Below are 69195 nucleotides of genomic sequence, written 5' to 3' on the forward strand. Positions count from 1 at the left end.
AGTTGGGGTGACACGAAGGGTGATTCTGAGCTCAGATCTTCCTTCCCCCCTCCCCCCAAGAAAATCTTTCTCGTGCTTTCTCAGAGTCCTGGCAGTGTCAGCCCAGAAGGGACCAAGCACAAGGCAAGAAGCAGCAAAAAAATTCCCCCCTGAGGTTTGGGGTGAAGGGGATTGTCTCCCCTCCCTCCTTCCCTCTCTCCTTCCCTCCCTCCCTCCTCCCTGGCCAGGGGTCCAGATGCTTCTGTCTCTTAGAGCTCAAGCCACAGAGGCTTGACCTCTGGTTCACATCCGCAGCACCGCTGATCAAAAGGAGCAACCGATCCACCCTCAACCCTCCCCGTGCCCCCCCCATCGTCCCCCCCCCCCTCCACCCCACCCAGAGGATTCAAAACGACTGGCTGGTGTGGCTTCTATTAAGCCAGCAGCGGCACCCAGGATGTCAGGGAAGTTGACTGCTGAGCGTCATGAATCACGGGAGTCCAGTCGCTGGGGGCCAGCCCCGTGACCTTTAAAGCACGATAATATTACTGACACAGAACATAGTTATAGAATCATTAAGATAAACGGCGTTGGCCGAATCACCCTTCCACTCCCAGGCAGTGCGGGGGCCTCTGGCTGATGCCCGGAGCTCCTTAGCTCCTTCCCTTCAGCCGCCGGCCTGGCTGGACCACACGCACGGCCTTCATTTCCTCCCTGGATAAATAGCCACCAGGAAGCCCGGCTGGAGCTACGGGTCTCCTCTGTGACTCCAAGACTTCAGTGCCAGCCGGGCGCCGGGGGCTCAGGCCTGGCATCCTAACCACTCCAGAGGCTGAGATCTGAGGATCGCAGTTCAAAGCCAGCCTGGCCTATCTCTAACGAAGCCACCAGTGGAGCTGTGCTCAAAATGGTAGAGTGCTAGCCTTGAATACAAAGAGCTCTGGGACAGCGCCCAGACCCTGAGTTCGAACCCCACAACGGACCAAAAAAAAAAGAAAAAGAAAAGACTTCTGTGTCTTTTTCTCCCTCCTGGGGCCCTTCTGTACCCAAGGGACTTAGGGCCCCCATAAAACATCTAGGTGGCGATGATCTCTAGGGACACAAATACCTCTCCCCAGAACCTGTAACACCCCGCCCCCCGCCCCGTTTTGAAATACCAGAGATGGTTGAAAGATACACAGAGCACTGCTAGGTACACATGTGTGCCTACAACCCAGCCTTTTTCATCTTTGCTTGTCTGCCTGTTTTTCTTGTTTTTTTGTTTTTTCGGTTGTGGGGCTTGAACTCAGGGCCTGGGTGCTGTCCCTGCTCTCTACAGCTCAAGGCGAGCGCTCTACCACATGAGCCACAGCACCACTTCCTGATTGTCTGGTGGTCCACTGGAGATAAGCTTTTTTCTTTCTTTTTTTTTTCTCTCTCTCTTGGTCTCTCTCTGTCTTTCTCTCTGTCTCTGTGTCTCTGTCTTTCTCTGTGTCTCTGTCTCTGTCTCTGTCTGTGTCTCTGTCTGTCTCTTTCTCTGTGTCTGTCTCTCTGTCTTTCTCTTGTCTCTGTCTGTGTCTCTGTCTGTGTCTCTCTCTGTCTTTCTCTGTCTCTGTCTTTCTCTGTGTCTCTGTCTTTCTCTGTGTCTCTGTCGTCTCTGTCTCTGTCTCTGTCTCTGTGTCTCTATCTCTGTATGTGTCTCTGTCTTTCTCTGTGTCTCTGTCTTTCTCTGTGTCTTTGTCTGTCTCTCTGTCTTTCTCTCTGTCTCTGTCTTTCTCTGTGTCTCTGTCTCTGTCTCTCTTTCTCTGTGTCTCTGTCTCTCTGTCTTTCTCTGTGTCTCTGTCTGTGTCTCTCTCTGTCTTTCTCTGTGTCTCTGTCTTTCTCTGTGTCTCTGTCTTTCTCTGTGTCTCTGTCTCTGTCTCTGTGTCTGTGTCTCTATCTCTGTATGTGTCTCTGTCTGTGTGTTTGTCTCTCTGTCTTTCTCTGTCTCTGTCTTTCTCTGTGTCTCTGTCTCTGTCTCTGTCTGTGTCTGTGTCTCTGCCTCTCTTTCTCTGTGTCTCTATCTGTGTCTCTCTCTGTCTTTCTCTGTGTCTCTGTCTTTCTCTGTGTCTCTGTCTTTCTCTGTGTTTCTGTCTCTGTCTCTGTGTCTCTGTCTCTCTGTCTTTCTCTTGTCTCTGTCTGTGTCTCTGTCTGTGTCTCTGTCTGTGTCTCTCTCTGTCTTTCTCTGTCTCTGTCTTTCTCTGTGTCTCTGTCGTCTCTGTCTCTGTCTCTGTCTCTGTGTCTCTATCTCTGTATGTGTCTCTGTCTTTCTCTGTGTCTCTGTCTCTGTCTCTGTCTCTCTGTCTCTATCTCTGTATGTGTCTGTGTCTGTGTCTGTGTCTCTGTCTCTCTCATTCTATCATTGAGGCTGACTTGTCACTTTAGATCTTCCCGCATCAGCTCCCCAGTGCTGGGATTATAGGAATGTACCACCACACCCAACACTTGCCCAAACTTTTGCATGTCCAGAGAAGACACAGGGTCATAGAGGCAGAGTCTCAGAACTTAGATCAGTTTCAGGCAGTGCCTGGGTTCAAAGAAAGGCCAGTCTCCTCAGAAACATAAACCAGTTCCAGCTAGGGCGAAGTGAACAGGCACCAGACAGACATATTGGCCCCGTGTATGCACGCACACACACACACACACACACACACACACACGCATGCTCACACACACACACATGCCTGCAAACACTAATTTTGTACTCAGCTGTCATAAAACTTGAGACACTTCTAGATGGGTGAAAGGTCGGGAGGGAGGGGAAGCATCATTTTTCTGTTATTAATTACACCTTATCCATTGTGTGTGGATTGCACTTAGATAAAGTTACAGCTCTGTTTTATTAGGGAGCCTCCAGGATCGTGTACAGCAAGGGGGGGTGGATGTTGGGAGAACAAGACAAAGGAAATCACTGGAAAGGGGAAGCAGGGGGAAGGTGGGGGGGATGGGGGGCCGTTGTTTGTTCCTCTGCTTAGAGGCCCAGCCAGCCTCTGCTAGGCCATTTCTGAGACCTGGGCCCTGAATACACTCAGCGCTCTGCGGGCTTGGGGTTAAAGAAGGGAGAAAAGAGAGAATGGGTGGGAGAGGGGGCCAATGCCGCCTTGGGGTTCTCCCAAACCGGCATGGGGGGGCGGGGTACTGAGACTGAGCAGAGAGCTAGGCAGATAGAAGGGAGCCTAGAACACCCCACCCCACCCTTGGTTCCAAGACTAAACTACAGAAACCTAGGCCTCGGTGAGCCCTGCCGGACCTCAGGATTGACAAAGGGGTTTCAGGCCCCGGAGCAAGGGGGTGGCAGGCAAAAAGAATTAAATTGAAAACAAGAAAGCATCCACGATTACAAAACCTAGCTGCGATTCGTGGCTCCTCCCTTTGCTCCAGAGCAAGTCACTCGCCGTCTCAGTTTCCCCAATTTGGAAACCAGCACAAACACCAGGATCGTCAGTCGGATAACGTTTCTCAACCGCAACATTGCAACTGCGCCGTTAAAAAAGAATACTTTCCACGAGCACGCGGTCACGCTCACTCACCCTGCCCAGGCTACCGGAAGATCTCGGAACAAGGGGCCCACCGGGACCCATAAATCACGGCGCAGATAGAATTTATTGTTATTAATATGATCTGCCCTGTCCTTCCCGGGCCCGCGGGCTGCCAGGGGAGTCTGGGGTCTGTCAGTGTGCACTTGGCCACGGGTTTGGCTTCTCCTGTTCTCTCTCGAGTCTGGCTTCTAATCACAAGGTCCGAACTCTCCCCGCGGAGGTTGAACTCAGTGCTCGTCTGGGACGACACACAATATATTACGTCCTGTCCTGTTGAGCGATCTGGCTTGTGTCTCTGCAGCACAGGCCCGCCATATGCTGAGGGTTTATGGGGTACCAGGCTCTGGGTCGGGCCTTTCAGCATGACGGGGGTGGGGGGATTGCACCAAAAGCTCCCCCCACCCCAGATGCTCTTCCCTCTCCCCCCCTCAGTCACACCAGGGTGTGGGGGGGAGACCCTGAGGGTGGGGGAGGGGTGAGATTGCCCGGGCCTGTCACTCCAAATCACTGCAACTCCCCAAGCAGGTCCCAGGGTGACTAGAAGGTTCTCTTGGAAGTGGGATCTGCTCTCTCTCTCTCTCTCTTGAATTTAAGCCTCCACTCTGGAGTTGTAACTTTAGAGAGCAGGGAAGGGAGGGTGGGAAGGAAGGGAAAGAGGGAGGGAGAGAGGGAAGGAAGGAGGGAGGGAAGGAAGGAGGGAGGGAGACAGGCTACATGTACAAGAAGGGCTTCTATCTGCACATCAGAATGTCTCCCGGGGGTTGGGCCAGGAATCCAGGCCTGGGGGCCCCACCGGGAGTCCTGCCAAGGGTTCCTTTGATCCTTCTCTACAGTCCTGGCCTCCCCGATGTAATCGGCCTGGCAGTCCTGATGTCTAACTCACCGTAGCCCCAGCAGTGACCGTCGCAGGCGCCAGGCCAGTTGTGAGGGCTTTGGGGCCTTGGTGGAAAGGCCGGAGGGAGAGTCCACCTTGCCGGGCAGGAACGAGACCCTGCGTCTGGAGAAAGGACCCCCCCTCCATCCATCCATCCATCCATCCATCCATCCATCCATCCATCCATCCCGGGCACCAGGCATCACAGTGCCCTTCTCCTAGTCCTGGTTGCTTGTTCTGGGCTTCCCTTTTTTGCTCTGTCCTGTCTTCTTCAGAAATGTTGCTTTTCCCGATCCTTTGCTGGGATCTTGTCCGCTGTGTGTCCAGGTACATCCAATGGTCTCCACAGTTTTCTTCTCTCTCCTCTCTCTGTCTCTCTCTCTGTCTCTCTCTCTCTCTCCATCTCCTCTTCTTTCTCAATCCCTCTCTCTATCTCTCTCTTCTTTCATATTTCCCTTTTCACTCTTATCTCAGATTCTTCTCTGGACCTCTCTGCCCTTTCTCCCCCACCCTGCTGTTTTTCCATCTCACTTCACACACACACACACACCTTCTCTGTGTCTCTTTCTCCCTGTGGGTCCATCCGTCCCTCCGTCTGTCTCCCAGGCACCCGTCCCACAGCACACCTCGCCCACAGCACACACAGACACAAGATGGAGAGGAAGAGATGGTCATGACCAGAGATCAGAGCCCACACACACACGCCGTGGGGTGCACAGCATGGCTCTCTTTCTCTACACCCAAGAACCAGTGTCTCTTTCCAGTCTTGGAGGTCTGTAGGGCAGAGACCAATAGAGTCCATCCCCACCCTCATCCCTACTCCCAGAACCTTCCAGGCACGCTAATCAATTTCCAGTTCACCCCGACAGCTGGACTCTCAGTTTCCAAGTGAACCAACAGTTATCAGAACCAAAACGTCCCTGACACCTCAAGCTTCAGGAGCACCCTGAAACTTTTCTGGCCCAAATAACTGCCCTCATTGGAAAAGAAAAAATCAGTGTCTGCCAAAAACCCAGACACCAGTGGCTCACGCACGCCTGTAATCCCAGCTACTCAGGAGGCTGAGATGTGAAGATTGCGGTTCAAAGTCAACCCGGGCAGAGAAGTCTGTGAGACTCTTTCGTTCCAATTAACCAGCAAAAAAAAGGTGGAACATGGAGGTATGGTTCAAGTGGTAGAGTGCCATCCTTGAGGCTAAAAATGCCAAGCAGGAATTCCAGGCCCTTGAGTTCAAGTCCCAACATTCAAACACACACACACACACACACACACACACACACACACACACACACACACACACACTCACAAACAGAATTTGTTTGAACATTTTATTAAAAGTTCTCCTTGTCGTTTAAATTTCTCAGTAGATCAATGAACACTACAAACCCTGTGATTAGAAACGGAAGACAGGTTTAGATTAAATACAGTGACTTTGCCAAGGCCACTTCAGCCAATCAGTGGCCATTTCCTGTCACCCTCAGGTGATGGGTGGTGCTCTGTTTCCCCCTCCATCCCCCCCCCACCCCGTCCCCCCTCCCACCCATCCTCAGTGATTTTTGCACCAGAACAGGGTTTTGGGTCCATAGGCCAAGTGTCTGTCATGCGGTTTCTAGAACTTCTCTATAGAAAACTGTTTTTCTGTTTTGCTTTTCTTTTTTTTCTTTTGGCTTAGAAAAGATCGTATTCTCTTCCATTCAGGGGCAGGAGGCATTCCGGATCTTTTACTTCTTTGGAAGGCAAACTTGGCATCCGGGAATGTTTTCTGCCTTCTAACTCTTTTCAGAAACCATATCTCTTTTAAACAGCCTGTGGGGGAGGGCTCCCCCCCAAAAAAAATCCCTCCCCTCAGACTCTCTCTCCTTCCCCCATCCCACCCTAGAGTGGCTTCTGAACGCCAAACACATCGTCCTTGTCACAAGAGAGCCCTGTAAGCGGGGGGGGGGGGGGGGGGGGGATGGAGGACGGGGATGGGGGAGGGGGGACGTGTCCAATCATCACGGAATCTTTGAAGAGGATCTGGAGCAAATTGAATTTGTCTAAAACGCATCCGACACTGACCATTTAATAGGAGCTGATGGTGGTAAAGCACCCCCCTGGCAGGGCTAAATAGGCCATTCTCCTTTAAGGTAAAAGAGAAAAGAAAAAAATAAATACATAAATAATGGGTTGCTGTGTTTCGGAAACTGGGGATGAACTCAATCAATGCTGAGATGATTTGAATCAGGTGGCAAATGCTTGGTCACCTCTCTGATACCCTACCCCGGGTCTTCGGAAGATGCAGCGGTGATTAATGTCACCTGTGACCAGACCCCCCCTCCTCCCCCCCCCCCAAAACTGGCGGACAGAGAAACAAATTAGATCCAAAGACAGAGGATCAGTTTCAGAGGGACAGGGGAGGGGTGGGGGTGGGGGGACGGACGGGGAGGCCTAGCACGGCCCTGTCTGTCTGTCACGGGCAGACAGAGATAGACGCCAGCCTAAGCCGTCACGGGGGTAGGAGAGAAGGAAGAGAGCACTCAAGATGGGACCCCCAGGACCTCTGCCAAGTCCCCCCCCCGCTAGCTGTGTGCCAGGGCCCTGAGTCATTGGGGGGTGGTTCCATGTCGATGAAGCAATTGCCCAGGTCAGGCTCCCCCCGATTTCCTAGGGTGACAGTCAGGCGTGCTGGCCCTGGTTCTTAGCTGGGAGGGGAGGGGCTGGGGCTGGGGTGTCACCAGGTCATTGTGACTGTGTGCACACACACGCACTGTTTCTACCGCCGTCCCACGGGCTCCTTCCACCCGCCTTTTTCCTTCCACAGCCCACACGATGTCGTCCTGCGTGGAGAACAGCCCTGGGGGAACTTCCCTCCCTGCGTGGCATCCCGCTCAGCACAGTCCGGCCATGCCAAGCCCTTCTTCCTCCGGTTCTCTAGAAACCACCAGAACCTTCTAGGCCCGTGGTATAGTCTCATCCCCATAACTATCTTTCAGTTCTGATCTGAAATACAAAGGAGCTGGAGGTGAGCTTATGGCAGAGGACAAGGCTCGGGTCCCCTCTCTAAGCATGTCCCCCCACCCCCAATTAATTAACAAGACAAGTATGCCTTGCTTTTTTTTTTTTTTTCCTTCCAGAAGAGTGTAAAGATTGCTCACAATGCAGATCCTAGGCCCCAATCTCTCTGACTCAGTAGTTCAGGGATATAGCATTTGTTTTGGGTTCTTTTGGACAGTACTGAGGTTTGAACTCGGGGCTTTGTGTTTCTTTAGGAGGTCTCTGATCACTTGACCCACAGCCTCCGCTCCCCACCCCACTCTCCACACACCCATTTTTTTGGGGGGGGCGGGCTTCCTTTTCAGGTAAAGTCTTAATGGTTTTGCTTGGAGTTGGCCTTAGACTCCAGTCCTCCCACTCTGACCGCCTGCCTTCATAGCCTCTGTGAATACCACTACACCCAGCTTATTAATTAAGATGGGGGGTCTCCCTAGCTCCCTTTACCCTGAGGCTGGGCTCGAGCCTCCGTTCTTTGCAGTTTTCTGCCTCCTGACTAGCTAGGATTCTGAAGGTATGCCACCACATTCGGCCATTGAAGGTCGGAGGACAGAGCTTAACGGTTAGTTAAGCCCTTCTCTTGTTTCCTCATCCCTGCATTTCCACGCGCCCCCATCCCTCCCAAGGGCTCCAAACTTAACACCCGCAGGACCTGGAACCTGGAGAGCCCAGGCCGCCATTCGTACCTTCCCTCCCCAGAACACGGTCTCGGCCTCCATGAGCAATGCTGGACTCAGTAGCTCTACCTCCGCTCAGCGGTACAATATAAACTATCTGTTGCACAGCAGGCTGGCTGGACACGGAGCCCGCTGCTCTGCCGAAGGAAGGAAAGCAAAGTTAAATGAGTTAAATGGCTTCGACCAGGCTCCCTGTGCAGCCAGAGGAAACAACTCCTCTCCTAGAACATCCTCCTCCTCCATGTCCACCCCAGGCTGGGGCCTGTGCGGTTGGAATCCCTGTTTGAATCTCCTGGCTGAGCCCTGCACTGAACGCCACCCACAAACAACACCAGGTGTGTGCACGCATGCGCACGCACGCACATGTGCACACACACACACACACACACACACACACACACACTCACCAGGCTTTGTCCACTTCAGAAAGCAACAGAAGTAGAACCAAGAGTGATTTCCTCCAAGGGTGGATATTACTTACAAGCTTGCCGCCCTGAGGTCAGCCCGCCTGGCTGGGAGCACTTGGCTACCTGAGTTTGGACAATTGCCTTTCGGGGGGTCTCCTGGGACCCTCCTCATGTCTGGATGGGGGGGGTCGTGGGGGCTTGCTGTTTCTACAAATCTTGAAGGTGCTGGGAATTAAACTCTTCCAAGACTAACGGGCAGGGGGGGACAGCAGGCGGCCCATTCTGGGATTCCTCGTGTCTCCTGTCAGTGAGCGGGCTGGGATGCGAGTATAGGAGAGAATCCAGGCCTGGGCGTGGGGCTCAGTGGCAGAGTGCTTGCCTCACAGGCATGAAGCCCTGGGTTCGATTCCTCAGTGCCACATACACAGAAAAAGCCGGAAGTGGCGCTGTGGCTCAAGTGGTAGAGTGAGAGCATGGAGCAAAAAAAAAAGCTCAGGGACAGTGCCCAGGCCCTGAGTTCGAGCCCCAGGACTGTCCAAAACAAGGAAAGAATCCATACTCTGGGAGACCCCAAGTTTGGGCCCAAATTTTCCTAGCTAAGACACCATGCCCAGAGATGATGTAAATGTTAAATCCGAGAGAAGATACAAGTTGGGATAAGAGGTCCTGGAGAAAAGGACTTAGAGGGCTGGGAAGGTGGCTCAGTGGTAGAGCGCTTGTCTTGCATGCATGAGGCCCTGGGTTCGATTCCTCAGCAAAAATGAAAAAAGCCAGAAGTGGCGCTAGCCTTGAGCTGAAGAGCTGAGGGACAGCACCCAGGCCCAGAGTTGAGGCCCCACCACCGGACCCCAAAAAAAAAAAAGAAGAAGAAAAGAAAAGGATTTAGAAAAGCCAAGGTGAGCCCCTCCCCCCTCCCCAGAGCAAGCAGTCAGGCCTGAGCTCTGACTTTCTGGCTGGGTGTCTATGAACAAATGACTCAACCTCTCTGGACCTCTTTGTGGGAACCACAGAGTCCAACCTGATGAGCGGCTGGCGTCAGGGATGAGGTTAGCGTACCGTGAGCATTCAGTAAACGCCAGCGGCTTACTCTTTGCATTCACATCCACACCAACAGATCCTGGTTCCCTACATACGTTCGCACTTTTAATTTTGGGGGTCCCTCACCCCAGGCCATTCTGACTTCCTCATGCATCCTTGGACCAAAAAAAAAAAAAAAAAAGATAGGGCCCTCCGCTGACCTTTGTGGAGTCCCTGGCTAGCGGCCAGGCCAGTCAAGGCTGTGTCCTGATGGAGGCCACCTTTGAAGTCACCGGCTTATGCAACGCCCCCCCCCAATCCCCCTGAGTCCCCAGAGTGACCTTGTGGACGAAGCCAGAGGTCTCTGCAGGGTGAGTCACTGTGGGGGGGGGTTAGAGAGGAGGGGAACAGGGGAGGCCAGGATTGCCTCTGCCTGAGTTCTCACCCTGCAACCAGATCTTGGAAAGCTGTGTTGTGGCTTTGGGCAGGCCACTCGACCTCTCTGTGCCTTGAGTTTCCTGTCCATCAGGTGGAAAATACCTGACTCATAAAGACATCCTAAGAAAAGCCACCCAGGAGAGAGATGCCAAGTGTCTCACCGTGTGACCCTGAGCCATCGACAATGACCATTCCACCACCATTTGCCACTGGAGTGGAACCCAGAACTCAAGCCTTCATTTGCCCCGTTCATAAAATGGGGTTAATGAGGCCTACCTACAAAATTACCTGGACATTGAAGCTCACCCCGGATCTCCACCATCTTATATTCCCAGGACTTCCAATGTGGGGCCGGGGCCGTGTTTAGAGCCCGGTCTTTTGCAGGAGGGCTCACCAGGAAGAAGGGAGCTTTTCAACCATCTCCCCACTACTCTAGCTGTAATAAGGCCTCCGTCTCCCCTGTCCCCGGAACTCCCTCAGAATAACCCACCTCCACCTGTCCTCATGGTGGAGAGGAGAGAGAGTTTACAGCAGCCTTCAAAAGACTTGGCAGGCAACAAGAGGGGAAAGACCGCTCCAGGGAGAGCTCAGATTGAAATTATGAAATTACACGGACAGAAGAACTCGCAGACCAGCTCCAAAGCTCATAAAAAACATTTTTTCCCCTCAAAACTTGAGGTGACTGAGGAGAACAAACAGGCTGAAGGAAGTTGGAAAATTGTGGTAACAGGCTCTTCAAAGGGGGTACGGTGGCCGCTTCCCCCCCCCCCCCGTCTACCCCCTCTCCGGCAGCTGGGCTCCAGCAGGATATGAAGGACAAAGTCTCCCAACCTCACACCGCTACCTGGGGAGGTCCCGAGCCCCCCCAACCCCCTCCTCTCACCAGAAGCCCCCCTCCATCCTGGAAGCCAGCTGGCCAGAAAGGCTGAGGCTGGAATCTCAGGGGCCAGGTTCTAAAAGGGGAGCAGAGCTGGGCGCCAGTAGCTCACGCCTGTCATCCGAGCAACTGAGGAGGCTGAGATCTGAGGATCATGGTTCAAAGCCAGTCTGGGCACGAAAGTCTGAGAGACTTACTCCAAGAAACCACAGAAAAAGCCAAAATGGAGCTGTGGCTCCAAGGAGAAAAGCATCATGAGCCTTGAGCAGAAGAGCTCGGGGACAGTGCGCAGGCCCCCAAGTTCAAAAACAAAGAGGGGCAGGACCATAGCATTCATGCATGGGAGAGCCCACATTTGTTTGGGGAGAGAGGGCTCCATACCGGAATGGAATGGGGTGACTGTTGTCTAACACATTCTAAAGGAACCGTGGTCCTAAGGCCAGGCTCCGTGGTTCAAGCTTGTAATCCCAGTTCCTTGGGAGGCTTAGATCTGACAGAATCACAGTTCAAAGCCAGCTCCGGGCAGGAAAGTCCATGAGACTCTTAATGAACCAGCAAATAAGCCCGAAGTCGAGCCAGAAGTGACTCAAGCAGTAGAGCTCCAGCCTTGAGGGGAGGGAGGAGTCAAATGAGGGAGTGAGGCCCTGGGTTCAAGCCCCAGTACTGGACCCTCAAGTGAGCAGGTTGGGGATGGTGCTGAAGACCCACCCAGCTTTGGGGTTGCTCACACCCCCGGGTAGAGGGGGAGCTGGCAGGCTTGGAGGTGGACATGCCCCATGGCGGGGGGCGGGGGGGTACATCTAGATTTCCATGCTGAAATCATCATCCCTCACCCTCTCCAAAGGCCCAGAACCCCACACCCATGCCTGAGGGTATGTCAGGCCCCAGAGGGCCCCTCCATTTAGGATACCTCCCCAGAGAGTGATCTCAGCTCCCCGTTCGCCACACCTTCCCCGCCCCCCCCCCGCCCCCCATGTTACAGCTGGGAGAAAACCTTCACCTAAGCAGGAGAGATCTGATGGAGGTGGGGAGAAGGAGCCCATGCACCCCTATCCTACAACCTCCAGGTCCCCGGGGGCCTGAGCATACTGTGTTCCAACTACCAGTGCTCTAGAGTCCAACACACAGTGGCCCGAGGTGTTCCTTGTCATTAAAAAAAAAAAAGCATTTACAAGACTACGCCTAACTGGCAGTAAAAACAATTAAGGTTAATGGTACCTCAGATGGGTGGGTGGCTGGGTGGGTGGGTGTCTGGGAGGCTCGCTGCTTCTTGTCTTTTTAAGCCCCAGAAGGAAGCAGGTAAGAGAGGAGACCTTCCTGACACCACCACCACCCGCCTCCCCCCCTTTGATTTCTCCTCTGGCTCTCCAGGAATCTTCCCTACTGGGGAAAGTCAGCAACTGTAGCACACGCCTGTCATCCCAGCTACTCAGGAGGCTGAGATCTGAGGATCACGGCTCAAAGCCAGCCTGGGCAGGAAAAGTCCATGAGACTCTTATCTCCAATAAATCACCAGAAAACCGGAAGTGGCGCCGTGGCTCAAGTGGTACAGCACTAGCCTTTGAGCCTAGAGAGGGGCTCAGGGACCGAGGCCCAGGGCCTGAGTTCAAGCCCCAGGAGCAGCAAAAATAAAAATAAAAAAAACCTCATGGACAATGCCTAGGCCCTGAGTTCAAGCACACACTCATCATCCTCAATCATCAATCATCATCAATCAATAAATAAAGACTTAGAGATAGCAGGATAATTCCAGGCTAAGGGATGAACTTCCAAACCGTCCTTCCGCCAAGACTCTATTCATAACACCTATGAAATGAGAAGTTGGGCTTTTCAAGCCTCCCTCCTCCACGCTTCCTGTGCATGTATTTCTTTATTCCACGGAACGCGCACGTGTTTATTTAGTAAGTGCTCTGATGTGGGGAAGCCAAGCTCTCCGGGGGTAAAAAGCCCAGGCTTCTGCAAGGTTCAGGCAGTGCGCTGGCTCAGGCCGCACTATTTAAATGTCGGTTTCCTGCCAAAATTGACCTGCTTGTCCAACCAGTGACCCCGGAAGTGACCCCATGCTCTGGGGGACTGCAGTCCTCGGGCTTTGAAAGCGACCTGGATTTCTGGAGCGCTGCTGCGGAAATGAGTGACCAGAGGGCGGGCAGGAGCGGGGTCTCTGCCTCCTGTGGCCCCTGCTCCAGCCCGCAAGGCCCCTCTGTTCTGGAGACAATTAGCGTCCACGTTCAGAAGGACCTCTGTTTGTCTGGGTCTGTGTGTGGCCAGGGAGGGAAGCAAACCGCCCCCCAACAGCTGGCAAACACCGAGAAGAGGACACTGAAGTGAGATTGCAGTAAGATGCTGCCATCTCTGCCTTCTCCTCCTCCTCCTCGTCCTCCTCCTCCTCCTCCTCCATTCAAGGGGAGAAGGCAGACCCTTCCTCCGACCTCCAAGGACATCCCAAGGGCTGCCCCGATCCAGTCCTAGAGTTGTCTGCAGAGATTGAGGGGACCAGGGCTGAGAAAGCATCAGCACCCCTCCATTCCGCCTCCCCCCTCCTGCATAGACAAGTTCCTTCAGGTACCCCCCAAACCATGCAATTAGTATTCTAGTCCTAGGAATTAACGGTCGACAGAGCCCTCCACAGGCCTGACCACAGCCACCGCACCGGGTGCCCGCCCTTCGGAGCACAGGCCCCGTGCCAGGCCTTCCCATGTACCATGTCATCCCTGCTTCCTGCCAGGCGACAAGGCCAGCAATTACCATCGCCGGGCCAACCCCCAAAGCCCGCGCACTCGGATTCCCATGATGTCACAGCACCAGGCAGGGCTCAGCTGTCACCTCCGGGTCCCTAGAAGAAGCTACAGATACCAGCTTGCCCGAGAGAAGGGCAAGAGCCTGGGGGAAATGGGAGCCCCGGACACAGACTTCTGTCCCTGCATAGTCGCTGGGTGCAGAGCAGTCTGCTACTCTCCGCAGAGCCATCTGCGTCCTTACTCTGAAATCCCCACCCAAGCCCATCAGTCTGCCAAAAGATGGCAAGACAGCATGGTCAGAGATACTACCTCTAACCCCTGCAGCCCAGGTTCGAAGCCCAGCTCTGCTTGCATGGTTCACCGGAAGCAAAGGCAGCTCGCGCTTTCCTCCGTCCTGTGGGTGAGGCGCGCAGACGCTTGTAACCTTAGCTCTGCTGACAAGCTTGCGTGCTTGTCCCCTGAGATCTCTGTAGAAAGCAGGGCTGGTGATGTAGCTCAGTGCTGGCATGCCCGCCTAGCAGTCACCAGGCCCTGGATCTGATCCTCAGCACTGGAAACTAAAATGAATTTGCATGAGACAAGAAATGCTGGCTGAAGCTGGTAGTATCAGCCTATAATCCCAGCATTTGGGATCTCAAGGAGGTATGAAAGAGTTTCCACTCAATCTGAGCTACATTGTCAAAGAGAACTTGTTCCAAGAAAGAAAGGAAAGCTGGCCCGGCACAGATGGTTCATGCCTGTAATCCCGGCTACTGAGGAGGCTGAGATCTGGAAGATCAGGGTTCCAAAGTCAGCCCAAGCACAAAATTTCTCTAAACTCCATCTCCAAAATAACTAGAAAAAAAAAATTCTTGGGGGCATGGCTCAAGTGTTCGAGTGTCAGAGAATCACCCTAGCAAGTGTGAGGCCCTGAGTTCAAACCTGGGATGAGAGAGAGAGAGGAGGAGGAGGAGGAAGAAGAAGAAGAAGAAGAAGAAGAAGAAGAAGAAGAAGAAGAAGAAGAAGAAGAAGAAGAAGAAGAGGAGGAGGAGGAGGAGGAGGAGGAGGAGGAGGAGGAGGAGGAGGAGGAGGAGGAGGAGGAGGAGGAGGAGGAGGAGGAGGAGGAGGAGGAGGAGGAGGAGGAGGAAAGGAAAGGGGAAAGGGAAAGGGAAAAGGAAGGGAAGGAAAGGAGGGAAGACTGAGCTCAGAAAGGTCATATTGCATTTCCAAGATCACACACCTAGTAAATACAAAAATACTGAAATGACTAATTAAGCTAATAAACATTTTCTTTGACTAAGACTCTCATGGGGGGAAAAAAATCAAAGGGCTGGGAGATACTCGCTCAAAATTCTTCCCCTGTGGGACAGAGCCTCACTCGCTTGAGTCTGTCTGGGTGCTGACAGCAGAGAGGGCGTCTGGCGTGCTGCTGAGGGGTGCACCAGAGTTCCAGAAAATTCCCATGCACCTCCAGCCACGCACAGGAGAGCCCACTTTCTTTGAGGAAAGCAATCTCAGGAGGTGACTAAGGACAAGGTGCGGACACCCCGCCCCCAGACCCGAGGGGGCGTGGCTTGTGCTCGGCCCCACCCATCTGCAGGTGCAGCTCCACCTTCTCTATCCTGGGATGGATGGGCGGGGCTTCCTGTGGACCTGGCACTTCCCTTGGTCTCTGGCTTCTGATTGGACACAGGCAAGAGACAGGAGTCATTCCTTGCCCTGACATGGTTCACATTGAGCAGCCCCCTCTCCACACATCCCATGATCTCTCCCCTGGCCCTGATGGGGAGCCCCTGGCAAACCATCCTCATAGTTAATAACTCCAGGTAGAATTGTCTAGGAAGAATTATTTCCTAGCCAAACTTTGACCCATAGCCATTCAAGAGTTAGGACTAGCACAAATAATACCGGTTTGTTTTATTTTGTTGTTACATTTTGTTTGGATCTTCTTTGTGTTTTATGTAAGCTCTTGGAATGGAACCCAGGGCCTTGTCTAGCCCATCCAAACCTCCGTCCTCAGGGCCTGGTCAAAAGGTTTTCATGGATGGAGATGGACAGGTGAAAATAATAATAATAATAATAGCATGCTTTATAATTGTGTGTGTGTGTGTGTGTGTGTGTGTGTGTGTGTGTGTGTACACTAGTCCTGGGGCTTGAACTCAGGGCCTGGGTGCTGTTCCTGAGGTTTTGTTCTTGAAGTTAGTGCTCTACCACTTGAGCCTCAGCTCCACTTCCAACTTTTTGGTAGCTAATTGGAAACAAGAGTCTCATGGAGCCAGCCACCATTGGCTCATGCCCTGTAATCTTAGCTACTCAGGAAGCTGAGATCTGGGGCTCATCGTTCAAAGCCAGCCAGCTCAGGAAAGTCCATGAGACTCTTATCTCCAACTAAACCACCAGAAAACTGGAAGTGGAGCGGTGGCTCAAAACGGTAGAGCACTAGCCTTGAGCAAAAAAAAGCTTAAGGATAGCATCAAGGCCCTGAGTTCAAGCCCCAGGACTGACAAAAAAGAAAAATGAGTCTCTTAGTGCTGGGCACTGGTGGGTCAGGTCTGTAATCCTAGCGACTCAGGAGACTGAGGTCTGAGGATTGCAGTTGGAAGCCATCCCCAGGCAGGAAGATCCATGACAGTCGGGATTCATAGGCTCTGCTAAGTGGCACCTTCATCTGGAGATGAAACTGAAGTGGAGGAGAGACTGCCAAGCAAGAACTGGGCCTTGGTACTCATGTCTGCTCTCTTTCTCTGTTCCTCTTAAGTTCTTCAGCTGTGGGCAACCACAGCTCTAACGGCCCCTCTCCCCCACCCCACCCCCACCGGTGAAACCAGCCATGTGTCTCCATGTCCCCCAGCTGGCTAACCAACCTGGCCATCCTACACACCTACACACCTTTTGTCCCAGGTATGCACTGGGCACTGAAGGGTTAACCCGCCAAAAAGCCTGCAGAGAAACTTCACAGTGAGTTATAATTACAGAGAATTACCATCCTCAGCCTTCTGGGAAGGATTTTGTCAGAGAGAAGGTAAATAAATGATATCCTGTGTGCTGGTCCCGTCCCCTGGGCTGATTAACTCTTCCAGAGATTTCTCTCCTGTGATTGAGGGGGAAGGAGGGACCCTCCCCCCACCTCCCATATCCACAGCGCCTTCCCCTCCCCACCCCACCCCGCACCATTTGGGGCTCCTTTTTAATCTCCAGAGACTCTCTGAGCTAGTCCCAAGGCAGAAATAGATCGTTCAGGTGGGGGTGGGGGGGTCATTCTTTTCAGAATAGATCTGATACCCCTATCGGAAACTTGGTGTGACCCCCCCCCATCTCCATTCCCAACCCCAACCCCAGCCTCAGGTGAGCAAGGAGGGAAAGAGTTAATCATCTTTGCAAAATTCCTGGGTAAATACCAGCCCAGCTGCCAGATTTATGGCCTTTTAAAGTCTTCCTATTAACCTTTCCTTGGGCTACCTCTATCTCTTGCATCTCTGACTTCTCCTCGCTTCTCTCTCCATCATAACCCCGGGTTAGGTATTTCCCCATTAGCTCCCATACTGAGATCCGTTCATAAAAAGAAATCACGGGCTCCCTCATTGAAATATTTACTTAGATCCTCATTATCTTTCCCCCAGCATCTTGTGGTTTTTATCCATACCCCATACTGCCAATCTCCCCTGCTTCTGAGAAACTCAGTAGTGCTGTTGGCTGTTTGCTCAATTGACCTCTAGTTCCGATGAATTATTACCCCTGAGGTCCCTGCTCCCCCTCCCCCCCTTGCCCCTTCACCTACCCCCTACCCCACGACTCAATTTAGCCAGAACATGCTCTGTTCATCTGTTCCACACTCAGGTTCATCGCTTGCACCAGCAGGGCAGACGGAGGCCCAGACCCCCTCACCCAGTGCAAGACTCTTCCTTGGTTTGCATTGGCTCCAGATCCACCCATGTTCTCAGGGGTCACAGCTCCCGGTTGGCAGGGTCACGGGGATGAGACCTTGGATCAAGACGGGGGGGGGGGGGGCTTGGCTGAGTTTGAACTCTGATCCTGTCGCTCCTTTGATCCGTGACCTTGAGTTACTCAATCTGAGTGTATTTCATTTCACACCGGCATGACCACAGTCACCAACCCCGTGGTGGTAGGAGTGGAAATGCCAGACTGAAACGTAAGCTGTGTCCCCTGGTCCCGGCCCAGGGTAAGTGCTCAAGGAAACAGCGACGTGCCCGATGTGCACCCATGCTCCGTGACATGGTTCTCCTCCGTGGCGTAGGACAGCACACCATCTGCCATTCATTCATTCGTTCATTCACTCATTCATTCCACCGCTCTCAACTTGAGCCTCCCCCTGTGCTGTCCTCCTGTCCTGGACATCTTTTCATTCTCCATCTCTACCCGGGGAACCAGCTGGTGGCTCTTACCCCCACCGGGGAAGCTAACCCCCAGGTCCCCCGAAACTATCCACAGTCAGCCATCTTCCCTAAGAGCAGTTGCAGCTGACAACAATCCACAAGGCTCAGCCCAAGGACTGACCACTTCTAATGTCCAGGGTGGTAGACTCAGAGAGCCTAGCAGTTAAATGGATGGATGATGACCACAGACAACACACCCCACATTCTTCTCTGCTCAGCCTCCTGCACAATGGGGTCTCCATAAGCCTATTCGCCTTTGATAGACATCTGTGTATAAATTGGTCTTTGTGCAGTGGAGGGGAGGGGACAGGGCAGGCATGGTGTCTTGGGGCTTGAACTCAAGAACAGCGTGCAGGCCCTGAGCTTTTTTGCTCAAGGCTAATGCTCTACCACTTGAACCACAGCTCCATTTCTGGTGTGTGTGTGTGTGTGTGTGTGTGTGTGTGTGTGTGTGTGTGTGTGTGTGTGTGTGTGTGTGTGTGTGTGTGTGTGTGTGTGTGTGTGTGTGTGTGTGTGTGTGTGTGTGTGTGTGTGTGTGTGTGTGTGTGTGTTGTTGGAGATCAGATTGTGTGTGTGTGTGTGTGGTTTGTTGGAGATCAGATTCTCATGGTCTCACAGACTTTCCTACCTGGGCTGGGTTTGAACTACGATCCTCAGATCTCAGTCTCCTGAGGAGCTAGGATTAGAAGCAGGAATCAGCAGTGCCTGGCTTACCCCATGAAGCTTTAAGGAAGAAGATGGCAAAGGGACACTCAGACAGTAGTGACACCCCATACTGGACAGGCATGGTATCTTAAAGCTGTGCCCTCAAGGGTTTACTGCTGACCCCTCAGGGTAAGAAAGGGCTTTTCAAGGTCAGTGGACTGACAGCTGAGATGTGAAGGGTGAGCCAGATTCTCGGGTGACAAGGAAGGGAAGTCTCTTCAGTCAGTGTCCTGAGTGCTGGAGCCTGAGACAGCCTGGTCAGAAGAAAGGGGAAATGCTGAGAGGTGTCTTGTATTGGTCAGCTACTGCTGTGAAACAAGCAATCACAAAGCAAAACCTCAGTGCATTTGCTTCTCCCGTGTCCTGGAGAGGAGGATGGGGGGCTGGTGAGCTGCCACTCTGGCCAGAGAGGCCCCGCTTGCTTCTTCCTCCAGGGTGGCACTCCACGACTCATCTTTTCGAGCACCTCAGAAGATAAGCTTATCTGTGTATCGGTGGGAACCATTATAAACTCCCTAGGACTTAGGCTTTTCCAGCCGGAAGTGCAGAGGTCTGCACGCTTTACAAAATGTCAATTAGCGTGACACTGCGCTCCTCTGTTGTTAGAATGATCATCATAACAACAACAGTTTGGCCAAGGATTTTATCTGAGGGCCTGGGGAGGTACAGGGAAACCTTTGGCCCCACTTGGAGGTAGGAACAGAGGACAGAGAGGTTGTCTGGCTGGCTCTGCTCACAGCAGGAGGAAAAGATGAATCTGCAGACAAGGACTTTTACTCAACAGCTTGCTTTTCATGCTGCCAGCTTGCCTGCCCGCCTCCATTATGAAACTGTGATAAGGCCGTCCACTACCACTCATGCCTGTAATCCCAGCTACTCAGGGGGCTGAGATCTGAGGATGGAGGTTCAAAGCCAGCCCCAGCAGACACATTCACGCGGCAGTTATTTCTAATTAGCCAGCAAAAAGCCAGACATGGAGGTGTGGTTCAAGTGGTAGAGCACCAGCCTTGAGTGAAGAAAAAAATCCAGGTGAAGTCAAGAGGCCCTTAGATCAAGCCCTACCTACACCAAAAAACAAAAGACAAAAACAAAAAGGAAGTCTAACAGATGCTCTGATTTTCTAGAATAGTTTAACCAGGTGGAGCGATGGCTATCTTAGAGAAAACATCCATCTTACAGCTAAGCACCAGAAAAACCTGTTTCTCACAGAATTGTGGCTTTTTTTTTTCTTTTGTACAAAGACTTGGTAGAAATGGGAGCTGCGTGGTTTGCACAGCTCTGAGCCTCAGGAGCAGGGAGCGGGGCGGGGGGGGGGGGGGGATGACCTTTCTCCCTCATCTAGTGCCCCTAGACAGGTTTGCACCGGCCATGGCTGAGAGCCAGGCTAGAAAGAAAAGAATGGTCCTGTGGTGGGTAGAAGAAATGAGGCTAGCATAGCAGGACTACAAGTTTGCAACACTGGCATGGAAGCTCCAGATCTCTCTCTCTCTCTCTCTCTCTCTCTCTCTCCTCTCTCTCTCTCCCCCCCCCCTCTGTGTCAGCCTTCTCGAATGAAAGGAAATGATTTATTGGCAGGCAGGCTCAGGTGACAGCAGGCTAGAGCCATTATAAATGGATCAGAGACGGTGGGGGAGGTAACTGTGGATCACAGAAGATTCATGTTTAAGACCCCATCCAACATGGGGGGGGGAATCCAGGGGTGTACCTAGCCAGAAAAGGGGAAGAAAGATGGCGGGGCTCCACACGTAAGTGTTTTCTGTAGCCCTTTGCTCAGCCTGTCCATTTCTGTCCATTTAGCGAGATCTGCTTGGAGTTCCTGGCGAAGTCTTGAGTCCGGTGGAAAGGGTAGCGCATTTATTATTGATAAAGGTGGAGGAGGAAAAAGTGGTTCTTGCCGGGGCACCACGTGGCGCCACACGCTTACCGTATACCGGGTGAATACTTGTGACTTAGCTGAAGTTGCTATGCACTGCTCTGTCCCATAGAAGTGACCATTTAATCTAATGTAGTCTTTTAGTCTCTCCTTTGAAAATAAAGATGATTCCGAATATAGACGGGGGGGGGGGGTGTGCCTGTAATCCCAGCTCCTTTGGAGGCTGAGACAGGAAGATGGCAGGTCTCATCCAGGCAACTTACTAAGACTCTAATTAAAAAGGGCTGGTGAGTAGCTCCTTGAAGAGCAGGAAACGACCAGGGTTCAATTCCCAGCACAGAAGAAAGGAAGGAAGAAGGAAGGAAGGAAGGAGGGAGGGAAGGAGGGAGGGAGGGAAGATATTTGCTGAATTATAGAATTCAATATGAAATATTAAACAACACTTCCTGTAAACAAATCCACAACAAAAGGAAATCATATTCTTCAGCATAAAAAACATGCTTGAAATGAAAAAGAAAAGGAAGTATAACAATCATCCCAGCTACTCAAGAGGCTGTGGTAGGGCTGGGAAGGTGGCTCAGTGGTAGAGTGCTTGCCTTGCATGCATGAGGCCCTGGGTTTGATTCCTCAGCACCACATAAGCAGAAAAAGCTGGAAGTGGCACTCTGGCTCAAGTGGTAGAGCGCTAGCCTTGAGCTGAAGAGCTGAGGGACAGCGCCCAGGCCCAAAGTTCAGGCCCCACGACTGACAGAAAAAAAAGAGGCTGAGGTCTGGAGGATAGCAGTTTGAAGCCAGCCCCGGCAGAAAAACCTAGGAGACCCATTTCCAATTAGCCCACAAAAAAATTAGCACCAGCTTAACAGGCAAGCCCAACAATTCCAAAGCCTTGAATTCAAACTCTGGTACTATACTCCCACCATGGAGGTTGGAGAGGAGAGGAGGAGAGGAAAGAAAGGGAGGAGAGGAAGAGGAGGGAGGGAAGGGAGGATGTACATTAGTTATGAATAATAAAATGTACAAGGTTGGGGCTGGGAAGGTGGCTCAGTGGTAGAGTGCTTGCCTTGCATGCCCGAGGCCCTGGGTTTGATTCCTCAGCACCACATAAGCAGAAAAAGCCAGAAGTGGCACTGTGGCTCAAGTAGTAGAATGTTAGCCTTGAGCTGAAGAGCTGAGGGACAGCGCCCAGGCCCAGAGTTCAGACCCCAAAACAACCAAAAAAAAAAAAAAAAGAAAGAAAGAAAGAAAGTACAAGGTCCTGGTTTCCATCCTCAGCATGGAATGATGATGATGATGATGATGATGATGATGATGATGATGATGATGATGATGCTCCTCAGGCCCTGGTGAGGAGGAGGAGGAGGAAAGAAGAGGAGGAGAAGGAGGAGGAAGGAGGAGAAGGAGGAAGAAGGAGGAGGAAGAGGAGGAGGAGGAGGAGGAGGAGGAGGAAAGAAGAGGAGGAAGAGGAGGAGGAGGAGGAGGAAAGAAGAGGAGGAGGAAAGAAGAGGAGGAGGAGAAGGAGGAGGAAGGAGGAGGAAGAGGAGGAGGAGGAGGAGGAAAGAAGAGGAGTAAGAGGAGGAGGAGGAAAGAAGAGGAGGAGGAAAGAAGAGGAGGAGAAGGAGGAGGAAGGAGGAGGAAGAGGAGGAGGAGGAGGAGGAGGAGGAGGAAAGAAGAGGAGGAAGAGGAGGAGGAGGAAAGAAGAGGAGGAAGAGGAGGAGGAGGAAGGAGGAGGAGGAGGAGGAAAGAAGAGGAGGAAGAGGAGGAGGAGGAAAGAAGAGGAGGAAGAGGAGGAGGAGGAAGGAGGAGGAGGAGGAGGAGGAAAGAAGAGGAGGAAGAGGAGGAGGAGGAAAGAAGAGGAGGAAAGAAGAGGAGGAGGAGGACTAGGAGGAAGGAGGAGGAGGAGGAGGAGGAAGAGGAGGAGGAGGAGGAAGAGGAGGAGGAGGAGGAGGAAGAGGAGGAGGGAGGAGGAGGAGGAGGAGGAGGAGGAGGAAGAGGAGGAGGAGGAGGAAGAGGAGGAGGGAGGAGGAGGAGGAGGAGGAGGAGGAGGAGGAGGAGGAGGAGGAGGAGGAGGAGGAGGAGGAGGAAGAGAAGGCACTCCTCTCCCTAAGGGAGTTTTCTGGTTTGTAAATATCACCACCACTACCACCACCCCCAAAAAGTCCAGGGACTCCAATGAGAGCAGCTTTCTTTGATACTTCTTGGGTCTGGGGACCAAGAAAACAAACCGCACAATCTCACGAACTATTCTTTATGTCTTCCTAGTAAGGAGGGCCCAAACTCTCCTATCTACTCAGGAAACCCCGAACGCCACTGCACCTGGCCCTAAGAATTAGGCACAAGCTACTGGCAGTGGTTAGAAAAGCTTGTAGACATTCTTTGTTGTTGTTTTTCTCCATTTTATGTGTCTGTTCTTATTTTGTTTGAGACAGGGTCTCAGCGGTGAAACCCAAGCCACCCCGGGCCGCTTCAGTCTCCCCAGTGCTAGGATTACAGGCCTGTGCTACCAAGCTTGGCTGTTCTTTTCCACCTTAAACCAACTGAATATGTACCACAAGTCAGCGCAGTGGAAGAGGTAGCAAATGGAGATGTTTAATAATGTGTAGGTGTGGGCCAACATCTGCTCAAACCTTAATTGATTACATCAGAAAATGAGGGAAGGGAACATCTGATAAATGAAGAAATGAAGCCAGTGGAGACTCTACCATTTGCAAAAGCCTACAGATAACAGTGGACCCACCCAGAAAATCCACCCCACCCACTGCCCACAGATAAAAAAGAGATGAATACAGCTTGTACCAGCCACTCAGGAGGCTGAGGTCTGAGCACCCTAGTCTGAAGCTGGCCTGGACAGGAAAGTCTATGACACTTTTGTCTCTAATTAAAGGGCAAAAAGCCAGAAGTGGAGGTGTGGCTCAATTGCTAAAGCACCAGCCATGAACAAAAAAGCTAATAGATAGTGAATGTCTAGGCTCTGAGTTCCAGCCCCAGTATTGGCATGGGGCAGGGGGCGGGGGGGGGGGGGGGAGGAGGAAATGAAGGAAGAAAGGAAGAATGGAAGGAAGAAGAGAAGGAAGGCAGTATTGGGGGAACAAAGGAAGAAAGAGAGAATGGAAGGAAGGAAGGGAAGGATAGAGGAAGGGAGGGAGGGAGAGAAGGAGGGAAAACACATCCTGTCCATTAAACAATCTTGCCCCCAAATTCAGTACTGAGTCTCCGAGTGAGTCTCTGAGTGTCCTTCAAACACCCATCCATGGCAAATCCAGGGGACAGAAAAATACCACAAAAGACACCACAGGAATGCAGATAACAAGTGATCAAAGACAAGATAAAAATCATCATTCACCATTTAAACTTTGTTGTTGTTTGGCTTGTCCTGGGGCTTGAACTCTGGGCCTGAGCACTGTCCCTGAGCTTGTTGCTCAAGACCAGTACTCTACCACTTGAGCCACAGCACCACTTCCAGCTTTTTGGCGGTTCACTGGAGATCAGAATCTTATAGTAGACTTTCCTGTCTGGGCTGGCTTTGAACCAGGATCCTCAGATCTTGGCCTCCGAGTAACTAAGATTACAGACCTGAGCCACAAGTGCTCTAAATTTTTCTTTTTCTTTCGTTTTTGCCAGTCCTGAAGCTTGAACTCAGGGCCTGGGCACTGTCTCTGAGCTTCTTGTGCTCAAGGCTAGCACTCTACCACTTGAGCCACAGCGCCACTTCCAGCTTTTTGTTTATATGGTGCAGAGGGGGAATGGAACTCAGGGCTCCATGTGTGCCAGGCAAGCACTCTACCACCAGCACATTCCCAGCACTCTAAATTTTAAATTTAAAAGTATTTTTCCCCCAGAAAGTAAGAAGAGGTAGGAGGGGACTAGGGTATAGCTCAGGAGTACCCCTGGACTAATAAATGCATGAGGCCCAGGGTTCCATCTGGCACCCGAAAAGCAGATGGAAGGAGTCCCAGGATCAAAGACAGCGTAGACCTTCGGTCTGCATCTCTGACCGGCCCAACACTCATGGCATTGCAAGTGCTTGGGAATTCCCAGGATGTTTCAGGGAATTCCGCCAGCTTTATCTTTTTGGGGTGTGGGTGATCGCATTCTCCTCCCCTGAAGGTTCACACTGAAGAATTCACCCATGGGACAGCACGGAGTCTGCTTAGGCAAGAACACAGCCCGCTGGGGGCTGGGAGCCAAACATGGCGGCCTCCGTGGGAGAAATCCTCAAGCTGGGTGGTGGGGTAGAGCGGAATCCATTCTCCTAAATGTACTTTTTCATGTTAGAAATATTGCAGCACATTAACATTTTTTTATCGTTGTTGGTCATGGGGCTTGAACTCTGGGCCTGGGCGCTGTCCCTCAGCTCTTCAGCTCAAGGGGAGCACTCTACCACTTGAGCCACAGCACCAGTACTGGTTTTCTGGTGGCCATAAGAGTCTCATGGACTTTCCTGCCCAGGCTGGCTTTGAACCTTGATCCTCAGATCTCAGCCTCCTGAGTAGCTAGGATGACAGGCGTGACCCACTGATACATATTAACATTTTTTTTTTTAATGTACTCAAAGGTAACAGGAGGCTGAGCTCTGAAGGATCACAGCTCAAAGTTAAGCTGGGCAAATTTTAAAAAACAAATCAAGAGTTTCCATTTCCAAAATAATCAACAGGCCTGGTTCAAATGGTGAAGCACCACAGTGCAAGCTCAAGGCCCTGAGATCGAACTTCAGTACCACCCTACTGGGAAGAAATGGAATATGTGTAGTAGTGGTGCATACTGCAATCTCAGCCATCATAGGTGGAAGCAGGATGATCTCCCTTTTGACTCCCACAGTGAGATACTGTCTTTGAAAGAAAGAAAGCAGCCAGGTGCCAGTGGCTCATGCCTGTCATCCTAGCTACTCCAGAGGCTGAGATCTGAGGATTGCAGTTCAAAGCCAGCCAGGGCAGGAAAGTCCGTGAAACTGTTATCTCGAATAAACCACTAGAAAACTGGAAATGATGCCATAGCTCAAGTGGTAGAGCACTCGCCTTGAGCTGAAGAGCTGAAGGACAGCGCCCAGGCCCAGAGTTCAAGACCCACTACTGACAAAAAAGAAAAGAAAGCTTAGAGGGCAAAGCTCTGGCTCAATGGCAGGGTACTTGTTTAGTATATGAAAAAAAAGGGGGGGAGGAAGGAAGGAAGGAAGGAAGGAAGGAAGGAAGGAAAGAAGGAAGGAAGGAAGGAAGGAAGGAAGGAAGGAAGGAAGGAAGGAAGGAAGGAAGGAAGGAAGGAGGGAGGGAAGGAAGGAAGGGCCTTGTGCAGAGTAGCTGCTTTTATACCACATAGTGTAGAACTCAAACCAAGCTCACACACACACACACACACACACACACACACACACACACACACACACACACACACACACACACACACACACACACATACGCACACACACACACACACACACACCTGCTCCATTTCGCCATGGCTCTTCTGACAACTTCTGCACATTTCCAACAACCCCTTCAACCAGCCTCCAGTTGCCCGGCCCAGTGGGCTCTAGGCCTCTAGCTTTAGTTGGAAAGTGAAGGCTGCTGTCCTGAGGCCATTTTCAGGCCTCCGGTTGAGAGCAGGGTTAAAGCTGGATTGTGTGGATAATGCCTGAGTTGGGATCTCTCCCTTTCTCAAAGGAAGGCTCTCAGTCAGCTAAGGTCTGCAGAAGCCCTGAGTGTTTACAGGGTGGGGCTGGGGAAGACTGGGTGGTGGTGGGGGGCGGGTGCTTTCTTTAGGTATAAAACCTAAACCCTAAGATTAAAGAGACCAGAACTACCCAAAACTCACTCTGGAGCAGTGGAGTTTATGGACAGCTATCTTCGTTTGGGTTGGTGTTGGCATAGCCTCTCACTATACAACCCCAGGCTGGCCTAGAACTTGTTATGTAGCCCAAGCTGGCCTCACATTCACCATCCTCCTGTCTCAGCCTCCTGAGGGTTGGTTGGGACTACAGATGTATGCACCCCTACCTGCTCCTTATTCTTCTCTTGAACTCAGGGCCTGGGCTCTGTCCCCTTGCTTTTACACTCAAGACTAGCGCTCTACCACTTGAGCTATGCCTCCACTTGCCGGTTAACTGGAGAGCTGAGTCTCACAAATTCCCAGCCCAGGCTGGCTTTGGACCAGCCCACAATCCTCAGATCTCAGCCTCCAGACTAGCCCAAATTACACCAGCACCAGCACTGTAGCTAGTTCTAAAGAGAGTTAGTTCCCAGGAAGACAGGGAGACTAGTCAGAAGTTCTGCACATGGGACTCCTCTCCTTCCTACAAGCATGACTGAGGACACAAACGGCGACAAGTAATAGAGCGCCAGTCTTGAGCAAGAAAGCCAAGCAAGAGTGTAGAAGGCCCTGAGTTCAAGCCCCAGTACTGGCACAAACACACACCACAAAAGGGAATCCATTACCCTGAGAACTGAGAATCCACAGGGGTTTCCCCCCTTCCCCCCCCCCACTCAAGGCCCTTCTTTCTAGTTGGGGGAAGGAAGATATCCAAAGGGGAACTGGGATTTTGAGGCTAGAAAAACAGGGGACCCTTGGCAGCCCTCTATTAGTAAAAGGCTCCAGGAAAATCCATTGCCTGCCACATCCCAAAACAACCAAAAAGCCTACAGCAAGGCAGCGGACAGAGACTACATGGGGTACGGGTCGGTGCCTCCTTTCTCTGCCCTTTCTGAGCAGCTCCACCTCCAGGTTGTGTAAACCTGTCTTGAATACCTTCAGGATAGGAAAGCCTCAGCCCTGCCAGCTGGAGCCGCCGGCCCAGAGCCTTGCAACATTGCTTGTTTTTACATCCCTTAACCATTTTACAGCTTCCTTCTGCTTCTGAGAATGAAGAGGAGAATTTCATTCAGATACAATGGGTCCTCTGTAGCCTTCAGCTTCATGACCCCGGAAACACCAACCTGGGACTGAAAAATAAAAAATAAAACAAGACATCTAGTCACCACACACAGACAACATTATTATTATTATTATTATTACTCTGACAATTATTCCCTAAACAGCACCCTAAGTCACTCTTTCAACCTTTATTTATTTATTTTTTGGGGTGCTGGTCCTGGGACTTGAACTCAGAGCCTGGGCCCTGTCCCTGTACCACAGGTTAGCACTCTACTACTTGAGCCACAGCCTCACTTCTGGCTTTTTCTGAGTCATTTATTGGAGCTAAGAGTCTCAGGGACATTCCTACCCTGGGCTGGCTTCAAACCAGGATCCTCAGATCTCAGCCTCCTGCGTAAGCTAGGGTGACAGGTGTGAGCCCAAAGCTCCCAGTTTCTTACAACTATTTCCTCCTGACATCATATAAGTCATCCAGACCAGCCATGACACACAGAGTGCTGCGTTCAATTCCTGGCACCAAAATTAAAAAAAAAAAAAAATAACCTGTAGAGGAAATCTATAGCAGATTCTTTGCAAATTCTACAGAAGTGTCTGGATGAAGATTGGGGTCTCCCAAGGGGGCTCCTGGAACCCCACACCCCTGCAGACACCCAGGGAAGGTGGTATGGAGTTTATTCCGTTAGCAAATTAAAGACTGTGAAAAATAGGAGCTGATGATCAGAATCTGTGCTGAGAGACTAGAAACGTTCCCGGACTCCATGGTCCCCCACTCCCCTCTTCAAGTCACACAGGAAGCCCCAGAGGATCCAGCACTGGCCCTGTCTCTGTGGAGAGAGACATGCTCCCTCCTTGTGTCCTCTCTGGCACCAGGTAGCCTGTAATCTGTACTCCAGAGTGGGGCCCCGGGGTAGAGAGTTGGGGACTGTAAGTTCCCAAGGCCTAAGTGTCAAACACACTTTCTGAGAGTCCTGGCTCCAGGGTCCCCCGTCCTGAAGGGCTCGGCTGAGTGGGCTTTTCAACAGCCTCTGAGAGGTGGCAACAAGACACAGGGCAGGGCGGCGTGCCTACAACACCCCCCACCCCACCCCCACACCCCCGGCTCCAGCCCCAGTGCCCGGCAGCCAGGGAGCCAGATTCCAGAAGTGTCTGGTAGTTGTCAGTCACTCAGCTTGTCTGTCTGGCTGGTGGGTCTGGCTGGCGGGCTGGTGATGGGGGCAGGAGCTGGGGCTGGCTTCAGGGCAGAGGGAGAAATCCCAGGCTGATTGCAGGGGCTGAGGAGGAGAGCGCAATGGGTAGAGGGGGAGGCCCTGGTTCTGAATCCTGCCTCCCCGCCTGCCCCCTGCCTGGCCAGGTCCTCTGGACAGGGGAGGAGATGAAAATCCATGCTGCTGGGGAGAAGAAGGGGGCTGCTCTACCAGGCAGTACTCAGGGCAGACCTGGGGCAGGCAATGTGGGGCGGGGGGGGGGGGGGGAGGGGGGAAGGGGTGGGAAGCCAGGATCATTCTAGATCCACTTGAAGATCCCGCTTCAAAACTCACCCTGATGGCTTCCAGACAAGTCGGCACCAAGGGTCATTTCGGGAGGCTTTAAGTGGTGGGGACAGGTGTAAATCTGTCCTTGCATTCCGCTCCTTCCCCTCCGGGCTTTCTGCACCTGAAGCAGGTCATCAGGGCTGGGAGGCGTGCACACCACGCACACGCGCTAGCACGCACGCACGCACGCACGCACGCACACATACATGCATCTTTGCTGGGCTTGCTCACCAGGCCTGCCCTCTGGGTACATTTTTTTTTCCTTTCAAAGTGTTCCTTTTAAACAAACTATCAGCAGTTTGTTAAAGCAAAGCAAACACAAACCTTAAGGAAGCGGGGCGGGGAGAGACACACACGGGAGAAAGGAAAGAAATCGGTTTATTTGCTGCCATTAAAATGTTTTCTCTTTCTCTTTCTTTCTCCCCGCCCCCCAACATGGCCGGGAGGGGTGGAAAGGAAGGAAGGGGGAGCAGGAAGGTGAGTTCTGGCTTTGCTGAGGTTGGTTTTGGGGGGGGGTTAATTGGGCCAAGGGGTGAGTTGGGTGGCTAAGAAATTTGGCGTTGTTACTCAGGCCCTGTCTTTAGAATCCAGCCCTTCTCACCATCCACAGCTTGAACATGCACCCATTTTCTCAGGACGATTTGGGGGTGGAGGGGCCTTCCCTGGGGAGCACGGCTGCCCCTCGGCATCGGCCCAATGTGCTCTGTGTGGACCCCCGGGGAAGTGCCATCCCCAACCCAGACCAGCCCCAGTGGATTGCGGTGGGGGGGGGGGGAAAACCACAGTACCTCTCCTCCACTCACCTCAGCCCCAAAGGCCTTGGGGAGGGGAACCCCAGGAAATCCCTAATGGAGGATAATAACTTATCTCCTAAGTTGCTAGGATCTGATGTTGAAGATGGTTTAGAAAACCATAATCCCTCGGGGCCCGAGGCGGCTTGGGGGTTGGCTGGTTTGAGGAGCTCTGTCGTGATTTAATGGAGGTATTCATGCCAAACTATGTGCAGCGCACACTTGAGGGTCTCAGGCCAGGCTCCCGTTGGCTCTCTCCTTTCTGGTTACCTTCCTTCCCACTTTCTCCGCCGGCAGTGGCTCCTCTTTGTCTCTGTCTCTTGTGTATCTCTGTCTTTCTTTCCTGAGCTCACCCGTGCGATGGTCTCTGTCTTTCTTCCTCTGTCCCCCAACCTCCCAGTCTTTTTTGGGGGGGCTCTCAGCCTCTGTCTTCCTCCCAACCCCATCCTCCTCCTCCCTCTCCCCACCCACCAGCACTGTCTCTTTTTCTATCTTCTCATCTGCCTTTCCTGGGCATTTTCTTCCTTAGACCTCCACCTCCACCCCTGCCAGCTCTCATGGGGGGGAGGGGTATGGCTCCGGCCTAAGAGGCCTGGTGCCTGTGGGGACCCTGAGACCCTTCCATCCCGGGCAGGGCGGCCCGATGGTTCAGAGACTCCCCTGCAAGGCCCCACGAATGCAACTTTATTTCCCCAAACCTGGGCCTGTGGTTTCCTCTCACCACCGCCAGCCAAACTGCATCGGGCCTCAGTTTCCCCAATCCGAGCAGCGGTGTAGGAAATGGCTGGAAGAGGCGGGACTACGGGGCCCCACCCCAGTGGGTCTCCCGAGGTGGAGCTGCTGTGCAGCACCGGTCGTGGGCTGGGCTTGAAGTCGGGCGTGGGGGTGGGGGAAGGGCAGTGACTCCAGGGGCCCGTAGGGAGGGTGAGGTCATGGGACTCGGGGAAAGGGGACCCTCAGGCCGGCCGTGTGCAAGGGGCACGCGGAACACATCAATGGATTTCATGCTCCAGCTCCGCAGCCTTCACCATCCACCGGTAAACATCCCCAAAACACGCAATCCAAAACACGCCCAAATACCAGCCGATGAAGGCTGGCCTCCACCCACCGGCTCACCAGGGGCAAGGCTGAGCCACGCACCGCACCCCACCCCACTGGTCCCCGACTCCTCGTAGCTGTCACCTATGGCAGGACCCGGTGACCCCATCTTCCCAACATGGCAATGCAGGCTTGGGGGAGGTTAACGGTCTCATCCAAGGCTCCAGACAAGGAGGGGCGTGGGTCGGGTGAGCAGCCTTTCTGCTCAGGTTTTCCCGTGCAGATCGGCCCTAAGGAGGGACCCTGCCCCCAGCTTGTGGGGTTCACGTAGTGGGGGCAGGGTTAGGGCCATAGACTGACGAGGTCCGTGTCTAAGGTGCAAAAGGAGGCACCCCCACACACACATCGGGACCCCAACCCTCCCCTACCAGCTCCACAGTCCCGCCTCCTCCTCCCAGCCATTTCCTACGCTGCTTCTCAGATTAGGGAAACTGAGTCCCGATGCAGTTTGGCCGTGGTAAGACGAAACCGCAGACCCAGGATTCTTGCAAGTGGAGGGGAGAAAGGCCAAGTGCCACACAGGCTCCAAGAAAGTTCTTGAAGCCTTGACTGCCTTCTCCACCTCTTCTGCTGGGGTTCGGTGAAGACCCTGGAGATGCGGCCTGGGGAGGGGGGGTCCGGTGGGTAGTGTATCTCAGATCTGGCCATGCATGGTTGTCACCCAGATACTAGAAAAAAAAGGGGGAGGGGAAAGGACTCTCGCCTTAACCCTTGCGTCTGCATTCTACACGCATGGCGGGGGGGGGGGGGGGGGACGAGACCTGAGAAAAGAATGAGGAAAGTGACCTGGGCAAAGGCAGAACTAGGAGCACAGGAGAGTCAGACGGGGTGGGTTGAGCCTGTGATGCCAAGTGGCAGCAGACGAGGAGATTCCAGGAAGCCTCCTCCCCCTCCATTCGGGCCCGTAAACATTTGCAAATTAGGGCAGATTGATGGGGAGACAGCTCCCTCCCGTCCTCTCAGGGCCAATGCCCGCAACCAGGCTCAACGTGTGTCTGGCTTGGCTGGGTAACTCCAGAAAAATGGCCTTACTTCTCTGAGCACCAGGTTCTGTTCTTCATTCGGGGAGCAGCAACCGGAGTTTGAAGAGAAAGTGGGGAGGGGGTCCCCCTTCTTCCCCAAAGGGCTGATCTAGGCAAAAATAAATTTAAACCACCTGAAACCTTTTACCCCACCACTTCGACAGCGTGTGGCTGGGAGAAGGGGGAATCCAAAGACAAGGGTCAGCCCCCACCTCCCTGATCCACAAATTCACCAAGTGTCCCCCCCACACACGCCTCCCCAGCTCCATTTTGGGGGACCCAGGGTGCCGGCCGGAGGAGCGTGGAGAGAGCGAGGGCCGGGGGAAACACAGTTAGTTGGAGAAGGGAAAGTTCTGGAAGCAGGAGGGAGCTGGCGACGGACGATCAAGGTCGAGAGCGTCGGAACAAACGAGAAGAGAGACTGACAGACGGAGGCAGACGCGAGGCGGACCCGAGGCAGACCGGGGGGCAGGAAGGGGGGCGCGGGCGCCGGTGCCAGGCTGGCCTGAGCGTCCAAGCCCGGTTCCCCACCGCGGCCCCACCCGGCCCACCAGAGCGCCCCGCCGGCCGATTTGGTTTGCACAAAACCTGCACCCCAGGAGCCCTGGGCCAGGCCGCCGGGGTTTAATTCATTTCTTGACTAATTAACTGGACGCCCCCGGGGGCTCTCCTCACAGGGCCCAATTAATTCGCCTTGAGCAGTAGGGCAAAGATGGGCCAGCCAAGGCGCCGCCTGGAGCCCCCTTTGTGAAGGGTTGTCTGGGCCATATTGATCACACACGCACACACACACCTCTTTCTGAGTACTTGGGGGAAAAAAAAACCAAGTCTGTAGTGGTAAGATCTGGATTTCTAGAGTTCTGAGGTTTATCTGCGGCACACCCACCACCCATCGATTGCCAAAGGCTCATCTACCTCTACCAGATCTATGGAGAAAGGGGGGTCAATGCAATCTCTTTCCTCCCAGAGGGTAAAGGTGTGGAGGAAATGGGTCTCACCTGTAGACCTGCTGTTGTGACGTGGTTAACAGCCCCGGAGATAGACGCGCACCGGGACCGGCTGTGCCGCCCCAGGCCCCGTGCTCGACACTGCGCTACGCTCAGGTTTTGTCCCTTGACCGTAGCAACGATGGAGAAGGTGTCTCTCGGGGTCACTCATGAGCTCATATCTACCAGGACTCTTAGACGCCCTCCTGAAAACTTCACGAAGTTCGTCCCCGACAAACTGTGTTTCATAAACAAACCCATTTCTCAGGTGTGGGCAGAAGGGTTGAAGGGAAAGTCGGGCATCCGGCTCCTTGGTCGGGTGTCAGATTCTAAGATGGGAGAGGTTCTAGAAAGAAATCAGCCAGGGGGCCTTGGAAGAACCCAGTCACCTGGTGGGAGTGGGGGGTGGGGGGGCAGGGATTTCTGCAAGCGGCTCCCCCCCCCACCTCCCCTCCCCCGACTCATCTACACCCCAGGACCCTTCCTCCAGTTCAGTAACTACCATTTGGGATGAGAAATCTGACATTCCAAGACCCTTTGGGTGGAGCCCAATGCCGCACATTTCTCCGCTTCCCCCTCAGAGGTGTGAATCAATCGTATTGATCTCCTGGTGGGCTGGCTGTCTCTTCTTCGATCAACTGAACAAAGTCGAGCACAAAAGGGAACTCACCGGCGTCTCTGCCTAGCTGTGGCCCGGCCACCACCCAAGGACCCACGGGTCACCTCAGCCCCAACAAAGCAAGCCAGGACAGCAATGTGTCACTCGATTCCTCCTTGTTTTATTGTCCTTTTTTTTTTTTACATTATGTTTTAAGTAGTTGCTTAAAGGGGTTCTCATTCAACTGTGAGTGATTTTTATTTTGTCGGTCGTGGGGCTCGAACTCTGGGCCTGGACTCTGTCCCTCTGCTCTTCAGCTCCAGGCTAGCATTCCACCACTTGAGCCACAGCGCTACTTCTGCTTTTCTGGTGGAGATAAGAGTCTCACGGACTTTCCTTTCCGGGACTGGCTTTGAACTGCGATCCTCAGATCTCAGCCTCCTCAGGAGCTGGATGACAGGTGTGAGCCACCGGTGCTCAACTTACTTTTTTTTTTTTTAAGTTCTGTTTTCAAAACCCAAACCAGAATGAGTTCATTTGGTCAATCAACAAACATTTGAAGACCGCCATTGCTGGTGCAGACTTCACTGAGCCCTGGGTAGGAAGGGGAGGGGTTTCCGGGAGGGTTCTGCAAATCTTCTTGCTGTCTCTTTTTAAGGCACTGGTGGTGCTTCTTGGTTGTCTTGCCCGCGGTTTCCTGCGCTCCAACAGCCGCTTTGATCCAGTAGTAGATAAAATGTTTGCTGCCTGGAAGACTGGATTAGGAATCTGGACGTTAGATGCTTTTCCGAGCGGAGGGAACAAATGTGGGAAAGTGCTTTGGGCTAAAAGACAGAAGGTTTGGACTCCTCGTCCTGCTATTCCACACCCAAGTTGATGAGGCCAGCAGAACCAGTGGCCATCCAAGTCCCCATTTCAAATCCTGCCTCTTCCAGAAGTCCAAACCACCCAGCTTCACTTCTCCGACCAGATCTGGGATGAACTGAGTGTGGCCTGGTGGGGATCTTGAACTTAACCCCAGTGTCTTACAAACTTCCGTGAGTCTCCACTTCCTGGCTCACCAAGATGGAGAGAACTGTAATTTTTTTTAAAACCCAAGTAAACAAAATCCTCTGTCCACTGGTGTCTCTAGTACTTTTGCAGAATATCTGAGTCTTTGAATCCTCTCTAAATATTTGTGAAATCTAGCCCTTCTATCTACCAAGCTTTCCTTCCCCTTCTGCCACTTTTTGGCACAGGTTTGCGTTTTCCCCCTTGTATTATTTTGCATTTCAGCATCTATTTTGCAGACTGGCTAGTAAGTTCGATTGTGTGTGTGTGTGTGTGTAAATGTGTTTTAGAAGAGGTCATTGCTTTTTACCTGCAAAAAAAAAATCCCCTTTAGTCTTTCTCTCCCTCTCTTTGACTCTATTGAACGGATGCACTGCGCATCTAAACACTGCCAAAATCAAACACCCAAGAAAGGAATATCACTGCACTGTATCCAGAAACTGCTTTGTTATAGGGCACCTCCTTTGTACAACTACTCAACGAAAATTTGAAAAGAATCTGAAGCTCTCAAGATGACCTTTTCTACCTCCCCCCACTTCTATTACATGTCCCCCTCCCCCACCGCATTGCCTTGGGTATGGCTGAGATGTTGTCCTCGCTCTTTCCAAAAGATCTGAAGGTCAAGGAAACCCCTCCCCTCCCTTTTCCCCCCTCCCCCTCCCCGCCCCGGCCCACAGCATAAACTCAGTCCTCATAGGGATGAATTTATTTTTCCCATTATTGAGGTGTTCCATGATCCCCTTCTGGCTAAAAAGCAACCAGTCTGAGTTCTTGATCGCCTTCATAATGGCCCTTTCCCATAATGGCCACGGAAGCCATGGGCAGCGCCCAGTCCTCAGTGGGTCCCATGTTCTTCTCACTGTGGAGGGTGACTGACAATCAGCCTCTTGCCCGTTCGGGTACCATTCAGCAGGTGCGTCCCCCCGCCACAGCCTGGCCCAGGGTAGGAGGGTCCCAGAGGGCCACCGAGCACCAGCTAAGTGTCTCCCAGTACTGTCCAGCGGGGAGGGCACCTGTTCCACGGAGGTGTGGGCCCAGTCTCTCCAAGGGAGCTGAAGGTCCCCAGGTGGGCAGCAGTTACCCACCGTCCTCTGCCTGTGGGGACGCCTCCATCTGCTGCTCCTCCTCACCCTCTTCCCTGCTCGGGTTCACCTAGCGTTCAAGTCTCCCCTTTTATTTATGCATAACATGTGCATTGGGCTGGAAAGGTTGAAAAGGAGGGAGAAGGATCTCCGGGCAGCACCACTGCCACGGAGACTCCCAGTGCCAGTACGGCGGTGGCACGGGAGCCTCAGCTCCCACCGGGGCCACAGACAAGTCAAGCCTAGGCGGCCCCCGCCCCAACCGCGTGCTGGGAAGTGAAGGTTGCTTTCTCCAGGCCCTGAGTAGCTGTCAGTCCCTCTGATAATCTGTCTCCAAGTGGCAGCTTTAGTTTTACACGGAATCCTGAGTACCGAGAGAACAAATCATTCTGCATACACCCGAAATGTTATCGCTAATTTTTTGGAAAAGTGCCTGTATATACACATATTACATATATTATTGAGCGGGTTCGTGGAAGGCTTAAATCTATCTCACAAGGATGGGGAGGGGGGCTGAGGGAACAGTCTCCAATTCCCTGGTAATTTGTAACAGACAAGCTTTATTGCTCCAAGAGAAAAGGAGTAAGTTCGTAGCTACAAAACAAATTTAACTCTGTCTGTATTGATCAAATAGGAGTCTCCCCCTCCCGGGGGTGGGGGTGGGACAGCGTTTAATCTGTGATTTCATCTCATAGTCAGAGCTACTTGGAATGCCTCTTCGGCACCCATGAATAATAGTTCTTAGAAACACATCTGCATATCCACCCGCATTGAAATAATGCCGGATCATCATCTTCAAGTTGTGCTCACACCCAACTCGGTGCTGTCTCCAGACCTTAGAACGTTCTGGAAGGGTCCTGTGGTTCTGCTCTCCTCACCCAAGCCGGGCCGCCCTCTCCTCCAGATTTTGATCATCAGAAACTTTATACTCCCAACTACAGGTTCCTTGTTACATGTTCTTTAACATAGCATACACTACATATTTGCATCTCCTTTCAGAAAAGTCACAACCTATGATCCAAAGTCCTTCCAGTGACTCCAGCGAGTCTCAAGGGTCTAGGTGGAGAGGAGGAAGCAGGGAGATGGAGCCAGCCTGAGCTCTTCTACTCCGCATTCATTCAGGGGCATTAAAAAATAAACCAAAAACCAGAATACAGCCTGCTATGTTCACTTGCTAATAGGAAAATCCTGTCTCGTCCATCCTCAGAAGGACTTTAGTCCCGGGGAAGGGGGAGATGGAGGGGAGGGAAGATCAAGTCGCTTATGGAATGAGACTCTCCCCCCCCAAAAAAAACCAACCCCTCAACCCCCCACCCCACCCCACGGAGTATTATTTACACCTGCAAACTCTGCATGGCTGAATTCGGCCCCAATTGGCTTCATTGTAAATCTTTCCCGCATGCCCCCAACTCCGGGACGGGGAGGCGAGGCGCGCGTCTGGGTTTAATCATGCGACCCGGCACCCCAGCAGGGCCCAGGCTGCAAACGGAGAACCCCCGGGTCCCCCCCACCCCTCCCCACCCCCGCTACCCGGCGGTGATTAGAGCGGCCGCCCCCACCCCCAGACCCGTCACCCCACACACCCCCAAACCAGGCCGGCCCGCGCGCCCCCGAAGGGGACATGGGGAAGGGGCGCCCACACCAGCGCCCAGGACACCCCCGAGCCCCCCTCCCTCCCGGCTGTCGGCTCCCGGGACGCACAGCCCAGCGGCGGGGACGCGCGGGCCCCGGGCTCCGCTCTGCACCCCCCATCCCCGTGCTCTCCGAACCCCGATTTATGTTATTTTTTGCCTCTCCTTGGCGCCGACTCGGAGGTCGTTTCTCTTTTTCCATTCCGGGTGCGCACGTCTCCCCGGCACCCCAACCCTGATTTGTTCTTTGCCGGCGACGGTGGCGCGCGAAGTTGGGGTGTAGGGGAGACGAATGGGACTCGGGGCGCGCTTCTAGCTGAACCTCCGCAATCTTGGGGGCCGGGGGGCAGGGCTTCCCGGGCCGGGTCCCCGCGCCCCTCTCTCCTCCCGGGTGCGGAGCGCCGCCTCGCCCGCCCGCCTCGCTGCCCGGTGCCCCGGTTACCTGCCTGCGCTTCGCGGGGTTCCGGGGGCCCCCCTTGGGTCGCCCTGGCGGTCCTGTACGAGATGTGGGGCTCGATCCAAGCCCCGTCCCCTCTCCGCCTTCGGCTGCCGACGCGACCCCAGGCGACGCGCGTCTTTTCGGGGTTCGGCGCTCGGCGAGGCCTTGGATCCGCACCGAGGCGCGTCCAGCTTCCGTATTTGGAACCGGGGTAAGGGGGGTGGGGGTGAGGCAGTCCTCCCTGGCGGGAGAGGGCGGATCGCCTAAAGTTATGGGGGGGGGTCCTGGGGTGTCCCCGATTTTCCCGGGACTTTTCTGGGAGCCCCGAAGTTCCTTTCCCAACGGAGCGGAGGAGAGGGTGCTGCGGGGGAGCCCAGGGCCGAAGCTGGGGGTTCCCCGAGGCCGCTCAGGCCTACTCTGAGTTGAAATGAATCCCAGGCCTGATCACCCCACAAAACAAACACACACAAACAACTTTCGGGAGAAAAGCTCTCTCTCTCTCTCTCTCTCTCTCTCTCATAGAAAAAGTTGTTTGGGTTTTGTTTTTTTTAAGTATGAAAAGGGACTCCTCAAAACTCCCTGCCTTCCACCTCCAATGCTGAGACGTAGAAGGACTGGGGCCAGTTCTTCACCTCAGCCCCTCTGAGTTCTGGTCACTCTGAACCGTTCCCTACCACTGCAGACAGTTAAAACATGCCGGATTTGCTGTGTTTTATGGTAAGGGGTGGGGGGTGGGGGGTTTGAAATAAAGCCACACTATTGAGTTCTCTTGGGGCTTGGGAAAGGCCGTGTTCCACGCCCCAAAGGCAGCCACACCCCTGCCCAGGTATCTGGGTGAGCACAGGTGGTGGGGGTGGAGAATTGGATCTTTTGCCTCCAAGTTTGTAGGAAGCGAGTTTTGCCTGGCGGGGGAACAGCTTACAAGTGACAGGCCGGGCCTTGGAGTCAGGACCTCTCCTGGCTCTCCTGGGACTGTGGAAAGGAGAGAATGAACCGAACCGCACCCAAGAGTTGGAAGATCTTTTGATGGTCCCAACACCTCTCCAGTTCCCGTTGCCCCACTTTAAGGGGTGCGCACCCCTGTGCCCCCAATTCCTTGGATCACCTCCATCTCTTCGGGGCTTCACTGGGGCTCAACACGATCCCTCCCGACGATCTTCCTGCCCTAACTAGTTTTGAGGGACAATCCAAAGAGAACATCAGAGGACAAGAGGATGGGCTGGCAAAGTAGCCGAGAGGATGTTCCAAGAAGGAGATGGAAGGGGGAGGGGGAAACCACAAAGACAACTCCGGCCCACCCCACCCCCACTTGTGTCCTTCCTTTGTGTGCTGGCTGGAGACCCGTGAAGGACCAAACACCATGACCCCCCCCCCCCCCCAGGCTGCCTCGGTACCGCTGAAATCCAGTATGAGAAACAGTAAGTGGATATTGCGCTCAAATGGAGGAAACGTGTCCTCGGCTCTGTGGGGACAGTTAGTTCAGCAGATGCGAAGGGGCCATCTTTCTTTGGCCTGTCAGTCCTCCTGACAGTAGTGGCCAGTGAATTTGCCATGGCCTCTCACTTACAGACCTCCTGTCCCCTCGGCCCTACTTGCTTCTGTGGTGGGGGGAGGGGGAGACCCTAATAGTGCCTGCAACCCTGGACTCCCCGCCTCATAGTAGGATCACATGACAGCAAACCAGCACACACACACACACACACACACACACACACACACACACACACACACACACACACACACACACAGATCTCTGAAGTTGAAGTTGTAGATTGGCTTGTAATTAGGAAACTATAATTAGTTCCTTTTGAGGGAGAGAGAGAGAGAGAGAGAGAGAGAGAGAGAGAGAGAGCGAGAGAGAGAGCCTTCACCAATATATCAAAAGCACTAGGTTCCCCAGACACAGACAACTTCTTTGTACACCCTCCCTTTTCCTTCCAACTTACCTAAATCACTGAGTACAAATTTGCCATTTGGTAGAGTGATCAACTTTGATGAAAGGTAGGTGTTTGTAAGCATCATGAGGAAAATGGTAACTTTTCCCTTTTGCCTGGCTCCAAAACGTATTTACATTGAAAGGAGGTAAGACAAACAGGGATTAAGTGCATAAGCAAAGTAAGCTCCCTGAACAGTGCAAGTAACTGGCGCCTTCTGAGTTTCTGTACTAAAAATATGACTTCCCAGAATCTTCTCTCCCACACACGCATATTTCAGGCTCTCACACTGAATTGCCCTGATCAATAATTTAGAAGAACGTCAGGGGACAGAGAAATGTGCGTTACAGGAAAGCTGTCGTGTCCCAGCAAGGCAGGAACTGGGCTTTGGAACCTGGCATGCAGCCCCTCACGCTGGGCCCTTCCCCCCTCCCAAGAAAAGGAAAGTTGTGGTGTGGTGCTGGGATCCAGCACCTTGGGACCAGGAACAGGTACCAACTCAGGAAAAAGGGAACTGTGGAAAAGCCGAAAGGAGAAGGCAAAACTTCCAATCTAGACAAATGGGCCAAACCATTCTCCACCTTGTCAACAGGCTTATCGCTCCCAGCCCCTTGAGGGAGGGGAAGGTATTTGTTTGAGCCTCCACCAGAAGTACCTTCAGTCAATCAAGGTTACAGGGGGAGAAAAATGAAGGAGAAAATGAAGGAGAAAATGAGATTGGGGGGGGGGAAGGGGACAGAAGTGCCAAGTTGGAAATTCAGAACCAAGGCAGCCAGAGGTTAAGGGTGTGTGTGTGTGTGTGTGTGTGTGTGTGTGTGTGTGTGTGTGTGTGTGTGTGTGTGTGTGTGTGTGTGTGTGTGTGTGTGTGTGTGTGTGTGTGTGTGTGTGTGTGTGTTGGGGGGAGAGTAGAGACAGAAAAGGAGAACCCAAAACTGAAGAGATGGGGGGGGCAATGTAAGAGGGAAAATCATACCCCCACATCCCAATGACTCTTAAATGGGGAGAAGTGCAGACAGACAAAAGGTGGCCAAGGAAAGGTCAGGAAGCTAGCCCCAGTGTGATCAGAGAGGACAGAGCTCCCCCGGAGAACATTTTGGGAAGCCCCAGGTGAGAGAACCCATGAATTCAAGGCTCCAGAGTGAAGAACAATTCTCTCCCAGGTCTGCAGAAGTTCACCCTGCCTTCAGAACTACATGGTGGGGTGTGTTTGTGTGTGTGTGGGGGGAAATAAGTCAGAATTGGGGTGTTAGGACTTGAGTGGACATGGGGATAGAGAAGGGAGCAAAAACCCCCAATCAGAGGAAATCAGAGGTCCAAAGAGAAAGCAATTCTGCTGGGATCCTTGCTAGCTTGCTTGTAGATTCCTCTGTGGGAAAACAGAGCCACGGAGAAGCTCCAAATCCCCGTCGTCAACTTCGGATCCAAAGTCCCCCCCCCCCCCAATTAAATGGGCTGGGAGGGTGGTCACAAACCAATCCTCTTCTACGCCTGAGAGACTGGTATCCCAGGTGAAGTTTACATATCCAGCCTTCCTCCCCAAACTTCTTAATTAGGCCTACGACCCCCGCCCTGCCCAGCGCTGATGTCCTCTGTCAACAGAACTCCCTATTTAGTGACAGACACCTCAGGCTGGAAAATGAGCTCCCCAGCAAAGGGGAGGTGCTGGCGGTGAAAGTGGAAGGGGAGGGGGCCAAGCAAGCGTGTAATGGCTCAGCAGCAGACCTCACACACACAGGCCAAAGAGAGTATTTGTAGCAGAGTTGCCAACGTAAACCACCCGCCTGCCCCACCATCCTTCCCCCTTCCCCCTTCCCCCCTTCTCCCTCCTCTTTTCCTTTCCTTTTCTTTCTTTTTTTTTTTTCTTTGTAAATGTCAGATAAACACTACTGGGTCACTAAGGGGTCGGCGAGTTCTCTCTCCCCGAAGAGTTGGGGGGCTCGGAGGGCAGACTTTGCCCTTGGGAAAATGGGTCCCCGGCATGTCTCGGCGAGGATGGGGCTTTCTCTGCGGGCTTGGTGGCGGTCGGGGCTGAAAGCAATTCATTTTGCTGTTGATCATTTTTTTTGGTCCTTCTCCTAGGAGAGTTTTATTTTGAGGGATATGGAAGAGAGCTTAACATTTTTGTCTTAATTTGAGGCCTAATTCCTCCCCTCTCCCCCTTGAGGTGCTGTCGATCTTTCCCAAGGCTTTCCTTCTTCCTTCCAACCCCGTCTCCTTGGGGATTCTGCTAAGGGACAGGCGCCTTTCACATCTCCAAAAGTGTCTTTTGTGTGCCTGACAGAGAAGGGGGGGGGCACAGAGAGAGGAAGAAGAGAAAGTAGCAGAGAGAGAGGAAGAAGAGAAGAGAGAAAGAGAGCAGAGCGACAGGCACACAGACAGAAAAACAAAGAGAGAATGTCAGTGGAGTTGCCTACAAAAAAATAAAGCCGTCCGCTCGGAGCCAGCCCCAGGAGCCTTCAGCGGGGCGGTGGGCGCGCGCCGGCCTCCTGGAGGGGCCAGGCCTGGCACAAGTCTGCCCCTGGCGCTGGCCAATGTTTAACCCGAAGGCAGTGGCCACCAGGCGGCTTTTGTTTGTTCGCAAATTAATCACGCGGCGCATGGCCGGCGCCAGAGTGGGTTTATCACCCACCAGGAGGGGGGCGCGGCCGGCACGCCGGGACCAGGAGGAGTTCGCACCTTCCTGCTTTTGATCCCAGAATTATGGTGGCCTCCCGGAATAATATGAGCCTCCCGGGGCCCAGTGTGGGAGGTCAGTCATAATTGACGGAAGTTTGAAGACCATTAGCAAGATGTCGACATTTTCGATTCAGAACCCCCGCAAACGCTCTCTCCTCGCCCCCCCTCCCAGCTTCCCTCCCTGGCACGCTGCTGGTGCAGCAGGAGAGGGGGTGGGTGGGGGGGGGAGACAGGAGACGCCCGGCCGGGGTGACCCCAGGGTTAAGAGCTGCAGAAAGAAGCAGGCAACGGGAGAGGAATTAGAGCCCAGCCTCAGAGTCGCAGATCGGGGCGATGCACCCTGGATGGAGTCTCCAGTGAGACAAGAGCCACACAAGCCACATCATCAAACTCCCCCCCCCCTTTTTTGTCCCCCTCCCTTTCCATTTTCAGAGCATATGTGAGGCCAGAAGGTTGGGGGGGAGCTGATACAAATGTCTCAGTCCCTGGCTTGTGGACTGTCCCCCCCTTCTTTGGGGTACCGGGTGGGAGAGGAGGGGGTTAATGGCCTCACAGTGGCAGAATTATTATTATTATTATTATTATTATTATTATTATTATTATTGCTTGACCTCAACGTGGCCAGGCACAGACTGGCCGGCCAGCAAGCTCAGACAAAACCAGATCGCCAGGATTTGGGGCAGCCAAGCTGGAGCAGCGAAGCGCCCCCCCCCAAACTCCTGCAGCGAGCACGGTGGGGAAGGGGGTGCTTCTGGCCTCCCAGACACCCAGGGGACCCCTCAGTGACCTCTGGAGAGTCTATGCACCGATGGGGGGGGCGGGGAAGGCCTGGCGTCTTCCATCCCTCCCTGGGCCAGCGCAGAGAACGCTGGAAGGGGAGCAGGAGCTGTGTGCCAACAACTCTGGGCACCGGCTCTTTCTTTTGCACTCTCACTCTCTCGTTTTCTTCTTCGCCACCGGCAGAGAGGCCCGAGGAGTCAGGGGGTGAGGTGGGGGCGCCAGACCAGACCCAGGTTTTACAGAAAGCTTCCCCCGTCTCCCTTCAGTGACTTCAGGGAAATCTCTGGGCGCCGGCGCCAAGCGCTCTGAACCATGTGCGTCAATCATACGAAGCTGGAAACAAACTCTTGTCCCTTCAAAAGTTCTTCCTCCTGTCTCGGGGCGTTTGTACACACACTGGCACCACACACACCACACACACACCACCAGCTGCTCCTTTGCCTGGTAGGTTGGGGGTTAGGGAGGGAGGGCACATAGGCAAAAGGTTGGCTTAGGAGAGACCTGTGCTGATCCAGTTTAGTCCACACACACGCACCCCTGAAGGAAGGCTGTTTCTTAATCCCCTAGGCCCTGTACCCCCCCTCTCTCCAGTGACTTTACATCCAAAGGTCTCTTGCTAACCCCCACCCCCAAATAAAGAAGTAATGGTCTCTACGGTTTCCTCTCATCTAAACCAGGACGGGCCTGCTTGGCCAAAGGGAGCCACAGCCACCGTCTTGGCAGTTTGGCGACAGGTCTGACCCGTGAGGATGCTAGGCCTGTTCCCCCTCTGCCCTATCCCCACCCGGGCCAGGCCTGGAACCAGTCTCCTCCAGCCCTCGGAGGTAGTGGTGATGGTGGGGCACTTCACGGTTTGCTTTACAAATCCGCCTCCTGACTGGTGAACGGTGAAGTCCCTGGGTGGAGAAAGGGCTGAGGCATCCAGAGATGAAGCGCGATCGATGCCCGGAGCAGATCCCAGGCTAGCGGGGCGCCCCCTGCCCGCCCCCTGGCAGCGAGACCGGCTCCCCCGCCCCTGCCCGGCCCCGCAGCTCCCCGCTCCGCCGACCCCCGAAGCACCGAGGGCAGCGGCTGGGAAAACAACAGACCCACAACTTCACGCATTGCGGAACGGTCTTGGTTCACAGCCCCCATTTTCCTCCACACACCCACTCACATCCGGGCGTAATACCCGGAGCCCGCATCTGAATGCAAAACCTGGGCTCCCAGGGCTGATAAATACATTTCAAAAGGAAAGGGAAGCGTCCCGCGTCCGTCTCTCCGGGGGAGCCGCGCACGGAGCGGGGATTACGAGCGGCGGAGGCGTTTGCGTGTACGTGTCTTTGGGGCGCGGGGACGCACTGAGGTCGCGGGTGAGGGGCGCCTGGGTCTCTCTGCACATGGCCGAGGAGGGGGGGCACGGTGGGGAGCGCACCGCACCCCCTCGTTCCTGCGTGGAGACCTGGCTCCAGCCGGGAGCTCGTGTCCCGGCGAGCCTAGATAATAATCATCAGTCAGGGGTGACCCGCGCCGATCGGGACGCCCGAGCTCGGGGATGGGGTGGGGAGGCTCCGCTCCACGTGGGGGGCTGCAGAGCCGCCTAGCCTAGCCCGGGAGCTCCGGCGCGCAGCCCCGGCTTTTGTGGCACCGAGGAGCGAGGGATCGAATGGGCTCAGCCGCCCGCCTGACCCGCCCGAGGAAGCCGGGGGAGGAGATCGGGCTGCTGGGATTCGAGGAGAAGCCGCGGAGGAGCCAGAGACGCGAGCGCACGAGAGGCGAGCGCCCCTGCCCGGCGCCGGGGCGCGCTCTCCGCCGCGTCGCTAGCTGGAGCCGGGGCTGGCAGGCAGGCAGGCAGGCAGGCAGGCTGGCTGGCTGGCTCGCGCCCTCCCTCCCCCTTCTCCTCGCAGGCCCGGCCTCCAGCCTCGATCGGGGCGGGGGAGGGGGGAGTGGAGAGAAGGAGGGAGGAGGGAGGGGGGGCTGGGCTTGGAAAGCCGAGGCGTTTCAGACTTGAGCTGAGCAAACCCGGGAGTTGGAGCGATCTCGGGGATCAGCCACCTAGAGGCGGCTCCGGTGCGCGCGCGCTCCCCAGCGGCGCCCGCCCCCGGGGTCGTGTTGACATCTCCGCCGGACCGGCAGTAGTAGACGCGGCAGCGGCGACGTTACAGTTTCCGACACCTTCTTTTTATAACTCAGCTCTATTCCCCCAGCACTCGACCTGTGAAAACCACGCCTATGCGGCCACACAATTGGTCCGAAAGCGTCAAAGAACCAATCAAGAAGCCTGGGGCTCCCCGCAGCCCTCAGTGCAGCCCGACCTTCTAGAGCCGGCGAGCAGACGCCCCGCGAGTCCCGGAGGCCGAGGAGGGTGGCGCGGAGCTCCCCGCTCGCCCGCTCGCTCCCTCCCTCTCTCTTCGCTGACGCTGTCTCTCCCTCTCTGTCTCTCTCTCCTTTCCATTTTACCCTCTCCGATTCCTCCTTGGGCCGCCCCCCACCCCACGCCCTGCGCGCCTCGGATGCAGATTTAGGAAGCGACTTGGCTCACGTTTTTGGAGAGAGAAGAGTCTCTCCCCCCCCCACCCTTCCACCTCCAACCCCCGCCTGAAGATCCAGCTGGATTCGGATCGAAACCCGGACACTCACCGAAGCTCCCAAAGCCGGAGGAGGAGGAGGAGGAGGAGAGGACGAGCGGAAGCCAGGCTGTAGTTCAAGTTTTCACAGAGCTGGTGCAAAGGGCTCCAATCAGTCCCCCCCTCCCTCCCTCTCTCTCCTTTCTCTCTCTTCGTTTTCCAAAGGAGAGACATTTTTTTTCCGCTCTCCGGCTGCCGGTTCAAGCCGAGTCCTCAGCGCCAACTGCAGACGCCTCGGGCGAGAAAGGGAGAGGAAGAGAGCGATCTCCCCGCGGGCGGAGGGGAAGAAGAACCGCGAGAGGACGGTTTAAAAACAACCACCACCACCACCACCACCAAACCAAAACAAAACCGCCGCCCGCCGCCGCAGCCTCGCAGGAGCGGCGATCCGCCTCCGCAGCCGGGATCCTGGGGCCCGGGGCGCGACCCCGGGGACGCGCCGGGCTGGAGTGTTCTGTTCCGAGCCGTGCGCCCGGGCGCTCGGGCGGCGCTGGGGGACCCCGCGGCTCGCGCCTCCCGCGTCGGAGACCCACTTCCCGGAGCGGCTTTGTCAAGACACCGGGGAACCCGCACCGCGGCTCCTGAGTTGTCGCCGTGACTTCTGGAGAAGGAACGCAAGCCGGCGGCAGGCAGGCGCCCCGCGACCCCCCTCCGCGCCCCCCCAAAGGAGAGAGACGCTTCGCCCCCTCTCCCTTTGAAGTGCTTTCGTTGTGATTTATTCCTCCTCCTCTTTTTTTTTTTTTTTGGTTTTGTGTTGTTGTTGTTTTAAAGTATGTGCTGCTGTTGAATAAAAACCACACCACTCACAACAACAACAAAAGGCAAAAAGCCCGGCGGCAGCTGCGGACTCGGCTTCCCGTCCCCCCCCCCTTACCCCTGCCCGGCCGACCCCCCACCCTCACCCCCCAAGCCCCGGCCTGGAGTGGATGAGTCTCTCCATGAGAGATCCGGTCATTCCTGGGACAAGCATGGCCTACCATCCGTTCCTACCTCACCGGGCGCCGGACTTCGCCATGAGCGCGGTGCTGGGTCACCAGCCGCCCTTCTTCCCCGCGCTCACGCTGCCTCCCAATGGCGCCGCCGCCGCCGCCGCGCTCTCGCTGCCCGGCGCCCTGGCCAAGCCCATTATGGATCAGTTGGTGGGGGCGGCCGAGACCGGCCTCCCCTTCTCGTCCCTGGGGCCGCAGGCACACCTCAGGCCTCTGAAGAGCATGGAGCCCGAGGAAGAGGTGGAGGACGACCCCAAGGTGCATCTGGAGGCCAAAGAACTTTGGGATCAGTTCCACAAGCGGGGTACGGAGATGGTCATCACCAAGTCGGGAAGGTGAGTGAGGGGTGCGGGGAAGGGGTGGGGGGGAGCTGGGGATCCTCCCCAAGCTAGCTGAGGATTCCTTCCCCCCCTCTTCCTTTAACCTCTGTCTTTATCTCTCTCTTCCCAGAGGTTGCTTTGCCTGTTAGTACGGCTTAGACGAACACTTAAAAAGTCCCCCCCCCCCCGAAAATGAACACAGGGACTGCCTGGCCCTGCCCTAGTGTTGGGACATTTTAGCGGACCTGGGCATTGGGGTTCACCCATGGGGGGCTCTTCCAGAGAGCCAGCCCCGTCCCTGCTCCCCAAGGCGGGAGAAAGGCACCCCCTTTTGCAGGCAGCTTGCTCTCAGATCTTTCCCCGACACTGTCTGGCTTGAGCTTTGGCGAGTTTGTACCTGGTTTATTTTGTATTCCCAGGGAGAAACTTAAAAGGACATTCCTTTGTGTGCTTAGCCCCCCTGGACCTGACATTATCCCCCCTCCCTCCCCATTTCTCTTCTTCAGCCTGGCCTCTGGGTGGGAAGGGGGCCTTGAGCCCTGCTGTCAGGGTCACTCACATGGAAGGGTGATCTGGTTTGTTTGGTTACTAGCACCCCTCAACTGTCTGTGTGTGTGACCCCCCCCATTCCCCCACCCAGGAGGGAGTCGAGCGGGGAATTTTTGAATAATTAAGATTACGTTTGCCAATCTTAAGGAGCCGGAAGGATGTGTTCCTGTCTCTCCTTCTTGTGCCTGAGAATATTAGAATTCGTATTTTTACGTAATGCCTGGTAGAAACCAGCTTGGAAGGGAGGCCTCCAGGCTCATCTGTTTTGAAATCACTGATTTCTTTTTCATTAAAAAAAGGGGGGAGCACTGAAGTTTACCCCCACCTAAGGTATTACGTTGGAAGGATACAAAATAAAATCCCGCTTCTTAAATATCCCCAGCTTTGTGTCTCCTTCCGAGCAAAAGGAGGCCAAAGTTGGACAGAAAGTTCTGCAACCCACAAGATGCTTGGAACCGGCTTTCGCCGAGGAAGTGCTTCCTTTTAAGTCACAAGTACTAAATGCCAGCACTTGAGTGAAATTAAGCAGAGTTTGGGGGCAGGAGATCTTGCCGTCTCTGATCTAAGGAATGGGGGAATGTGGCTAAGAACTCCACCGGTGGGTGTGTGGGTCATCAGGCCTCCAGATCTGCTGGGCATCTGTAAAACACAGCCCCAGCATCTGTCCAAAGTCTGGTTACAACCCCTCAGCAGGGAGGGATTGTCACTGGCTATTTATTCCCTTGATACATTTAACATTTTCATAAAAATAGCGGCTGGAAAATTCTACCACGCTTTGCTAGAATCCCAGCTCCCAGAAAAAGACAGGCAACTTTTTTTTTCCCCCTCAGCACAGAGGTTGCACAGGGAGAAAGTTGAGAAGAAAACAACAACAAACAACACTTTAAACCATGGAGAGAAATAGAACATGATCCATTTGTTTTGGATCTTGGGGTATCGGTATTGTAAAAAGAAACTGAGCCTGTTTGATCATTCAGTGAGCAGGAAAACAAGTTTACACTTAACTGCCCTACTCGGAAATATGTATCTATACAAATTCAGTCAGTCATGAGAGAAAGTTGAAAACTTTGTTTCAGTGTTCGAGAAGGAGAGCGAGATACCCACAATTCTCAGCCCATGTATTTTTTTCTCTCTCCTCTTAGTAATATTATTTTTTTTCCTATTGTAGGCGAATGTTTCCTCCATTTAAAGTGCGGTGCTCAGGCCTGGATAAAAAGGCCAAATATATTTTGTTAATGGATATCATAGCTGCTGACGACTGTCGATATAAATTCCATAATTCTCGGTGGATGGTGGCCGGTAAGGCTGACCCAGAGATGCCAAAACGAATGTACATTCACCCCGACAGCCCCGCTACCGGGGAACAATGGATGTCTAAAGTGGTCACCTTCCATAAGCTGAAACTCACCAACAACATTTCCGACAAACACGGATTTGTAAGTTGCATTGCTCTTTTTTTTTTCTCTCTTAAGTAAAATTCTGTTTTTCTCAATTTCCCCTCCCCCTTCCCCTTCCCCAAAGGCAGCTGCCCTTTTATTCCTTATAAATCCCGTGTCTCTCGGTTCTGACTTCTCTTCGAGAGCAAGCTTGTCGGATCTGTGCTAGCGAGAGAGGGTTTATCATGTGTTTCTCTCCGGTTCGTGGAAGGCCTGGCGTTCTGAGTGGGGTTCAGAAAACTTTTAAACTCCTGTACTATAAGCCAGGTCACGTTCTTGAGTTGATGCTGGATCTAGAATTGAAGTTTAGAAAAAGAACTGAAAGTTTTTTAAGGGGGGGGGGGTCAATCGCCAAGCGATGTGTTTGGAAAAGATTTCGCTTTAAAAAAAAAGAAAAGGAAAAGAAATCTGCTCTTTTGAAACCTGCCGGGCTAATTCATGGGAGAGAGCTTTTTTTTTTTTTTTTTTTTAAAGTTTGCGAGCTTTGACCCCGGTTGGCTTAAAAGGGTGTGAACGCGTGTGGGAAATTTTTATTTTCTTTTATGAAAAGACAATTGGGCATAGGTCAAAGTCAGGTTTATTAGAAATGAGGCTCAGAGAGCTTCAGGCATGAGGAATGAGTGCATGCATGGGGTTCAGTGAGAGGGTACTTAGAATTTTCTAGAAGGCTTGGGGGATTGCATGTAGAAGTCAGATGTGGGGGGGGAGGGGAGGCAGGAGACCTTTGCCCTTTTCCTCTACCCCTCTCCGACATTTCAATAAAATAAACAAAGTGATAATCGAGGAATAAGCTGGAAGATTAGGTCCAGGAAGACAGGAATGGTGCGGAAATATCTTCAGTGGGCCGGAATTGCATTTGAAGCCCCTGATTTGATTAGGACATAAATATTTCTCTCCAGAGTTCAGACCTCCCAGGGCTTTAAGTGGATTGAGCTCGTCAATTAGCGGACGTTGAAAGTACTGAATCATTTTGTAAATTAAAATGCATGTTTTTTCTCTCTGTCTTTTAAGACTTTGGCCTTCCCAAGCAGATCAGGCATCCTAACGGGGGGGGGGGGGTTTGTATGTCGTTTGGGGGCTCAGGTAGGCTAGGGTTCAAGGTAGATGGCTAGAGTGGGGTGGGGGGAAGCCTTGGTGGAAATTCGGGAGCCATCTAGATTGTTCTGAAGATAACAACTTGAGAGTGAAATCTACCTAAGGAAGTGAGCTAGGTCCCCAGCCCTGGTACCCCGGTGGTGGGTGGTGGTGGGGTGGGGGTAGGAAATGTCATTCTGTCACCTTGTTTGTCCTGCTAATTTCTTTAAAAAGATCTTTTGTTTGTTTTAATGTACCTCTCTTCTCCCGTATCTGCAGACCATCTTGAACTCCATGCATAAGTACCAACCCCGCTTTCACATTGTCCGAGCCAATGACATTTTGAAGCTGCCTTATAGTACATTTCGGACTTACTTGTTCCCAGAAACCGAATTCATCGCTGTAACTGCTTACCAGAATGATAAGGTAACCCAAAGGGCCTTTAAAAAAAAAAAAGGAAAAATAAAAGGATGCTATCTTTTTTTCCTGCCCTTTAAGTTGCTGAGGAACGTTAAAGGGTATTTTACATGTGAGTCTTGAGCCATTGTGTGGACAGTTATGTTAACCCAGCCTCTCCTTGGAGGGCAGAGGGGCAAAAATAAAAAACTTACAGCCAGCTACAAACTCCAGCTCTGAACCCAATGCAGAATCTGCCCAGGCGAAGCTGACTTTGCCAGCTAGAAACTCCCTCACTATTGTCACCCATCTCCACCACCTCCCCTCTGGCCGCCCTTCCCCGGTGGAGGGGGTTGGGGTGGGGGGCTTTGTCTGGTGGACTTCAGTGTTCATTCTCCTCTTCAAGAAGGAGGGTCCAACAACAACAAAAAAGGTTTGAAATGAGCCAGCTAAAATGTTAAGGCAAAAGCCACTTGGGATTCTGAGAGGGAGGATCTTGGTGGAACCCAGGTTGGGGGTTTTCCCCCCTCTAGCCTGAGTAGCTGGTCTGGTTTTTATTACCTTTTATGCTGCTGTGTTTTTTATGGTGTGTGTGTGAGAGACAGACAGAGACAGAGAGAGAGGGGACCGCCCCATCACTGTTTGAGGTCTTTACCTGGAGGTAGCCAAAGTTACCACCTCATTGGAAAAATCCTTCTGCCTTGGGCCTGTAGCTGAAGATTGGGTCCTCCTTCCCACCCCCCTCCCCAAGGAAAAAAAACAAAACAAAACAAGGCAGGGCCTAGAACCTGCAGGTCTGCTGACCCAGAGCTACTGGGAACGGCAGAAGAGGCACAGAGAAAATGGCCTTTAGGGTATGACTCACCAGGGGATGGGGATGGGCTCAAGCACTGCACCCCAGAACCCCAGCTCACCTGAGTTCTGGACCTTAGGGGGACAATCCAGGCCCCCTGGCCCCACCCCTGCATTTGGAACTCACTGTCTTCACTGCCTGGGGTCCCTGGATGTGTAACAAGGTGGCCTTCATGGAGGTACTGCCAAGATGTCACCCTGTCCTTTGCAGTCTACCTGCAGTCACTTCCTACAAAAACAAACCTGAAAATCCACCGCAGCCCCCTCTGCCATCTCTGAGGAGCAGATGGAGCAACTGTTCCCTAAACAGAAAATTTGGGAGACTGCAGGCTCTGATGTCCCTGCGTGGTGTGTAAGGTGCCTCCCTGGCCCCCAGCCTCCTGGGAGAGTTGTATTTGCTGAGTGGGTTCACGTAATAGTGCAGTGTTTTTAATCAGACCAGGAGGTCTGACTGGCAGAGCGCAGAAATGAGCACCAAGGCTAGTCAAGGCCATTCCGTTCTTTAAAACCTGTAAGCTTCTGCATTGTAATTCCCTAAGCTACTACCACTCCCCAGCCAAAGGGGGGGAAAAGATTCTAACTCATTCTAGCACCAGGGTAGAGAAAACCCATCAATCATCTTATTAGATTCTCAGACAAGGTTGTGTGTGTGTGTGTGTGTGTACTGTGTGTGTAGTGGATGAGTGTACCTTAACATATTTGATGATTAATTACCTTGTGTTTCAAAAAATACCCAAATGGAAGCATACTCTTTATTGCCAGCGTGTCTGTCCTGACAACTTTAGGGGAGGGTTCTTTCTCTGAGCTCAAGCTAATTTGCTACCCACAGAAAAACCTCCCTTTAGGTAATTTCAGCCTGAAGCTTACGTAGAACAGGCACACCTTGTTAGTTTCTTCTGTTTCCAGTGAGACACCCTGAGAACATTCTAGAAAGAAAAGCCAATGTCTCTCTCTGTCTTGTGTCTTCTCCTCTAGATAACCCAGTTAAAAATAGACAACAACCCTTTCGCAAAAGGTTTTCGGGACACTGGAAATGGCAGGAGAGAGAAAAGGTGAGTCAGAATCTATGTTTTCTTCTTGTGTTAGTTACCAAAAATGGCTTTTTCTGTGAGTTTTACTTTTTAGTGTTAAAAGTGAGGTAGGAAACATGAATGCTGAGAAAATTCCCTGGGAAATCACTTCGTTAACCCCCCCCCCCATTCCATACTCACCAGTAGCATGCTCAGTACTTATTCTACCTTTAAAACAATTGTCACTGAGAGAAAATCATCATGACTAACAGGTTACTTCTCATTTATTGCTAATTAATTGCTAATGAGTTGAAGTTCATCATGGGCAGGTCCCAGGAAAAGACCAAACCAATCACCAATTGCTTTTTGGGATTTTTTTTTTTTTTTTTTTTGCCATCTTGTCTTCCAAATTCCATCAGAGCTGGCTTAGCTCTTGAGTTAATGTTTCCTTCCTTCCTTCCTTCCTTCCTTCCTTCCTTTCTTCCTTCCTTCCCAGCAATCAGTCTATATGAGAGGCTGCCCTCCCACCACTGGTTTTTCAAACCATTCTCTATAATCCAGAAAAATCCCCCATTTTTAATGCATCCCCTTGGATTCAAAAATAACAATTTCTAACATCTAAATAAATTTGAACTCCAATTAATATGTTGGTGAAGCAATTACAGTGTAGTGTACAGTGAAGTAACCACTTCCTGCCCATCTGAGCCACCATCCTGGAGTTGGGGAGAGGAGGCTGAGGACAGACTGAGACTGTGTTCTCTTGGTTCTCTTGGTCCCTTTGGTCTCTGGGGCCACCAATGTAGTTGTCCCTGGCCTTGCCCCAGCTTTCACCTGTTTTTAAACAAGATTTTACAGCTAAGCAAATGCCAAATAGAGCCCTCCTCCCTCCTTCCCTCCTTAACTACCCCTGGGGCCAGCACTCTGGAGAGGGCAGGCTTAGAGGGGTTCTAGAACAATGCTGGGGTCTGTAGAGTGGCTGCCCTGGGCCCAGCTGATGGCAGCGTTCCTGTGATCTCTGAGAGGCAGGAAGACAGGCCGGCCGGCAGGGTGAGGTGTGTTGGATGTTTAAAGGCTAGGGAAAGCCCAGAGGGGAAATGGGTAAGTTTCACTGGGTAATGTTGGGGTGGTGTGCGGGCATCCTTCTCTGCAGGAAACAGCTCACCCTGCAATCCATGCGGGTGTTTGATGAGAGACAGAAAAAGGATACAGGGACCTCAGACGAGTCTTCTAGCGAGCAGGCCGCCTTCAGTTGCTTTGCTCAGGCCTCCTCCCCGGCTGTTTCCACCGTGGGGACCTCAAACCTCAAAGGTAAGTCTGGCCACCCCGGGGGCTGGGTGGAGGCCCCCCTGGTCCTTCACCAGTCTGAAGTGCCATGGGCAGGGCCAACCAGATTAACCCTTTAGACGCCCATGGACCCCTTCCAGGATCTATGAACAGGAGCCAGGTGTGTCTTCCTCTTTCCCAGAAATCCGCACTTGGCTGGGGAAGGAGGTGATGCTGTGTTCGTCTATTAGGTCTTGGTGAGGGAGGGCAGTTTTTTGGAAGGTTCTGGAAGCTCTGCTCCGGCCAGTGTCCCTGTTCTTCTCTCTCTCCTCGCTTCAAGACAGCATCTGACTGTTGGCTGACCACCTACCTTGAAGTGTAGATTAAAACTGTGTCAGGTTGGGACCGGGGAAACTTCCTCTGCCACTCGGGCCTAGGGAATGAACGCCCCGAGGAAGTGACAGCTAGAAAGGTAGCAGTTCACCTGGGCAGGACCTGGGCAGGAGGAGGGGCTGTGGAGCCTGCTTGGGTGGGGGTGGGGAGATAGAGCTCCCCTGTTTTCTGCATTTAAAAAGAGCAAGCACACCCTCTCTGTGTGTAATAAAAGAGAGTTCCTTTACTGTCTTAAGCTTTCTGGTAGGACTGACAACCCACTGAAGGTGTAGTTATGGAAGCAGGGAAGAAAAAGAGGGAAAAAGAGGGGTAGTTACTGCTCCTGTGTGTGTGTTGGTGCAAGGAGGGACCCCCCCCCCAATCCCCATCCATCTCTGCCCCGACTGAGGCTTTGGGGAGTGTGTATTGATTGGGGTGAGGGGTGTTGGTGTCTGCCCCTAAGCAATTTACTGGGCAGACAGGATTCTTTGCAAACCAGTCCTTCCCCAAAGAACCCACGGGGTCCGGGCCAAAAGGGCTGACCTTGATCAGTGGGGTTGAACAAAAGGCCGGGCAGGTAATTGGAATGGTGATGAAGCCAGTGACTTTTAGAGTAACTTCGTTTTCCTTCCGAAAAGAAGTTCATTTGCACACGAGATGGAGGAGTGCAGGGTTTGGCCTCCCCCACAGGAGAGCTCTGCGTGACTCCCTTAAATTAAAACAAAAAACAAAAAAAACCCTCATTATAATGAGAAGAGGTGACTTGTCGGTCCCTACTTCCACTGTCTGTCTGCCTGGTGGGCCACCTCGATTGATTCTTACTGTGGAAGCCTGGAGAAGTCTCTCTCCCAACGCTTCTGTTGCAAATGATGAGAGAAAGAGAGAGAAAATATGGGGGGGGGGTTGGGGTGTGCTGGGAGAAGATTCCAGGGACTTGTCCAGGATCACCCAGCCAGTGAAAAAGGCCCAACCCAAACCCCACCCAGCGTTGCGGTGGGGCTGCCCGGGGCGCGCGCTGGGACCCTCCTGGAGCTAACGCCCGCCGTGTTGTGGTCCTTGTCGCTGCCCCGCTCCGGGTAGATCTGTGTGCCAGCGAGGCCGAGAGCGACGCGGAGGCCGACAGCAAGGAGGACCCGGGTCCCGAGGCCTGCGACTCGGCGCGCATCTCCACCACCACGGCCGAGGAGCCCGGCGGCCGGGACAAGGGCAGCCCCGCGCCCAGGGCGCCGCCGCAGCATCACTTCGCGGCCGGGCCCCGGGACGGTGGGCGTCCCGACAAAGCGTCGCCCGATTCCCGCCACAGCCCGGCCACCATCTCGTCCAGCACCCGCGGCCCGGGCCCGGAGGAGCGGCGGAGCCCGGGCGCGGCGGCCGCAGCGGCGGTGGCGGCCGCCCGGGCGGAGGAGGCGCGCGCGCTGCCCGGCAAGGACGCCTTCGCGCCGCTCTCGGTGCAGACGGACGCGGCCGCCACCGCGCACCTGGCCCAGGGGCCCCTGCCCGGCCTCGGCTTCGCCCCGGGCCTGGCCGGCCAGCAGTTCTTCAACGGGCACCCCCTCTTCCTGCACCCCGGCCAGTTCGCCATGGGGAGCGCCTTCTCCAGCATGGCGGCGGCGGGCATGGGGCCCCTGCTGGCCACCGTGTCCGGGGCGTCCACCGGGGTGTCCGGGCTGGATTCCACCGCCATGGCCTCGGCCGCCGCCGCCCAGGGACTGTCGGGAGCGTCGGCCGCCACCCTGCCCTTCCACCTGCAGCAGCACGTCCTGGCCTCGCAGGTACTGCCCGCCCTCCCCTACCCCCTGTCCACCTCCACACCTCGGCCCAGCAGCCTTAACTCTCACCGTGTCCCAGAGTCGTGATTACACGTCATGAGGTTTATGGACCCGCTACTAGAAGTATCATGACTTCTTCACCCCTCCATTCCCTCCCCCTGCAAACCCCAGCCCCCCTTTAGACATGCCCCCGCCGGGCAGCTTTTAAATGCCTATAAGTGGCAGTGCCAGCTGGGTTGTATTCTCCTTGTGGGCACTCTGACACCTCTGTTGTTCAGCCGGTTGGGGAAGAGGTCCAGAGACACCTCTCGGAGTGAACGTGTCTGAGGTCACACAGCTCGGTTGGTTGGCTTGTGATGGAGCTGGGGCTCTGATACCCGGGGTTGGGAGGGTGTCTTTCTGGCCCTTTTGACTTTTTTGGAGCTGCCATTTTTTCCTCGGTGTCTCCTGGCCAGAGCTCTGTCCACCCTCTGGAGGAATTGGAGCCAAAGGGAAACTGAGGTCTGGGGAAATAGGAGAGGGGGAGGGGAATGGCTTGCTAAGGGGAAGATCCCACTTCTAGTCTTTCCTTCTCATTCCAAGTCCCTCTGCCTCCACTGCCACCCCCAAGCTGCCCAGCCCAGCTTACAAAGGGTTAATGGCCTAGGGCACACGTGGGAATATCAGAGAGACTAAAGCAGGCCTGTGTGTGGCTCAGACAGCTGTGTGGGACGCCGCATGGCTGGGGGGGGGGGGCGGGGAGGGAGGCTCTGAACTCCACGGAAAGGGTCTCGGGTTTTCTGGCCTGTTGTTTTGTCTGAGCAGATTCGTCTCCCCACTCTAGGGCTGAGAGGGCAGATTGAGTTCTCCTGTTGTGGGTGGGGTGGGGGAGGGGAAGGCTGAGGGAAACGTGGGTGTCTGCTCTGGTTTAACCTCTCCTTCCCAGCTTTGGGGTGGGGTGGGGTGGGGAGCAGCAGCAGCAGGTGGTATCGGCAGGGGGGGACGGGGGGGGGGGACGGCGGCAATGGTACCTCATAGGGCTCAGGCAGATCTGGCTGAGATCTGTTTCTGCCACTTAGTCCCTGTGGGCACTTCTGGGCCACTGAAGCCTTGCCTGAGTTTCTCACCTGGGAGGGTAATGCCATTTTACCCTTTCCCTCCAATTACCTTCCCACCTCCCTGTCCCCCCCCCCCTTCCCCACAAAACTTACCTTTTGACAAAGCATGTTGTGTGGTTCTCCTAGGCTGTCTGGGGTGGGGGGGAGGGGGAGACCCCCTTGAACAGGTGCAGCTGCCAGTAGGGGAAACTTCTGGCACTTTTGAGAACCTGGCAGAAGGGGTAATTGTATTACAAGCATCAGCTCACTTAATATTGACCCAGCCCCCAATCAGTATATATGGATTGCTTGTGGTTTCTCTGGTTTATCATATTTAGGGAGTTGTGGCCCTGGGTGACACAGTTGAGTTGAACCTACACACACCACACACACATACACACACACACACACACACACACACACACACACACACACACTCAGCGTCTTGCCCCCAGGTAGCTGGCAGGGAAGAGACCCTGAAGCTTGGCCCCTGTCCATCCAGCTTGGAGTGGAGGGGAGGGGGCGCTTGTTTGCTCCCTTGTATGTGTGCTCACTCGCGCTGGCTTCTCTCTTCCCTTCCCAGGGTCTGGCCATGTCGCCTTTCGGAAGCCTCTTCCCCTACCCTTACACCTACATGGCTGCGGCCGCAGCAGCCTCCTCGGCTGCGGCCTCCAGCTCCGTCCACCGCCACCCGTTCCTCAACCTGAACACCATGCGTCCGCGCCTACGCTACAGCCCCTACTCCATCCCCGTGCCCGTCCCGGACAGCGGCAGCCTGCTGACCACCGCGCTGCCCTCCATGGTGCCCGCTGCCGCGGCCACAGGACCCCTGGATGCCAAAGCCACCGCGCTGGCCACCAGCCCGGCCTCGGTGGCCGTGGACTCCGGCTCTGAACTGAACAGCCGCTCCTCCACGCTCTCCTCCAGCTCGGTGGCCTTGTCACCCAAACTCTGCTCCGAGAAGGAGGTGGCCACCAGCGAACTGCAGAGTATCCAGCGGTTGGTGAGCGGCTTAGAGGCTAAGCCGGACCGGTCCCGCAGTGCATCCCCTTAACCTCTTCCCGCCACCCCCCACCCCGGGAAAGTCTCTTCATTCCAGTTCTGGTCAAGTCTTCAGTGCACTTTGTTGGATGTAAAAATAACAGCACCCCCCCTCTGGGGGGGCGGCCTGGCCTGTCTGGGGGTGACCCTTTCCTTTGCAGTGGTATCTGAGAAGCCTGGACTCTCGTGGAGAGGTTGTACCCAGAAACCAGTCACCTTGACACGGTTTTATCTATCTGGGGGTTCGGAGATGGCTGTTGTTTGGAGCTGATTGGGGCTGGAGGTAAAGGAACTCCCGCAGAGGCTGGTCAGCAAGCTGAGGTTAAGAAGAACCAAGGTAGCAGGGCCCACCGGGAGAGAGAGGGCTTGAAAGGCATGTATATATCTCTCTCTGTGTGGGTTTCTATAAATATATATATTTTTTCCCTTCGTAGTGTCAAGTGGAAACGAATAAAAAAATGTGTTTTTAAAAACAGGAGAGAGAAGGGAGGGGGACAAATGAATTAACACGCTTCTGTGTGTGGAGATTGGAAAACTTTACAGTGACTTGTATGTCGGATCTCAATAAATTCCCCCGGAAGCCATTGCTTGGGAAGGCAAATCCTCGTGATTCTTGTTTAGCCGATATTAAGGAAATCTGTGTCATTTTAAATACGATTCTTGTGATGTTTTAAGAGCTGATATTAGGTCTCCTTGCATGTGTTTCACCGTCATATATATTCGTGGTTTTTATTTTGGACGCCTGCTTTTAGACAAAGCAAATCACCCCCCTCCACCCTCCCACTCCCTCAATCCTGACTTCCTCCAGCCCTTAACTCACAGCTGGATTTAACCCAGGGAAGAGGTGGGGGGGGGGGGAGGCTGGAAAAGGGGGGGGGGAAGAAAGCTGAATTTATTTTAGCTAAGCTCTGTGGCAGTTCATTGGCTCTCCTTCCCATATATGCAATAACAAGGTTTTAAGAAATAATAAAAAAAAGAAGAAGCGAGACTATTAGACAAAGTATTTATGTAATTATTTGATAACTTGTAAATAGGTAGACTATGAATGCTCGGGAAGAAAAATTAAAACTTTTAATTTATTGACATTGTACATAGTTTCTGTGTAAATAGATCGCAACTGTCCTGTGTTTATCCTTCTCTTTTAGTTGGTTTTATTTCTAGGTCACCCAGAGTGCAGTTTCACAGTAGAAAACATTTTCCCCAAGTACTGTCTACAGAATTCTGTTTTCCCTTGTTGGTTTTCTTTCTTTTTCCTCCCTGGTATTCGAGAGTTGGGAGAGGAGGGGAGTACTAGTACCTCTTTTATTTAGCCAACAGGAGTTGCCGGATTTCGTTTTCAATTTCTTAAAACCCGAAATCTCCCAGTGTGTCTGGGGGATTGCTGAGGGGTGTGGGTAGGGAGTCGTGCAGGGGCTGTGGCTTGATTTATTAATTTTGCTTTCATATTTGTGTTTGCTAGTCTCTGACTTCCTTCAAAGTGGAATTTACTACTGTGGCTAATCTTGATGGCATTTTGAGTTTTGGTACCTAGCCGAGAGGAGAGAGAGAAAGGAGATTTCACAACTCCAGAAGTCAGGTGCTGAACGTTAAAAAAGGAAAAAAAAATTCATGAAGGTGTATTTTGTGTTATAGAGTTCTTTGGTTTTCTGTATCCCTCCCCCTCTCCCCGTCTTTAAAAACATCACTGAAATTTCAATAAATTTTTATTGAAATGTCTTTGGGCCTTGTGTGAAATACTTTCCTTGAGCTTTTTCCTCAGTGTGGAAAGGGAAAGAAGGCTGGGGGGGGGTGTCTTTCCTCCCCCCCATTCTCTTTTCCTTCACCTTTAAATAATTATGGCCTCCCCCCCACCAGCCAAAATGAGATGTCACTGAAATTACAAAGCTTAAAAAAAAAAGTCCCTTAACTCTATAGGGACTCACCAGCTTGCATCTGAAAATAAGACTTGGGAAACGGAAGCAGCATGATTGCAGATACTTGGATTCTCATAGCCAGAGAAACTTGGCCCCCTGGCTTCAGTCAGCCTTCCCCTTCCCCACTCACCCCCCCCCCCAAAAAAAAAACTTAACCAAAAGAACTACAAAAAGAAAGAGGAAAGGTGGTGCGCTAGGAACGTTTTCCTTTCAATCTCCTCTGAGTTGTTTTGGGGTTTTGTTTTTCTTTAAACATTGATTTGGGGAATCCATGTCCAAAAATCTCTGTGGGCACCCCGGAATCTGTCTGGCAGAGGAGGGGCTCAGTCAGGAAGCCCCTCATTCGGGGATGAGACGAACAGACAAGGCCGAAGGCTCCCCCAGGCCCCAGATACCCAGGGCGCCGTAGCCCGGGCTGCGGATCTGGACCGGGCTGGGCCAGGACGCCCCAGCCAGGCAGGCAGGCTCCCCGGGGCGCGGCGGGCCCCGCACTGCTGGCTGTCCCGCACACCGAGCCGCCGCGTCACACCAAGAGAGACAGAGGATGGGCAAAGGTCGGGGTGGCAGGTCTCAGGTCCTTCAAAGGAAAAAGCACCCGGAGTTTGGGGGGAGGCCTGGGGGAGGGGGAAGAGGCCAGCACCCTCCCCCCAGGTCCCCCGCAGGCCAGGTCGGGGAGTGGGCCTTTTGAAGTTCCGTTTATCTTGGAATCAATTCGGTGAGATGGAGGAGATGGCCTGGGTGGCTGGCTGGCTGGGTCTCTCCATCCTTCCACCCTGGCCTTGGAGGTGTTGGGGGGGGAGGCAGAGGGGGAGGGAGGAGGGGGGAGTTCTGGGGACTCTGCCCTCCGTCCTCGGCCTCGTCCCCCCCCCCCTCCCGGGGCCCGTGGCGCGCAGACCCAGCCGGAGCCTGCCTGGCGGCCGACTCCCCACCCCCCACCTCTCACCCCGGAGCCCGCCAGCCCGGCCCCAAGTCCCTGTCACCTCCAGGCCTCTTGACCGGCCGGGAGGAGTTCCCCCCACCTCCACCCCATCCCCCCTACACGTCCCAGGAAGAGGGCCGGGGTGGGGACCTTTTGGGGACCATCTGGAGGAGGGCACGTGGGGCACCTCCAACGTCCTCTCCCGAGCCGTGGGGGGGAGGAGGGAAGGGGGGACCATCAGAGGGGTGGGGAAGGGCTTGGTGGACCTGGTGATGGAGGGCTGGAGGGGGTTAGATCTCCCCCAAGGCCCAGAGATTTCCAGGGCGCGCGTCCCGGCTGCGCGCTCCCAAATTGGGGAGCAAATGACTTTGGTCTCTCAGAGGAACGGGGTGTTGGGGGGGGTGGAGAGCTTTTCTGGTCTATTGATCGCCGTCGTGGTGACCTCCTCCCCCTCCCCGAGGCCCCCCCGCCCCCAGTGGGGGACGGCGTGCCCACCTGGGGCCAGCCTCTGCCTCCTCTTCTATCTGTCTATCTGTTTGTTTCTGATCGGCGATCTCCCGCGCGTCTCGCGGTGGACGGCGACGTTAATGAGTAACCGCGGCGGCGCGGGCGGCGGCGGGGCCGGGCGCGGGCGGCGGCGGGGCCGGGCGCGGGCGCCCCGCATCTCCGAGGTCTATTACTCACCTGGCGCCGGCGCAATCTCGCCGCGGGCTTTATGGTGGCGGCGGCGGACGCCGGGGCCACTCGGGGCCGGCGCCTCAACCTGCTTTGGTGGTGGTTCCCCCCCCTTCCTTCTCTCTTCTTCTTCTTCCTCCCCCGGGCTTCGAGTGCCACCTATCTGTCCGGCCCACCAGTGCGCGCCGGTGGCGAGCGGCCCCGGGCACCGGCCGGGACGATCCGCCGCGGGTCCCTGCCCGCCACCCACTCCCGCGCGTCCCCGCGATCGGACCGGGGTGGGGGGGATCCGTCACTGGGGGGGGTCACCCTCCGCCCTCTGACCTCTGGCTTTCCAGGAAGAACTCCAGCGAGGACGCGGCTGGCGATTCCCCCTGTTCGGTGTATTGTGTGTGTGCGTGGGGTGGGGGGGACCCTGCCGGGGTGGAGGGGTCATCTGAGGCCGGGGGAGGGAGGGAGGGAGCCGACGACCCCCCCAGGCCTCCACCTCCACCCCAGTGGGCACTGCTTTGAAGCCGGTGGCTTCCTGAGACAAAGGCCTTGGTCCCTCTGCCCCCCCCCCGTGTCCCTGTGTCCCCCGCGGGGGTCAGCGGGGCTGGGAGAGTTGGTGATCTGTAGATTGAAGGTGACAAAGGCGGGTGCGGGCCAGAGGCCCCCCCTCCCCTCCACCCCGGCCTGTCGGGGAAGGTCGGCCCCAGGCCCGGCTGCGCCCTGGCGTCGGGGACCCGCGGAGGGGAGGGCGGGGGGCGCCGTTTGCTGCGCTTTGAGGCCGGGGAAGAGGCGTCCGGGTTCCTGCTGACCTCTCGGTGCTAATTGCTGGGGCCCGAAGGGCGCGCCCGGGCAGAGGCCGGGGTCACAACCCTGCGCTCCCCCTCCCTCCCTCCCTCCCTCCCTCCTCTCGCCCTCTCTCCCTCCCTCTCGGGATTCTGGAGCCCCCTTAGGAGCCCGGGGCGTGCGCGACCCCAGGGCCGGCCTGGCCTGCGCCCACGCGGCTCCGCGCCCACCCCGGGCCCACGGCGGGTGCGTGGGGGAAACGTTCCTGAATATCAACTTATAATTCCAGCCCTGGGTTCTGACCCTTTCCCCTAAGCTAGCAGACAGACAGACAGACACAGACAGCCGCCCTCTGCAGTGCTTTCTATTCCCCACCCGTTCTGCTCTTGTTGATCTCCAAACTGGACCTCACCAGGAACAGTCTGCGGAGGAGAGCCCAGAGCAGCGAATTTTCTGGGCCACGGCTCCATCGGGTCCCACCTGGGGGAGGGGGTGAGACTCAGGCCAGGACCTGCAGGTGTTAAAGGACCTATGTATGTGTGTGTGTATGAGTGTGTGCATACACACGTGCGTGCATGCATGCATGCATGCCCCATCGGTAGGCGTCTCTTCCAATTTGGAGTGAGGAGCCCGGGCTGGAGACAGTTCCGGATGTAAATGCACTTGAGTTGTTTTATAATCAAGATGCGTATAATCAAGGAGTATACGTTGCAGATGTCGGCGTTCAAAGTGCACATCGCAACCATCATAAAAATAGCTGGCATCCGGGGCCTGTGCCAGGAGCTCCACCACGCACCCACAAAAGTGACCCCGGAAAAATTAACCCCCTAGGTGTGCTCCTCTCATTTATTTTTTTTAAAGCGCCGGTTTGTTTTGTTTTACCACAGAAGAAACCGAAGCACAAGATAGTTAAGTGATGCGAGATTACCCTGGGAGGAGGGCAGGTAAGGATTATGGAAAGAGAATTAACTGCCAACCCAGAGAGTTCTAGAATTTAAGCAGTCCCCTCTCATTCAGGTGGAGGTGTGTCTGTGTCCTGGATGTAGCGAAAGGGACTGGCAGAGGATTAGATTGCAGAGTAAGGGCTCTTGTGCTGGTTTTTCTTTTTCTTTTTTCTTACAATGCTCTTGAGGTTTGTGAATCTGTTGTGAAATACGAAAGCAGTCTTTACGTTGGCCTTCGGTTCTCTCTTCTGTATGGGAGTAAACACCAAGGGGGTGCGAAGATGGGGTATTTGGGGGAGAGTAGGCCCATGTGCCTAGATGGATAAAGACAGACTGGTTGGAGACAGAACCCCACCCCCGAAAAAAAATGCCTACAGCAGAGGGGGTCCCCAAAGCAGAAACAACTTATTTTCCTGGCCATGGGAGCCCAAGGTGGAAGTTGTGGGGAGAATGGGAATGGGTCTGGGAGTCTCTGGATCATGGTAAGCAGGGCAGCCTGCAAACTAAATCTGTCTCTTCTGTCCAGGTCAGGAAGTGAGCCCCAACCTTTTGGTGTCTCAGGAAGTCCTTGCAAGGACTTCAGCCGCTCCTGCCCCGGCATGGGGGTGGGAGACACAGATTCTCCTGACAAAAGAGAAGAGGGGAGCAGAGGACGCAGACCTGCAGTCCGGGCACCGTGGGCCCAGGCATCGGAGTGTCAGTGCCAATGCCAGCACCAGCCTGGCGCAGACTGGGGGAAGGCAGCAAATCGCGCCCCAGCCCAGAGCTCGATCAAGGTGCTTTGAGCCTCAGACGCGCACACCGGGCCGGGCTGGAGTCCTTGGGCCTCTGTCTCCCGGATCTCCAGTTTTGGAGACAGCCTGGTTGGCACCTCAAAGGTACCACCCCCCTCGCCCACTCCCTCCCAGCCACCCCATTCCCAGGATCCCAGGCTGCAGATCTAGTTGAGCCTTTGAAATGTGATCTGGCACCACTTGGGGTTCCCAGTAAATGACCTGGGCTGTGGTGCCGGTTGCTGGGGTTGGGGAATCACCCTGGTGCCCGCCTGCCCGCCTGCCCTGGCTTCTCTCTCCAGGATTCCTGCATGGGTGCTGGGATGCCAACTTCCTTCTTGCCCTGTTCACTGGGTGCATTCTAGTCCCCAGCGCCCACATCTCTGACATCATATTATTGTTGTTGTTGTTGTTGTTGTCTTAATCTTTTTATGTCCAGGAGTAGGTGCCCCCTCTCCTAGGTGACTTCAGCCAATTGCTTGGCATCATATACAAATGTTACTGGGCAGATGTGCATTTTGCCGGGTGGGAACGTGCGGTTTAAGATGCTCACAGATGTGTCAGCCCAGCCAGATAAGGGAGGACACTAACTGGGCTAGGTAAAAATTTAGTGTCTGTCTTTCTGTCTGTCTGTCGCTTTCTCTCCCTTGCTTATTTGGAAGCTACGTCTCCAGACTCTGGGGTGGAGGAACTCAAGTACTATGCAATTAGTGGATTAATTAATGATATTAACTTATCAGTCAAAAGATTATGAACCGCCGTTATCACCCTCAATGAGTTCTGTGTTAATTTCCTGTCGCTAAGGTCACCCTCTCTTGGGCTAGCGAAGGTCATAAAAGGAAACTACATTTCATAAAACAAAATTACTTTTTACTAGATGCCTCCCCCCCCCCCATGATCAAGGCTAAAAGGAGCTTCAGGGGAGGTCTGGGTGGGGAGGGATGGTAGGGAGGGGAGGTGGGGGGGTAGAAGTGGGAGTCTAGGTTCCTGATGAGGCTCTGGCCTCTGCATAAGTTATTGAGATAGGATTATGATACAGACCCCGTCCATCTGCTGTGGCTGCTTTGACAGGGCAGAGGTTTTTCAGTAAAGCCAGCTGGTAGAATTAGGGGTTTGGAGTGTGGAGTGTGGGGGGGGGAGGGGGAGGGAAGGAGGGAGGGAGATCCTTGCCTATGTAGCTTGGGCTGGCCTAGAACTTGGAGCTTCCCCTTCCTCTGCACCTCAGCCTCTGAAGTGCTGGGTCAGGCAGGTGTGGGCATTGGGGTTTGGGTTTTGGAAGACAGGCTCCTGTTTGTGGCAGGAAGACCCAGTTTGGGATCTGAGGATCCCCTGAACAAGAAGTAACAAGGAGAAGGATGGGACTTGTTTGTTTGTTTTACTTTTCCAGAGCAGATAATTGCTTTTTATCTCTGGAACACAGTCGGCCCCAAACGCACAGCCGAAGGCCGAGGTTGCCCCGGATGTATTTTCCCTATTATCCTCTTTGCCTCTTTCACTTTTTCTTTAAGCAAACGGATCAAACATCACACACACACACAAAGTATCCTCCACATTGTAGAATGATTACAGGAAGAAAATCAGCCTTCTATTTCCAGGAGAAGCGCCACCCCCCCACCCCCCCTTCCCCTACCTCCTCACCCCCAAGCCCAGCCTAAATAAATCCTTCTCCATGTCCTATCCTGTCTGGCCACTTATGGATGGATTTCTTCCTGGTGTCAAAGCAAGATTGATCTCCATCAAGATCATATAAAGCTGATGCTGGCTAAATCTCTCCACCCTCACCAGCCCTCTCCAAACCCCCACATTTCAGCCCCTCCAAAAATCCTGTGCCAATCTATTCCCCACCACACAACTCTCCCAAACTCCCAAGACTTTCTTCAAAGCAAATCACCAGTGTAGATATGTTTCTCACTAGGAGCTGGAGACATGGTGCCTTTTTCTCTTGTTTGTTCCCAGATTTTTTGGGGGGGGGGCCTGGGAAGGGGGATGGTTTCCTTTGACATCACAGCTCTGTTACTTCCCAGTTACTGCCAGCATCCAGGCCTGTGAGTTGGGACAGAGAGGTCAAGTGGGAGCTTGCATCCATCAGCGGTGCGGGTTGGCTTCTTCCTCCCCTGGGGAGAAGAATTCAAGCTACCTGTCCAAGAAAGGCAGATTGGAGAAGTAAAGACCTTTCAGCTGTGTCTCGCCCTTCCACCTTGGTTACCCCGTTCCTTTGCCTCCACCTGCTGGTTGTTTGTAGGAAGTGCATGGGGCCTTTCCCATGACCAACGATGATCACCAAGGCACCCCTGTTTCTCTTCTGATGGAATCAAACTTCCCAAGAAACCAGAGAGATCTGGGGTGTCGCTACGTGATAGCTGGGGAGGCCCAGGATTCCACCCTCAGCAACAGATACACAGATGGATGAGCCTGGTGGCTCACACCTGTAACCACAGCTATTCAGGAGTCTGAGATCTGAGGATTGGGGTTCAAAGCCCCAGCAGGAAAGTCCATGAGACTCTCATTTCCAACCAACCACACACACACACACACACACACACACACACACACACACACACACACACGCACACTCCAGAAGCAGAACTGAGGCTTAACCTCAGAGACAACCTCCAGGCCCCGAGTTCAAGCCCCAGGACCGGCAACAAATAAAGATGATGGCAGTTGCAGCTTTAGCCCTCAACCACAGCTGGTTCGCATGCAGGGTTCCCTCGGACCATGGTTTTCACCGGTATCTGGAATTCTCTGGGCTGGGGGAGGCAGGTGGCCTTGGTATCTACCCAGACTGCCTAAGCATCCTGCTCTTCTCCTAGTGTCACAAGAAAAAATGTCTTTGGATTTGTCAAGGCTTCAGGCTGGCAAAAAAAAAATCAACCTTGGTTGACCACCGCTGCCTGCTCTGGAGCCCCCAGAGCGTTCCCTGCTCCCCGTTCTGGGGGGGGCAGGGTGTGGGGGCACTTCAGTTTAGGTCTCAATGTTACCACATCCTTTGATATGGTGCTTAGTCCTCCAGGTTGGTTTGGGATCTGGGGTACTGCGTGCTTAGTTGCCTCTTTGGCTGAAGGGCCTGCCCAGTCTAGAATACTTCTCCACCGGCATCTAACCTGCCCTCCAGGTGATTCATTTTGTTTTGGTGGTGCTGGGTTTTGAACTCAGAGCCTTGTGTCTGAACTCTACCACCTGAATCACGCCTCCTGTATCTTTATCCTCTCTTCACCCCCCCCCCCACCTTTTATTTTTTTTCCTTTTCCAGCACCAGGGCTTGAACTCGGGGCCTTGAGTCTCACTTACCCTTTCCACTGACAGCTGGTGGGTGCCCTGTCGCTTGAGACAGCCTTGCTTTTTGCCCGTTAATTGGAGACAGGAGTCTCTTAAGGGTTATTCTGCCCAGGCTGGCTTTGAACCTTGATCCTCAGATCTCAGCCTCCCAAATACCTAGGCATACAGGTGTGAGCCACCAGAGCCTGACCTCTGTGCAGAAAAAGTTTGGTCACTCCTGATCTGAAGGAAGAGGCGGCCACTGCACCCATGTTTTTTGAGGCTATTCAGACTTACAAGTGTGGGACTCAGGTCCGTTATACTGACTTAGACCCCCAAATCACCAGGGGCTAGTGACCCCAGTCATTTGAAGGTGCCAAAGTAGGTGAATATTATGAGTCAAAAAGTTGTTCTGAAAAGGAAATGAGCTCTGGGACTGACACCATGGAACACTGAGTAACTCCTCAATAAAATCGCCTGCCCTTTGCCACAGGTCACTCACTCCGAAGGGCAGGGAGCAAAGGATGCTGGGGAAAAGACACTGGCTGGGCACAACTCAGCCACAGGTTAAGACTGTGAAATCAACAGTGGCAGTGTCGGGCGCTGCAGACTCAAGGAGCCCCTGAGCCACACAATGGGCTGCCAGGGAGTCAAAACCAAAGGCAGAAGGCGCGGGACAAAGGGTTGACTGGACCCTATGGCTGTTGTGGTGATTCGCTTTTCCTTAGGTTGAATGCAGGAGACATAAGGTCATGTTTGTTCCTTCTAACCTTGTAGCCATTCATGGCACAGAGGACCTTACAATAATTTCTCCTTCCCTTCCCCTCTTCTCTCCTTCCTCTCAACTCCTTCCTCCCTTGAGCCAGCTCTCCTTCCTTCTCTCCTTGTCTGCCTGCCTCCTTCCTCCCTTCCTTCCTTCCTTCCTCCCTCCCTCCCTCCCTCCCTCCCTTCCTTCCTTCCTTCCTACCTTCCTTCCTTCCTTCCTTCTTTCCTTCCTTCCTTCCTTCCTTCTTTTTCCTCCCTCCTTCCTTTCTCTCCTCTTCTCTCCCAGACTCCAGCCCTGACCTTGAGGACCGGCCTGGGTAACTGAGGCTGAGATGTTTGGTGAGATTCCCCAAGCCCCCACCCCTGACCCCCATCCAATGCTGACTTTCAAGGTCTGTGTTCCCCCTCTCCCCCGCCCCACCCCCACCCCTCCTCCAACCCCAGCTCCTGGGTTCCCTTTGACGCAGGCCTAAAGGAGAATCTTACGATTTAGCACCATTGAAGGCCCAGGATTTTCAGAACCCAAATCTAAGCAGAAAATGGAGGCAATTACCCAGATAATTTAGGAAAACCTGGGGGGGTGTGTTGGGAAGGTTTCCACATCCTCCTCTGAATTATGGCTGTAATTGTTTCTCATTGTGTGTTTGAAGAGGCCAGCTTGGCCCTGACAACCCTATTTGTTTTGTCCCGGGGAACAAGGCCTCGGTAGCTAAGGAGAGAGGGCAGAGACAAAACCAAGAGAGGGAGGGCGGGCTCCACAGGTCCAGCCAATTTGCCATGGAGGTCAATAACCTTTGTCTCCCCTCAAAACCCCATCCAGAGGCCCACCCAGCACCTCGCAATTCTGCACTCTGAACACATGTCTAAAATAGCAGTTAGCAAAGCAACAAAGGGCATGCACATGCGTGTGTGCGTGCATGTGTGTGTGTGTGTGTGTGTTTCAAAAACAAAATTAAGCAAATTAAACGGAAGCTCCAGAAGGAAACAGAAGTCGGTAATTTCTTAGCCAGGGAGAGTGAAAGGTCGAGTCAGATATTTTACGGCCCTCCCCCACCCCCCTCCTCCCCTCCCTCTATCCACTGTGGAGTGGTGTGACCCCCCCCCCTCACACAGGGCTCCTTGGGTGCCTCTGTTTCCACCACCACCACCCCCTTCTCCAAACAGGGCTGACAGGGCTTGGGGTACAGCTCAGGGCTAGAGCAGCTGCTGGGCACACACAAGGCCCTGGGTTTGATCTCCAAACTCCAAACCAAACCAAAGCAGTCCTGATAGGAGGATGATCCTGGTTTTGTTGCATCTTCTTTTTGGAGGGGGGGGGAGAAGTAGCGTAGGATAGATAGATAGATAGATAGACAGACAGACAGACAGACAGACAGACAGACAGACAGACAGACAG

At 53.8% G+C, this 69195-nt stretch overlaps 2 protein-coding genes across 2 annotated transcripts; one reads left to right on the forward strand and one right to left on the reverse strand.

Moving 5' to 3' along the window:
* Positions 1-25671: 25671 nt before the first annotated feature.
* Positions 25672-42168, reverse strand: LOC138826349 (uncharacterized). The gene is made up of 6 exons (XM_070021418.1): positions 42110-42168; positions 39030-39097; positions 37639-38075; positions 31860-31958; positions 28945-29059; positions 25672-27474 (listed from the first exon to the last, which is right to left on the reverse strand). Exons 1-6 carry the CDS (start codon positions 42166-42168, stop codon positions 27410-27412), a joined length of 843 nt encoding a protein of 280 aa, XP_069877519.1. The 3' UTR covers positions 25672-27409.
* Positions 42169-44257: 2089 nt separating this feature from the next.
* Tbx3 (T-box transcription factor 3) lies at positions 44258-59494 on the forward strand. The gene is made up of 8 exons (XM_070021421.1): positions 44258-44337; positions 45212-46955; positions 48658-48925; positions 50279-50425; positions 52223-52299; positions 53408-53565; positions 54973-55664; positions 57321-59494. The coding sequence occupies exons 2-8, from the start codon at positions 46558-46560 to the stop codon at positions 57789-57791; spliced, it is 2211 nt and encodes a 736-aa protein (XP_069877522.1). The 5' UTR covers positions 44258-44337; positions 45212-46557; the 3' UTR covers positions 57792-59494.
* The last annotated feature ends 9701 nt before the right edge of the window (positions 59495-69195 follow it).

This window comes from Dipodomys merriami, unplaced genomic scaffold (assembly GCF_024711535.1).
Source record: "Dipodomys merriami isolate MVZ:Mamm:240054 unplaced genomic scaffold, mDipMer1.0.p SCAF_142, whole genome shotgun sequence".
NCBI lineage: Eukaryota > Metazoa > Chordata > Mammalia > Rodentia > Heteromyidae > Dipodomys > Dipodomys merriami.

What these genes read in the sequence shown, in the direction of transcription:
- LOC138826349 (XM_070021418.1), bottom strand. Translation starts at nt 42,168, where the DNA reads ATGCGCCGCGTGATTAATTTGCGAACAAACAAAAGCCGCCTGGTGGCC. An exon ending in CTGGTGGCCACTGCCTTCGG is followed by an intron (nt 39,098 to 42,109) that starts GTTAAACATTGG and finishes CTGTCCCCACAG; the next exon opens with AGCCGAGGACACGTTTCCTC. An exon ending in CTTGTCTGGAAGCCATCAGG is followed by an intron (nt 27,475 to 28,944) that starts GTGAGTTTTGAA and finishes TTTATTTTTCAG; the next exon opens with TCCCAGGTTGGTGTTTCCGG.
- Tbx3 (XM_070021421.1), top strand. Translation starts at nt 46,558, where the DNA reads ATGAGTCTCTCCATGAGAGATCCGGTCATTCCTGGGACAAGCATGGCC. An exon ending in GTCATCACCAAGTCGGGAAG is followed by an intron (nt 46,956 to 48,657) that starts GTGAGTGAGGGG and finishes TTCCTATTGTAG; the next exon opens with GCGAATGTTTCCTCCATTTA. An exon ending in CTGCTTACCAGAATGATAAG is followed by an intron (nt 50,426 to 52,222) that starts GTAACCCAAAGG and finishes CTTCTCCTCTAG; the next exon opens with ATAACCCAGTTAAAAATAGA.